Raw genomic sequence first — 72,089 nt, forward strand, 5'->3', positions numbered from 1 at the left:
TTATATTGCTCTCTTACATTGCCTCAGTGCCGAGCATAGTCCTTTGTCATAGGATGTAACTGTGTTTGCCACAACTACCTGTTTGGCCGTCCTGTTATTGTTCCTAGATCTGTTTCCTGTTCCTGGGGCCTGCTGTGTACCTTCATTGCAGAGGCCATGTCCTGGTTCCTGTGCTGAAGCGTTGGATCCCCAGCGTAATCCTTCAGCTCCCTGTTCCCTGAGGCCTGCTGCCTTTTCCCATAGCAGACGCCAGCCTTCTGAGTCCTGAGGTCTGCTGCTCTCTCCTCGCAGAGGCCTTTTTTAGACTCCTGTGCTGAAGCGCTGGTTTGCCAGTGCTGCCCTGCGGTGTGCCTAGTCCGGTCTGCCTTCTCCCTTTGCGGTGACCGGTACCATGGGCCTTTCCCGCTCCTCGTGCAGAGGCCACTCCCACTCTGCTGCTGCTCCTACGTTGAAGCAGAGTGCACCTGACTTCCCGTTGCCGAACCCCTGCTTGGATATCGATGTGGCTACTGTCTCCAACCCTGACCCTGCTATGAACGACTATGAACTACGCAATCCAGAACCGGCTGCGCGGCCTAAGGTCGGTGTATTCACATCCCCACCTCAGCCTGCAGTCCGGTCCCGGTTTGTTGCGAGCACGCCCGTTACATAATGGCATTTACAAGCTCTTTAAACCTAGACATGAAAATGTCATTTGTAGAAAGTGGAAATAATTCTGCAATGTTAAATACCCCACCATAAAGGAGTATAATGTTCTGTTCTAAATATCTAGAGTTATATAACCAAAAATATGATTTGTTTTCAGTTGGAGACAATGGTAAGGCTGATACAATTTATGTAAATCACTCTGTGGGTTCATATGACTTCTATGTACCCTCAAATGATGACAGTAGTAGCATACACTAGTGGGGACAACAGCATTTCATTCATTACTGTGACCACTGGAAAGTGGTCTTTGTGAAATTTATCTAAAACAATTGGGGCTATAGTCACTGACCCCTTCTACTTCAATGTCCCATCTAGTTAAATCCATAACTTCAAGTCCCATTAAAAGGTGAGGTAGAGTGGATATGGACAGATTATCACAAATGTAATGCTTTCCATCAAAATATACTTCGGGGGCTATGCACTAAGCTCCGTTAACTCACTTTTAGACCGCAAAGTGCTCTTCGAACGTGATTTTTTGCTCAACCCGATGCACTAAGCAACGCAAACAGGCACTTTGCGATCTAAAAATGACTTTTTTCAGGAATTTTTTCTAAGTCCAACTTTGCTCGATCGCAACCCTGTTTGCGTTAAATTCTGCCCTTAAGCGGGATGCACTAAGCAACGCAACCTTAGCGTACGCGAAAGTTGCTTTGATTAGAACACGTCAGGTCAGAGTAGATGCAAAGAAATCTGGACTTAGAAAAAATTCTTGCTTTTTATTTTTGCATGCGCAAAACCCATACAAGCAGGCCGGCGGGTGTCCCCAGCTGACCCCGCGGGGGTCCCCGAGGGAGCCTGGGGGTCGCGCGGGTGTCCCCGGCTGACCCCGCGGGAGTGCGGGGGTCCCTGAGGGATTCCGGGGGTCCCTGTGGGAGTCCCGGGGTCCCCGCGGCCTGCGGTAACAATGTTGCACCTCCAAAAATAATATACAATAATTATAACTAAATACACCCCCCTAACACATACTATACAGTAATGGCCAAAATTACTATTATCCAAATATGGATAATAATGCATTTGGCCATTTTAAATACATATAACATTCAATAAATACAGTCAAAACATATTACATTTACCTTTTACAGGCACCCACAATGAAGGCCGTCTTCATCCTCATCTTGATTCTGCCCATGCCCCTACGGTGCTGCAAAACGTGCACAACAATTACAAAAGCCAATGTAATGTCCCCGAACCCCTTAATCAACATAGCGGTTATTGACCGCTACAGTCATTAAGGGGTTAACCCACCCTCACCCACCACTCGGGAGGCCTATATACCCTCCCACACTAACCCCCCACCCCGTGAGGCCTAACCACCCTCACCCACTACCCACAAGGGAGGCCTACCCACATACCCTTGGGGCCAATACACCTTCCCTCCACCCCCAGTACCCACAATAAAAACAACACACTGCCCCACAATAAACATCATTCTATTTATTAAATACATAACCCACCCCCTGTGCCCCCCCATAAATACATGATTTATCCTTTTACATACAGGGTTCATACCCCAGCCCCACGCGAGTCCCTGGCGGGCCTGGCGGGTCACCTGACAAACCAACAGGGTACCAGTAACTTGTTTCACACAGGTTCTGGAGGCCTGTTGGTGGGTCCCGCCAAGCGCCATCGCCCCCAGGTGGCCTCCGCGGGTCACCGTGGGCCACAATTGGGTCCCCACGGTAGGCCCGCGGATGTCTGGGAGCCCCGGGTCAGACCCAAAGGTGTCTGCGGGGCCTCAGGTCGTTCTCACGGGGGTCTGGGAACTCACGAGTGCTCACTACGGGTCCACGGTGCCCCCACAGATGTGAGGCCACTGGTTCTTCCCCGCAGGTGTCACCCGTGGAACCACCAGCCTGATACACATGAGATACCCGAGGATACCGCAGGTGGTATCCAGAAGTCTCACTCAAAACCAAGGAACCATCCCTGAATGTAAAATAAATAAACCTGGCCTATACATTTAATACATACACCCCCCCCCCCAACACCTACAGTACAATAATGTGCCAAATAACTATTATCCAGATATGGATAATAGATTATTTGCCCATTTTTAAACACATAAAACATGCATAAATCAAAACATGCATTTTTAATCTTAAAGTCACCACATTGCATGTTAAAATAAATCCAGCAGCCATTGTAAATATAAAAAAACAAACTGCAGCTACACAAATGTCTATGAAATGTCACACAATTGCATAGAGTGTGTACATGATGCAATTAATCTGTGCATCATGTAACACTATGCAAAATATATGTAACAATAAAATACAATATGAACAATGTCCCCTAACCACCAATGCCATCATGAAAATCAATTAGAATCTAACCAACATCAATACAATTAGCATCAATCAATTAATCCATTTCCTCAAACAATTAAAATACAATACAAATCAATTATACAATTCCCTATTCAATTGCTAAAGCCAAACCATTGCCAAAACAATTCTAATTTAAAGTAACCACCATCATTCTAATCTAAGTACCATAAAGAAGCCATTACCAAAATACAAATTACATTATTCACAACAATTACAAAATAAAGCTGATAAATACATTAGCATACATGAAAAGAACATAAACATTAGCAAACCAATCAATTATTATCCCTGTATGTCTATCCATATAGATAGATATACATAAAATACAGGGGCAATAATACAGCATAAAAAACAATGCATTTCCATACAAAAGTCACATAGAATACACCCATTCAGTGTCCGTGAATGTATGTATATACATATATACATTAACGGGCATTAAACGGGACTGAAAAAATAAAAGACATGAATCAAAAATCAAAAAAACCTGTAAAAGTAAAAAATATACTTTCTTTTGTTTACTCACCATTAGATGTCCACTCACCGAAATCCAAGCGACCCAGAAGCACAGGAACAAATCCACAGGTAAGGCATAAAATAAAAAACGTGTTGTTTATTGGGGGCAATTGTCCCCAATAAACATGCTAATGTACCTTCACCCCTTCATTGCCTTAGCGGCTATCCGCTAAGATAATGAAGCTGCATTAATGTATTTTTATTAATAGCATTGATTTCTGCCTCAGGGACCCCCTTCTTCCCGAGTTACAGGCCCCGGTTTGGGGCATCGGTGCCAGTGCGGACGCCATCTTTATAGAGCCCACGTCGCGTCTTGGACGCTATAAAGATGGCGGCGGCACTGGCACCCGATGCCCCATACTGGGGCCTGTAACTCGGGAAGCAGGGGGTCCCTGAGGCAGAAATCAATGCGGTTCAGCTCAGGGGACCCCCTGCTCCCGCACACTATTATTAAAAATACATTAATGCTGCTTCATTACCATAGCAGATAGCCGCTACGGTAATGAATTATTGTTTATTGTTATGTGTGTTTTAATATTAGTGTAGATGTGCAGGGGATCTCCTGAGCTGAACCGCATTGGTTTCAGGTCCGAGGACCCCCTACTTCAGGAGATACAGGCCCCGTTATGGGGTGCCGGTATCCCCTGCAGAATGTAAATAACCCGGTCACGTGACGTGGGAGCTTTAAACTGCAGGGGATACCGGCACCCCATAACGGGGCCTATATCTCCTGAAGTAGGGTGCGGTTCAGCTCCGGAGACCCCCTGCTCATGTACACTATTATTAAAATGTATTTATTTAGTGTACGATCACCTGTAACAGTCTTGCATGGAGATACAGAATCTCCATGCAAATGTTACAAGCGGATTTTTTTTCTATCAGCTAGCGAACGGAAAGGTTCAGAACGCTAGCAGGGGGAAAAAAAGCAACTCGTACGCTGTTGCTGTCCTGAGCTATTTTGAGCAGGTACGTTAAAAATGGCCTCCAGGCCTTAGTGCATCGCATCCCCGGCTTCACTTTTTAACGAACCTGCTTTTTGGCCAAATCAGAACACAGAGCCATTGAGCTTAGTGCATAGCCCCCAGAGTCTGGGTTTCTTGGCCCAACAAACACTTCTGCAGTCAAGGCTACAGCAACAGGATGAAGTTTGTGAAAATAATAAGGGAGATATCGAAGTTGATTCAATTGAAAAGCATGGTCCAAAAATACTAACTTCTTTGCCCTCCACCTGGAGTAGAACTAGAAACACTCCTATTACACATTGTTGAGGAAGTTCTCTTGATGAAAATGCCAGCACCGCCCCGCACATTCGTGTGATGTAACCATACAATGCAAAAGAACAGTTTGAATTTAATTTGGGATGGACACCCTGTAGTTTGTAGAACATAATGGGCATTAAGTACTTGAATACAAAAAGGAAAAAAGAACAAAAACCTCTCAAAGTATAGTATTTTCGGTGTATAATGTTGGTTGCAGGTAATGGTAAGATATGGACGTACAGCAAGAATATATATAAAACAAGCGTTGAGGTATAAAAACCGTAAAGATGGTTTCTTCCAGATCAGGCAGAGACTCACATCACCATCCAGCCAGAAACACAGTCGCACTCGGAGGCGAATGGCTGGTGAAAACGATTACTAGTGAAAGTGATGCCAAGCCAGAATCTTTGAACAGCAGCAGACTCTCATATTTTCCCAAGGGAGCTTTTTTATATACATTTTATATTAATTTTTTGGGTCACCTTAATACTGTATCACTATTTGAATTTTGTATAACTCTTGACCTAAATTGCACTCATATATTTTATGGTTGATCACTGTGTTTTTTAATTTACACATTGTTATCATTCTGTACACTGTACATTTGTATTTTTATTACACATTATTCACTAATTTGTCTTTAAATTACGTCACCGCAAATTAGATTGCAACTTTTTCTGTTTCAGAGACTTTTTATTTACGCATTAAGTTACAGTAGTACATGTTTGAAATATTAAGCTTAGAAGTCATTTATAAGATTTCCAGATGAACAATTTTGGATTGGGTTTTCAAGTTCGAGGTGTGACTAACAGTTACTGTTCCCCTTTCCCTTCTCCTTCTCCTTCTCTAGGACCTATGGAAAGCAGGGGGATGAGGTTCAGAATATTTATTTAAATAAAAAAATTTTTTTTTTAGAGAAACAAGGGAAAACGGTTTTCTTTACATTTCGGGTGCTAATTTTAAATTTCAGGGTGCTAATTGTAAAAATGAAAAAAAAAATTAGACTTTTTCTGGAATGTTATCACGAGCTTTCCATCGATCTATACATTTGCGTGTAGCGAAAGGTTTTAGGAGACAGAAAGCTGACAGAGGGGAAAATCATATTTTTCAGAAATGTCATGGAAATTTTGACGATGGAAAAATCTCACAGGGCTTTCTATTGATGTATATTGCAGAACCGGGAGGCAAAAAAATGTGGTACAGTAGGAGAGGGCATGACAGAAAAAAGGTTTTCCCAAAATGGTCTATTTAGTGACCTTTCCTTTCATCAGACATTGCACTTTCCTCTTTCCACTTTCAACAACCTTTCTTCATCAGTAATCAGAAGCTGCATTTCCTTTCCTTCCTAATATCTTTTGATGCCTCTCCTCTCCCCTGCCGCCCCCTCCTCACCCCCCCTGCCCCCTTCTCACCCCCCTGCCCTCCCCTCCTCCCTGCAGACTCATTGGTTTAATATTCAATTTGTACATGCAATAATACTTCAGTTGTAATATAACATTTTTGTTAGTACTAAAAACACATGTTGAATTAATAGAGATTTTAGTGAGACAATTGGGGGTAATCTTCAATTCGTTTTTAATGAGGCAATCTAAATGCCTTTAACCTTTCAGCACCGGCCACCTGCGATTAAAAGCTTGAGGTTTACATTACAGGAGGCTGCTGGTAAAAGGCTCAGGTGTTTTATCGTTTTGCATAGCAACCCATATTCATGCTTCCCCAGTACTGAAAGGCTTGAAGATATAATCATCTAATCAACATACTATCAAATAGTCTCATTGACAAGTGGTGACACTGTACGCAGATAGTGGTGACACTGTACGCAGATAGTGGTGACACTGTATGCAACTCATCCCTTATAGAAAATCTAGCAACAAAGTGTTCTGTATTTCCTAGAGGGGAGGTCCCATATAATGTACAAACCATGCCAAGAAAATGTCCCGTAAGGATTTAGGAGAAAGATGCAATTTTATAAGATGATTATACATCAGGCAGCCAACGATGATTGTCTTACATAGAGCCTGTGACAGACTACAGGTCATTGTCACAGGAGTGTTCCTTATTGCGGCATTTGACAAACTCAATTTTCAGGAGCTGTCAAATATAAACTTCCTTGAGCACAGATCTTTGTACCCATTGTAACTATGTATACCAGTGTGTCAATTACTGGGTATGTGAGTTATTCATGTATAGTCATACTATACTAGCACTTTGAGTCTCCCATATATTACCTGTAGTAGCTTCAAGAGTAAGTAAACAATACATTGTCAAGATCCTTATCTGAATCTGACTGTTCATTAAAGGGCCGCATATTAAGCCAAGATTTATAGTGACACTGGCTTGTTCTGTCTTTCACAACATTACACTATGTACCTCGCTTTTCCTTCAAACAGTTAACCAGGGGTTAGCATCATCAGGGACTCCCACCATCCCACACACTCAACCCACTGCTCCTATCCCCCCTCTGTGACCTAAGCTGTGTAGGACACAAGCATTAAGGATGGGATTGGGTGGGGATGGAGGCCCTGGGGGATGCAAGATTTGGGACATACATGTGCTTGTGTGGATCCTACAAGTACATTGAAATTTGAGACTGTATCTTGGGTATCAAATAAAATGTTTTGTGGAGCATATGAGAGGGTGCTGAGGTTGACTTTCATCAAAATGTTTCAGTGGCAAGACGTCTCCTTGCTCTCTGTAGTGCTGGCTGCCACAGTGTAATACTGTGCTATTTCTATTTAGATCTTAAAGAAAACTGAAAAATCATGAGCATTATTACATCAGTGAGCAAGGTTAAGGTGTGTGAGCGGGTTTGCTAATGTTTTCTAGAGACAGGCAGAACCAGGCGTGTGAAATTAGAATCTACCAGAACCTTACATTCCAAAAACAAATAGAAAACCAAAACCCTTAGCATTTTATAAAACCACAACATTAAAAAAATATTGCAACCAAAACACGAGTGAAAATGCCCCCATCCTTAGTGTTCTCCCCACAGGCATCATGCACGACCTCAACTTACCCTGCTGGTTTCTGTCCCGTTTCTCAGAGTGATTGATTCTGTAGCACACTTACCGTATAGTACTTTCCCTTCTTTCACACCTTTACGTGATGAGCCTCACTTTCCCTCTAGTTAACCAGGGGTTAGCATTACCTGCACTCAACACTCAGACCCAACTGATCACTGCTCCCCTCTCCTCTCTGTGACCTAAGATGTGTAGGGCATAAAAGGTAAAGATGATGTTTGGGGTGAAGGTCCTGGAGATGCAAAGAGGTTTGGGACATACATGTTTTTTGACATATTTCTGGTTTGGGACAAGCTCTTGTTTTCAGCTTATTGGATCAGACATTCCCTTGGCTTGGTGATACCCCTTCCCTGATCAAGATTTAACAATATATGTGGCCAAATTGCAGTGACAGTCAGCCCCAAATTCACAGATTGTCTCTCTCATAAGTTCCTCTGCCTCCTCTCTATCCTTTCCCAATGTCGGTGTGTCTCACTGCTATTCTTTCCTTGTTTAGAACTCCTTTTGCTATGAATGCAGATGTGTGATAAGTGTGATAGGCAGGTGGATGACCGCTGCAACATACAGTGCAAAACAAGTGATAATGGCAATGCCAAACCTTTCCTTAACCTCTGGCTTCGGGAGGTCAACCCTATTATGATTTTTTTCCTACTGTGTGAATTGCAGCTGATTAGAAGATTTTCTGATAGTTTAGGACTTGTGTCAGAAAAGCGTGTCATCTCATTGGTCTGTACTACTGACATCATAGTGAAAGTCACAATAGGAGAGGTATGGGAAGCAGCCTAAACTGGAGGTACGGAGTTACTGTAAGTGTGAAATGGAGAGGGAACGAGCATATTATTGGGACAGGACTACGGACAAGAGATTCAGAGGCAGAGATTCCACACATTTATAGTGCTAAATGTATAAAAAACACTAGCTACCTTTTCATAGTTCTGTGTCTATGTACATACAGTATTAAGGCAATTTCTAACGTAACTTTTTGCGCTTCAGCATCTGATTTGTAGAATGTCAATAGGAGGGATTACATGACACACATTTTAGAATGTTTGGTATCACATTCTGTACTAGTGTTTATAATTTTTTCACCTTTTACTAGGATTACAAAATCTGAGGAATAGTAAACTTTATTGCTAACACACGTTATATATCAAATGTGGAAAACTCTTTTTGAAGTGAAACTTCTTTAGCGCATTTGTGTATTGATGGGAGACAGAAGTCAGTGGTGGCAGAAGTGACATCACTCCTGGCAGAAAAGGGCGTGAGTGTTGCCAGCTTCCACCAGGGGGAGTCAGCGCTGGACGGACGGGAAAAAACATACCCCCCCCCATGTCCCGTGCTCTGGCCTATCTCCCCGCTCCGCACACTGATGCTGCCCGCCCCCACCGCCTCCCCCCCCCCCACCGAGTGATGCGCGTCCACCACCTCCCCGCTTCGTCTGGGACCTCTACCGGGGGGGAGGAGGGGCCGTGATGCACCGAACATTGCCCGCCCGCGTGATGCGCCCCCCTAGTGAGCCGCCGAGCACCCCCCATGTCCCTGTAACTCCGCCGGGGGACTGGGTGCAGCAGGACACACACAGCTGTGCTCGCAGCTCTGCCGGGGGGAGACTCAGACAGGGCCCACCCGTGTCCGCAGCTCTGCTGGGGGTGGGGGGAGTCAGGAGAGAGGGGGGACAGGACACAGAGAGAGACATACACACACCACACAGAGAGACACACACACACTGACTGACACACACACACACAAACACACACACACTGACACACACACACACACAAGGAATTCAGTTACTATAAATATATAGAACTAGCTGAGAGACCCGGCGTTGCCCGGGATGTAAATGATTAATAGGTACACTGGCGACACACTTTATTCGAGCACGGCTAGTTCCTCGAATTCGGGTATACCCGGGTGTATTGAGGTTTGTGACTGTTTTCTGCCCGAGTGCATTGGGTTATTTTCTAGGCAGGGATTGAAGCATTTTATTCCCAGTGGCTGCAATACTGCACAGTATATATATATATATATACTGCATTACAATTCATGAATTTATGCCATCTGGTAGACACGCGAAGCATTGCAGCCTATTAAATCCTAATCATTATCATTTAACAGATCAGCCGCCCGTCAGCCAGGCATGAACCCAGGCTGGAAAGGCAAACGCAACGGGGCTTGTCAGAGGTGAGGAGCGGCGCATTCCAGGTATCTGCCAGGTACATACTGGGTATTTGCTCGAATAAAGTGTGTCGGTGCAGTAGTATTATTTATAAATCGTGGAATAATAGGTGACTGTTTGTTGTAAAGGTTGGATAATAATATTGAAAAGAAAGATGGAAGAAAATGTAATACGATGTTGTATAAAAATGGTTTATTGTAACCACACCACAGTACAATGTATATTTTGGTGGCATAAGTGATGTAAAAATCTGAGTCGTGTGTCCTGCTAGGGTGTGAGGCGGCGGGTGGCGCGTGGGTTGTGAGTGCTGTGTGCGAGTGGGGGTCCTGCTAGGGTGTGAGGCGGCGGGTGGTGCGTGGGTTGTGAGTGCTGTCTGTGAGTGGGGGTCCTGCAAGGGTGTGAGGCGGCGGCTGGCGCGTGGGTTGTGAGTGCTGTCTGTGAGTGGGGGTCCTGCTAGGGTGTGAGGCGGTGGGTCAGTGATGTCGGTGCGTAGGGGCGGGAGGCAGCAGGTGTGTGTGGCGGCAGGTATGTGTCGAGTGTGGCGGGTGTCTGTTCAGTGCGTGCAGCGGCTGTGAGGCGGTGGGTGAAAGGCAGAGGCGGCCGGAGTAAGGGCGGGTGAAAGGCAGAGGCGGGGGTGGGGAGGCGGTAAGGCGGGCATGAAGGCGAAGGGCGGCGGGAAGGGGAGGAGGGGGTGGAGGAGGGGGGCAAGGGGTGGAGGAGGGGGGCAAGGGGTGGAGGAGGGGGGAAGGGTTAGAGGAGGGGGGGGGAAGGGTTAGAGGAGGGGGGGGAAGGGTTAGAGGAGGGGGGGGAAGGGTTAGAGGAGGGGGGGAAGGGTTAGAGGAGGGGGGGGAAGGGTTAGAGGAGGGGGGGAAGGGTTAGAGGAGGGGGGGAGGGTTAGAGGAGGGGGGGGGAAGGGTTAGAGGAGGGGGTGGAAGTGTGGGAGGGGGTGGGAGGGGAAAGGGGAAAAAGAGGTGGAGGGGGGGGGGGAAGAGGAGCGGGAGGGGGGGGTGGAAAGGGGAGCGGAGGGGGATTGAAGGGGAGCGGAGGGGGGGGAAGGGAGCGGAGGGGGGGGAAGGGGAGCGGAGGGGGGGGAAGGGGAGCGGAGGGGGGGGAAGGGGAGGGGAGGGGGGGAAGGGGAGGGGAGGGGGGGAAGGGGAGCGGAGGGGGCGGAAGGGGAGCGGGGGGGGGGGGAAGGGGAGCGGGGGGGGGGAAGGGGAGCGGGGGGGGAAGGGGAGCGGGGGGGGGGAAGGGGAGCGGGGGGGAAGGGGAGCGGGGGGGGAAGGGGAGAAGTGGTGGGAAGGGGGAGGAGGGGAGAAGTGGTGGGAAGGGGGAGGAGGGGAGAAGTGGTGGGAAGGGGGAGGAGGGGGGAGGTGGTGGAAAGGGGGAGAAGGGGGGAGGTGGTGGAAAGGGGGAGAAGGGGGGAGGTGGTGGGAAGGGGGAGAAGGGGGGAGGTGGTGGGAAGGGGGGAGGTGGTGGGAAGGAGGAGGAGGGGGAAGGTGGGGGGGAGGCAGTGGAAGGGGGGGGGGAGGCGGTGGGAAGGGGGGGTGGAGGGGAGGTGAAGGGGGGGGTGGAGGGGAGGTGAAGGTGGGGGGTGGAGGGGGGGGGGGTGGAGGGGAGGTGAAGTGGAGTGGAGGTGAAGGGGGGGGAGTGGAAGGGAGGTGAAGGGGGGGGGGTGGAAGGGAGGTGAAGGGGGGGGGTGGAAGGGAGGTGAAGGGGGGGGTGGAAGGGAGGTGAAGGGGGTGGTGGAAGGGAGGTGAAGGGGGGGTGGAAGGGGGAGGTGAAGGGGGGTGGAAGGGAGAAGTGGAGTGAGGGGAGGTGAAAGGGGGTGAGGGGAGGTGATGGGTGGGTGAGGGTAGGTGAAGGCCGCTCACTCACCCGTCCGGCAGGTCCCACGTGGATCTGAGGCGGGAGGCAGCGTGTTGTGGCCGCTCTCCCGCTGTGTCCCGGGCGCTCGCTCGCTCCCCCGCTGACTGTAGCGGCGCCGGGGGGGGGGGGGGTATCGGGGAGACACTGACACTGGAGGGGAGGGGGGGGGTGGAGGGGAGGTGAAGGGGGGGTGGAGGGGAGGTGAAGGCCGCTCACATCACCCATCCGGCAGGTCCCACGTGGATCTGAGGCGGGAGGCAGCGTGTTGTGGCCGCTCCCCCGCTGTGTCCCGGGCGCCGCCATCTTGGGCACTCGGCGCCGCAAGGCAGCCTGCCTGGCCATTGGCTGTTCCCCCGCCGGGGAGGGGTGAGTTGTAGCGCCGGGGAGGGGGGGGCATGTATATGTGTGGGGGGGGAGAGGTGGGAGATATAGAGGGGGGGTCTCGCACGGCCGCTGACACTGGGTGGGGGGGGGGGGGGCGCTGAAGGGGTAATAATAGCGTGTGTGTCCCGCTGACTGTAGCGGCGCCGGGGGAGGGGGGGGGTCGGGGTGAAAGCGCGGGAGACACGGGGAGAGGAGGAGGTGCGCGCGGGTGCTGCTAACACTGTGAGCCCCGCTAATGTATGTAACAGTGTGTGTGTGTGTGTGTCACTGTGTGTGTGTCTGTCACTGTGTGTGTGTGTGTCCCTGTGTGTGTGTGTGTGTGTGTGTGTGTGTGTGTGTGTGTGTGTGTGTGTGTGTGTGTGTGTGTGTGTGTGTGTGTGTGTGTGTCTGTGTGTGTCTGTGTGTGTGTGTGTGTGTCTGTGTGTGTGTGTGTGTGTCTGTCACTGTGTGTGTGTCCCTGTGTGTGTGTGTGTGTGTGTGTGTCCCTGTGTGTGTGTGTGTCCCCGTGTGTGTGTGTGTCCCCCCGTGTGTGTGTGTGTGTGTGTCCCTGTGTGTGTGTGTCCCTGTGTTCCCTGTGTGTGTGTGTCCCTGTGTTCCCTGTGTGTGTGTGTGTGTGTCCCTGTGTGTCCTTTGGCCCGTCACTCCGCCTCAGGCCAATGAGAGGTGTGCGGGGGCGGGCGGGCCAAGGGACCAATGAGATTTCCCCTAGGGACACCGGACATCCAGGCAGGCAGGCAAACATACAGTGCTTTCACTAATATAGTATAAGATATAGAAGTGCAAATAGCTCAAACGCGTTCTAAGTCAAACTTCTTTGCGTTTTGGCACAAATTGAGTTTTGATTGTTAATTAAAAACATCACCATTACAAATAAAATTTCTGTGACAAAACAGTGACAAAAGACAAAGAAGTTTCACTTAAAATGCGCGTGATCGGCACACACAATTGTTTTTTTACATGTGATGCCAGGTCCCATTTTGCTTTCAAAGTGCAGCACATCTACTGTATTTATCTTATTCTTTCCTTCTCTCCCAACCAGCGGCCACAAATTTCTAGTTTTTGTAATTTTGTAAATGGCATTTTCCCCATTCTCTTGACACCCGTTTGCTCTCTTCTTCCTCTCAGAGCCCACATCTCTAATTCTCTTCTCCTCCTCTCTCTTTATTCTCGCTCCAAGTCCATTCTCTCCCAGACTTTACTGCCTCATATTCACTAAATTCAGTGTTACTGTGCATCTCAGTGTAGCCAGGTTCCCCTCTTACTCCGGGCTGCGTGAGGGGGACGGCTGCTGAGAAAGCTCTGGTGGGGATTGCGGTGGTGCAGGGAGTTGTGAGCAGGTGAGCGGGTCCCCGGTGCTCCAATGAGGGCGCCGCTATTTTGTTTGTGCGCGCGCATGTGCAGAGGTTAGCGCATGCGCAGATGGTATCTAGAGTTGCGGCGCCCATCTTGCTACACCCCACGCATGCGCAGGAGTCAGTATAGCAGCGGCCATTACACCCACAGCTCCGCAGGGGAACTATAACACCCATGAGCATCTGGGCTGCAGACCACATGCTGCCAGGCAGCCAATAGGGATAAGGGAATCACGGCCAGGCGTTTGGCACGAATGGAGGGATCACGCTAGTTGGAAGAGGGAGCTGGATCCAACAGGTAGTGTCTCAAAGCCAGCTGCTCTGAGACTAGGCCCCAGCTAGGTCCCGACACACAGTAGCTTGTAGTTGCTGCAGGGAAGGCCCGTTAGATAGGGACGCTTCCCCATTGTACTGTCTAGTGTCAGACTATCTAGTGTCAGGGACACAGTGAGGACACTGCACAGTGTTTGCGGCCTGTGGTCTGGGACCAGACCACCTACATTGTAAGAGACTATATGGTGATATTATCCACGCCTGAATTCAACCCATGTTAGGGTGACCAGATTTTCAAAATGAAAAACCGGGACACAATAAAAATTATTTATAAAACAAATTACATCACGTGATGCACCCTGTTGCCATGACAACGATACACTGACATCAGGCGGTGACATGTTGCCATGACAATGTGGTATCATGTGATGCCTCGGCACCATAATGCGTCCCGTTGGTGGGGGCTGCAGTGTGTGTCTGTGTGTATAGGAGGTGGGCCCTGCAGTGTGTGTTTGTGTGTATATAAATAATGAAGACATTAATTAAAATTAAAATAATTAACAAATTAAAATTAAATAAATAATTAATTGACAAATTAAAATTAAATAAAAAATTTTTAGGCATTAATTAAAATTAAGACTTTTAAAAATGTGACATTCCTGACCTTGTGTGTATATTACACTTTGCAAAATAGGGTCTCTTGCTGTCCTCGTGGCAGTCAGTGACATCACTGCCATGCAGGGCCGCAGACAGCTTTCCCGGGGCCCAGGAAGAATGTTTTCACCGGGGCCCCCTACCCACGTTTCGGCGGCCTTGCAAGAACCCCCCTTCTCACACACCTCTTTCACCCCACCTCACACTCCCCAGTCACCCATTCCTCCACCCTCTCTCTTACACCCCCACCCCCCATGTATTTTTCTCCCCTCCCCACACTCAACCTCCCTCCCCAATATACGTGCACACACAGTGACACACACACACACACACACACACACACACACACACACACACACACACACACACACACACACACACACACACACACACACACACACACACACACACACACACACACACACTGACAAACACACACAGCCCATCCCCTCCTCATACTTCCCCCCCTCTCCTCATACCTGCCCCCTCATACTTCCCTCTCCTTATACCTCCCCCTCTTCTCCTCCTTTCATACCTCCCCCAACTCTCCATATACCTCTCCTCCTCTCCTCATACCTTCCGCTCCTCATACCTCTCCCTCCCCATCCTTTCCTCATACCTACCCTCTCCCCCTCATATCTCCCCCCTCCTTATATCTCCCCTCCTCATACCTTCCCCTCCCCTCCTCATACCTTCAGCTCCCCTCCTCATACCTTCCCCTCCCCTCCTCATACCTTCCCCTCCACTCTTCATACCTTCCCCATCCCTCCTCATACCTTCCCCTCCCCTCCTCATACCTTCCCCACCCCTCCTCATACCTTCCCCATCCCTCCTCATACCTTCCCCTCCCCTCCTCATACCTTCCTCCCCTCCTCATACCTTCCCCATCCCTCCTCATACCTTCCCCGTCCCTCCTCATACCTTCCCCGTCCCTCCTCATACCTTCCCCGTCCCTCCTCATACCTTCCCCGTCCCTCTTCATACCTTCCCCGTCCCTCCTCATACCTTCCCCATCCCTCCTCATACCTTCCCCATCCCTCCTCATACCTTCCCCATCCCTCCTCATACCTTCCCCATCCCTCCTCATACCTTCTCCATCCCTCCTCATACCTGCCCCATCCCTCCTCATACCTTCCCCATCCCTCCTCATACCTTCCCCTCCTCATACCTTCCCCATCCCTCCTTATACCTTTCCCTCCCCTCCTCATACCTTCCCCATCCCTCCTCATACCTTCTCCATCCCTCCTCATACCTTCTCCATCCCTCCTCATACCTTCCCCACCCCTCCCCATACCTGCCCCATCCCTCCCCATACCTTCCCCTCAGCTCCTCATACCTTCCTCTCAGCTCCTCATATCTCCCCCTCCTCATACCTTCCCATCAGCTCCTCATATCTCCCCCTCCTCTCCTCCTATTACACACATACACACACAGACAGACAGCACACACAGAAAGACAGGACACACAGACAGACAGGACAGGTAGACAGGACACACATACAGACAGGACAGGACACAGACAGACAGGACAGGACACAGACAGACAGGACAGGACACAGACAGACAGGACAGGACACAGACAGACAGGACAGGACACAGTCAGACAGACAGGACACAGTCAGACAGGACAGGACACCGTCAGACAGACAGGACACAGACAGACAGAGAGGACACGGGCAGACAGGACACAGATAGACAGGCAGGACACAGACACACAGGACACAGACAGACAGACAGGACACACACAGACAGGACAGACAGACAGACAGACCACACACACACACAGAGACAGACAGACAGGAAGGGCACAGACAGGACACAGACAGACAGACAGACAGGACACAGACAGACAGACAGGACACAGACAGACAGGACACAAACAGACAGACAGACAGACAGACCGGATACAGACAGACAGACAGACCGGACACAGACAGACAGACAGACAGGACACAAACAGACAGGACACAGACAGACAGACAGGACACAGACAGACAGGACACAGACGGACAGACAGGACACAGACGGACAGACAGGACACAGACAGACAGACAGGACACAGACAGACAGACAGGAGACAGACAGACAGACAGGACACAGACAGATAGGACACAGACAGACAGGACACACACAGAGAAGCAGCTCACTCGGAAACAGCTCACTGAGAAGCAGCTCTCCATCCGGCCCCGGTACTAAGCCCCACCCCCGAGATCTTCTGACCTCCAAACAATCCCCTGCTTCTACTCTCTAAATCCTCGCCCCCCGGCATTCTAACATGGAAAAAATACTACCCGGCTGCCGCATCCTCCTCCTCGGCACAGCCGCTCGCTCCCCCCGCGCATCCCTCTTCCCGCGCATCGTCGACGACTCCCCTGCGCACCAAGGAGAAAAACCAGGACATTCCCGGGACAGACGGGCGACCGGGACAGCCCAGCAAAAGCCGGGACAGCCCAGCAAAACCGGGACGAATGGTCACCCCAACCCATGTGGAGGCAGATGCCATTGCGGACGACGTTGCTGGATCGGCGGATCCCTGTTGCCAAGTCGGTCGCACTGGAGTACTCAGCAGGTACCTCCACGAAGTGCACCAATACTCCACGGGATAGCGCTATCTCCTACACTTTTGGGTGAGACCTGACATTGGGGGAAAAGGACATCAGGGTATTGGTGCCAAGCACCCTATGTACTTTGGGGGACACTCACTGGTGATATCAGGTTGGGGCATTGTTATACAGTGGGGTACAGGGTAATGTGGTCTGCGTTCAGTAAAGGTTGTTATATACCTGACCGTGTGTATTATTGTTATTGTTCCTGTTAGGGGCCTATACCACCCCCTTGGGATCCCTTACAGGTGGAGGCGCTGCACCGGGACAAACCAGAATCACCCCAGCTTAGGCCTCCTGGTTGCCAACAGGTGATGATGATGATGATGATGATGATGATAATAATAATAATATTAATAATGGTTTGTTCTTGTATAGCACTGCTAGTTTTACGTAGCACTTTACAGAGACATTTTTTTTGCATACACAGTCCCTGTCCTGTAGAGCTAACAATCTATGTTTTTTGGTGCCTGAGGCACAGGGAGATAATGTGACTTGCCCAAGGTCACAAGGAGCTGACTCCGGGAATTGAACCAGGTTCCCCTGCTACACACTGTGTCTTTTACTCACTGAGCCAGTCCTTCTATAGCAGCATTGGTAGTTCCTTCCCTGGTACAGGGAACAAGGGCTACATCAGCATTGGTATTTTGTTCTTTGATACAGTACATTCAGCGTTGTTTCCCGTGTGCGCATTTCTCCATGCTGCAGGTACAAACCCCAGTGTTGTTGCTCCAACTTTTGGTCACAAGATGGCACCAGAGTTTTACTATTAGATCTTTAGTCATTCCAACATATATTACTCTACTTTCTTCATTGCACATGAGGCATAACTGCCAGCAAGTGTCAGGTCAGCGACTTGATGATGATCCGGGGTGGCCTTTCTTCAAATCTTTATCGCACCGTTTCAACAGGCCGTGAATATAAATGCACTATCATACTGTTAACCTGAAGTAAGTTGGCAGGTATGATGAGAACGTCATCATTTTAACCAGTGTTGACCAAATATTGAATATTGGGTTTTTTTTGTGTGTGTTTTGCAGTCAGTGATTAAATTGCAAATTCATCAGAAATGACTCCCATAAATAACTTGTCCACATTTAGATGTACATAAATGCAGCATGATTGAGGAGTTTTATACAAAGACCAGAAACTACGTAATACTTTATATGATTTTCTTGGCAATAAAGATAGTCTAAATGGGCCTTTTTACAAGCCAGCACGTCTTAATACACATGCATGATTTGATTAAAAAAAAATCAGTATCAATCATGGGAATAACTGACCCAAGCCTCAATTTAATTCAAAAGGCCAGTAATAGGGTATAATGGCTATCACACTTTAGTGAATATAACACCAAGAGGGTATTAACCCTTTAGGTGTGCTTAGTACTTTCACTGTACATTACAATACCCACAAAATGTAAGCCCTTTTGACATTAAATGGACATCACACCACGTGGAACCTGCTGGAGAGTCGCAAACATGATTGAAGTGGAAGAGTAGGACTTTTTCTTCACTAACTTCCTAACACTAGATTGGGCCCCAACCATGTGATCACCACACAAGCAAATGAGACATCTTGTTTCGGTACCACGGGCATTCTGGCCCTGAAAATGACCTGAATACCAGCAGGATGTGTGAGGCAGCCTCCATGTTACTTTTGGACAAGAGACTATTAACAGACTGCCTTTTGATATTACTGTCTATTTGTACATTTAGGATCGGACTATTTGTTGACCTACTAACCCACTTCAGACTTTTTTTTATATATAAACAGACACAAACAAAGAGTAGTGCTAAAGGGTGAAGAAAACCTGATGTTGATAAAAATGTGCTTAAAGTGAATTGAAATCATTCAAATTAAATGATAACACCCAAGAATAAAATGTAAATATATGAAAATGAAATATAAAAAAACAAATACGTGAAGTTCATAGATGAAATGTCCAGATCAGGAATCAGTCTGTATGGGGAGGCAAAGCTTTGCCAGATCACAGAAATCTACAAAAAACAAAGAAAGAGAAGCGCCAACTCCATAGCATAATACTGTAAAATATAGGAATCTTTAATAAAATTGTGAGTAATCACTAGGACCTACTGTATACTCACATTGTGGAAGAAAAATCAATCATTTGAGACAATCTGTGACAGCAGCGGGTCAGCACAGATGTAGTGCAAACAGGTGGCCAGGACCAGTGGATATTGCAGTCAGTGTTAGTGAAGGACAGTCCACAGAAACCCTCAGATGTTAAGATGGTAATAGCACCAAACATAGGACACTCCAACTTGTTGACCTACTAACCCACTTCAGACTTTTTTTTTATATATGTTTACTGGAACATGGGTTTGAGCGCAGTACAATTTCTGTACACTCATTACGTTAACTACCACAATGATAGTTTGGGAGCAGATATACACTGATGGGACCCAAAAGGTCTAAACAACTGTCTGTAGATTTGCTGGCAATGCACTTCTTTAACCCAGGCTGTGCTTTTAAAAGCTGTGTGAAACGGCAGGCATAAGCTTATGAGGGTTCATGTTGAAGTGGATTTGAAGCAAAAAATGCACTATGTGCTCCTTTGCAAGTAATTTCCCAGAATCCCTAGCTGCAGTGAAAGCACTGTATGCTAGGAGATAATGGTGAAAAACTGGGTTGCAGACCTGTCTAAGGCTGTGTCCCCGCTGGCGCTGAGCGCGCTTGGCGCTTGACGTACTTACCTCCTTAAATCTTTACCTTCCTGTCCAGGCTCACGTGGCGCGCGCGCACTCAGGCGCGGGCACGTACACTCTCCCAAGCTTGGTGCTTGGGGAGACAAGGGAGTTTGACTTCGGAGCTCAGAGCAGGGTCACACGACCCTGCTCTGACCAATGGGGGGAGAGGCAGCGCTGAGCGGAGAGATGCGAAGGGAGGGGGGGGGCAGCGGAGAGATATGAAGAAGGGGGAACGGAGAGATGCAAGGGGTGGAAGGAGTGCAAGAGGAGAGAGAGAGAGAGACACACAGACACACACACAGATACAGAGATACACACACACAGTCACACACACACGCACAGAGAGACACACACACCCCCGATCCAGCCATTGACACGCCCCGTTCCCTTCATAGCCACGCCCCCCCTCCTGCTCTAACATTATTGCAGGACAGCAGAACGCTCATGCTTGAAGTTTTGGTGACATCAACACTCTCAAGCATGAGCGCGGTTAGCGCCAGCGGGGACTCAGCCTAAGGCCTCGTCCAGGGTGGGTATAGGCGCGCTGGCGCACCAGCGCTGCGCCCTGCTCGGCCATGCTTTTCCTGGCCAGCTAGGTGTGTGCGTGTGGGGGCGCGGCCTCTACGTCACGGAGCTGGTTCGCCCTCATTGGGCGAACAGGTCACGTGACGCGCTTGCGAGCGGCAAATTGAAATTTGCTCGCTCGGCAAGCAGCTGAGCACTGAGCAGGCGCGTCCGTCTGCTCACGCAGGACACGTGCATTGTCGCAACGTGTCTAGCGTGAGCGTGCGCGCCCGCTCAGCACCACCCTTGATGAGCCCTAATACATGTGAATGTGCTCACAAGTGATATTTTATTTGCTGTATGCTATACAGTGGAGGGTTTTGGCACTTTTCACCCACAATAATTTATTTAATGTGTGGTTGAAACCTAACCCTGCTTTATATTGCAAAGCCAATATAACCAGCTTCACATTGATTAGACCCAAAATAGCGGTTTGTGATAATGGTGAAATGTAGGGTTGCAGATGTGTCTGAGGCATGTGAACGTGCTAACAAAGTGATATTTTTATTTGCTGGAGCAGATGTACAATATGTTCTTGTAAAAATGTGAGAGGCATGTATTTTTTTCTCTGTGCGTTATTATGCATTGTTACATCACATTTAATTCAAAAGTTAACATTAAATTTAGTTCCACTCTCTGGTGTAACACAGAATATGAGGTATATATCCAATGCTGCAGTTTTCTTGTCAAGACTAGAAATGAAGAACCGATCTTCTGCAACCGAGATACAGTTTAACAAAGATAAACTCTTCCTCCGTGACCTTTGCAAGCTAGAAAAAAAAAAGAAAACACAGTAGAAATATTGACAACTACAAGATTAAATATAACATTTACTGTGAATATTTTTTCACTAAATAATGTAGTGTAGCATTTATGCTCTGACTGATATATTTTCTTGAAAACAAAAATATACATTCTGTAGTATAAAAGGGACATACAGTATGAGACCCCACTGACCTAAAGCATAAATAGCACAGACAAGACACTCCATTGTAAATTCAATCTCAGCAATAGAGCTCCATGTGTTTGTGGTAATTATTAGTATATTGTTATACATATTGTAGCTCTCACTGTCTGTATTGCTACAGTACACAAAATGAGACACTGGATACAAGTTAAATATACAGTATTAATAATAACTTTATTGTATATAGAAATTGTCTCCCAATGTGATTCAAAACATTTCACAATTACAGTATGCAGCATGTAGGAATGTTTACTGACACCGTCCCTGCCCAGGTGAGCTTACAATCTATAATTTTGGTGCCTGAGGCACAGGGTGACTTGCCCAAGGTCACAAGGTGCTGACACCAGGAATTGAACTCAGTGCTCAGTGTTTACAGAGTCAGTGCCTTTACTCACTGAGCTGCTCCTTCTCACAGTAGATACAGGGCTTCTGAGAGAAATGGAGATACAGTGGGGGGAGGGGGGGAGAGAATTGGTTAATAACTATGAGTAGACACTCTGTGGTGGTGTTTTTTGGTTCTAAACAATTTCGATTGTTTTTGGATTTGAGTTTGTAAAGGCGTATGGGAAAATGTGTATAATTTTCTTAAGTTTTACTAGTGGCAAAAAACTCTGCCTGGTCTGAGGCGGCATGAATTTCCCCGGGTAACAATTTGCATCACATGTAAGAAACTATTTTTAACATTTACAGTGGCGACCAACTTTATTCTTACTTGGCTAGCTCCGCAAATTCCGGAATATCCCGGTGATGTGCGGTTTTGTATCGTTTTCTCCTGGGGTGTATTGCGTTATTTTCGCGGCTGTGATTTAGGCATTTTATTCACGCTGGCTGCAATACTGCAATGCCGTGTAAAAACGCATGGGGGCGTTTGCGAGCTGTTGTCTTTGAAGCCGAGAAATTCATGAATTGTAATGCAGTATATACTGTATATATACAGTATATACTGTATAACAACAACCCCTATAACCCCTAACATACACATACAGTACTGTATATGCACATCAATGATACTATAGGCCGTCCCCTGGCGAGATGTGTTTGCAGCAGAGAGAGAATCGCTGCTCTCTCTGCGCAAACATCGGCACATTAAAAATTATTTAAAATACATTTTTATTCATAGTGTAGATGTGCAGGGGGTCTCCGGAGCTGAACCGCGTTGGTTTCAGGTCCAGGGACCCCCTGTTTCCCGAGATACAGCCCCCTTTATGAGGTGCCGGTATCCCTCTGCATTTAAAGTCCCGATCACGTGACCGCGGCATGTAAACAAAGCAGAGGGATACCGGCACCCCCTAAAGGGGCCTGTATTTTGGGAATCAGGGGGTCCCCGGACCTAAAACCAAAACATTTCTGCTCCGGAGACCCTCTGCACATGTACAGTATAAATAAAACACATATATAAATAAACACTCGTTCCTTACCTTAGCGGCTATGTGCTATGGTAACGAAGCAGCATTTCTGTATTTTAATAATATTGTACAGTGAGCAGGGGGTTTCCTGAGCCAGAAATTAATGCTCAGGGGACCCCCTGCTCCTGCACAATATTATTAAAAATACAGAAATGCTGCTTCATTACCATAGCTGATAGCCGCTAAGGCAATGAAGGGGTTAACCCACCGTGCCCGCTTTATTGTGGGTAGCGGGGGTGGGTGAAGGGGATATTTGGCCCTTGGTGTGAGTTTAGGACTTGCGGGGGGTTGCGGGTGCACTTAACCCCTTCACGACCGTAGCAGTTAATACCGCTACGGTCATGAAGGGGTTAACCCCTCCCGCTACCCCCCCCGCAAGCCCTAAACAACCACCGTTGGGGATAATACCCCCTTCACCCACCCCCGCTACCCACAATAAAAAAAACTCACACACAGCAGCCGCCCAAAAAATAAATAAATAAATCTAAATAAATAAATGAATATAAATAAATACATTTAAAATACATTTTTATTCATAGTGTAGATGTGCAGGGGGTCTCCGGAGCTGAACCGCGTTGGTTTCAGTTCCGGGGGTCCCCTGCTCCCCGAGATACAGCCCCCTTTATGAGGTGCCGGTATCCCTCTGCATTTAAGGGTCCGATCACGTGACCGCGGCCTGTAAACCAAGCAGAGGGATACCGGCACCCCCTAAAGGGGCCTGTATCTCGGGGAGCAGGGGGTCCCCGGACCTAAAACCAAACGTTTCTGCTCCGGAGACCCTCTGCACATCTACAGTATGAATAAAACACACACATCAATAAAGAATCGTTCTTTACCTTTGCGGCTATGTGCTATGGTAATGAAGCAGCATTTCTGTATTTTTAATAATATTGTACAGTGAGCAGAGGGTTCCCTGAGCCAGAAATTAATGCTCAGGGGACCCCCTGCTCCTGCACAATATTATTAAAAATACAGAAATGCTGCTTCATTACCATAGCTGATAGCCGCTACGGCAATGAAGGGTTAAGGCAGAATAAACAATAAATACATTAAATACATATTATTAATGTGTGTGTTAAACCTCCCTGCCTTGACTGTAATCTGTGTAAGACCCCCTCCCCCTATTGTGTGTGTTAAACTTCCCTGCCTTGACTAATCTATGTAAAACCCCCTCCCCCTATTGTGTGTGTTAAACTTCCCTGCCTTGACTGTAATCTATGTAAAAAACCCTCCCCCTATTGTGTCTGCTAAGCTTCCCTGCTTTGACTAATCTGTGTAAGCCCACCTCCCCCTATTGTGTCGGTTAAATCTCCCTGCCTGTGTTTCTGTGAGTGCAGTGTACTGTATGTAAATGTGGGGTAGGGGAGGGGGATCCCGTGTAAATAACCAGACCCACACCCACTACCCACTACCCACCTGCACATGGCCCCTCCGCTGCTGCAAAACAGAGACAAAAATTAAAACATACAAAGTAATGTCCCCTAACCCCTTAATCACCATAGCGGTTATTAACCGCTACAGTCATTAAGGGGTTAACCCACCCTCACCCACCACTCGGGATGCCTACATACCCTCCCACACTAACCCCCCCCATGAGGCCTAACCATCCTCACCCAGTACCCACAAGGGAGGCCTACCCACATACCATTGGGGAAACCCCCCCCCTCCACCCCCAGTACCCACAATAAAAACAATACAGTTACCCACAATAAACATCATTCTATTTATTAAATACATTACCCACCCCCTGTGCCCCCCCATAAATACATGATTTATTCTTTTACATACAGGGTTCATAACGCAGCCCCACGCGAGTCCCCGTTGGGCTGGCGGGGCACCTGGACAGACCTACAGGGTACCAGCAGCCCTTTTTAAACAGGTTCTGGAGGCCTGCTGGTGGGTCCCGCCAGCATCATGGCCCCCAGGTGGTCTCCTTGGGTCACCGTGGGCCACAATTGGGTCCCCACGGTAAGCCCGCAGATGTCTGGGAGCCCCGGGTCAGACCCACAGGTGTCTGCGGGGCCTCGGGTGGTTCCCACGGGGGTCTGGGGAACTCACGAGTGCTCACTACGGGTCCGCGGTGCCCCCACAGAAGTGGAACCACACATCATCATCCCCGCACCTACGGGTCGGCGGTGCCCCCACAGAAGTGGGACCACACAGCTTCATCCCCGCAGACTACGGGTCGGCGGTGTCCCCACAGATGTGAAGCCACCGCTTCATCCCCGCATGTGTCACCCATGGAACCACCAGCCTGATACCCGAGGAAACCACAGGTGGTCTCCAGAGGTCCCACACGGAACCACGGAACAAACCCTGAATGTAAAAAAAATAAACCTGGCCTATACATTCAATACATACACCCCCCCACCCCCCAAACACCTACAGTACAATAATATGCAAAATAACTATTATCCAGATATGGATAATAGATTAATTGCCCATTATTAAAAACATTAACTAGCATATTAAAATAAATAAAGTACTACTGACCTCATCAATACGAAGTGTCCGTCGCCAGCAACATCCTTGTCTTGCCCACAAAATACATAGCCAATACAAAGCCAATACATTGCAATTACATTCAGATATCAATTAAACCCTTAAACACCTTATCAGATAATAACCGCAAAGGTAATTAAGGGGTTAAGCCACACTGGCCCGATACCCACCCCTCACCCATGAATTTGTACAGTGGCTTCATCATGCAACTATATATACAGTATATATATATATATATATATATATATATATATATATATACACAGAGAGAGATATATATATATATATATATATATATATATATATATATATATATATATATATATATATATATGTATATATATATACATATACAGTATATACACACACACGATGAACCAATATACAAATAAATGTAGAAGGGTTATCAAAACCATACTGTCCTACAAATAACACTTCTCCATACAGACACACTACATTACAATGAATTTCCTTTAATAATCCTAACTGATCTTACAATCTAAATCATCAAATGCCAATGAAACACCTCACATTCCAATCAATACATTGCATTTACATTGTATAAATGATGCATAAAATCTATGCACCATATACATTCTGCAAATGAATGTTAACAATATCATTGCAAGCTAAATACAAATACTGTACTCCAAACAAGTCAACTATTTTAACCAATCAAGTAAACAAAAATCAATTAGCAATCATTATTTACATCCCTAAACAATTGACAGTCCATCCCGAACAATGAAACAATTAACTAATTCACGCCTGGAGCAGAACAATTTAGCATGTGAAAAAATATAAGTACCAACCAGAATACAAACTTTAAAACCAAGGCTAGCCCTGACCTCCCTCAAACACACAATACAATATCAACAATTACATCTATCTAATTTTAAAATACTTTAAACTCACAATAAAGCATAGCAGCATAGACAAATAAATTTAAAACACATCAAATCAAGCTTTTAAAACAACATAATTTCTTACCCTGTATGTATATATCTCTCTAGACATATATACATACAGTACATACAAACAGTGGCAAGAAATGATATACCACAAAAAAAAAATACACATGTTAAAAAAGCTTTTAAAAAAATTAACAAGTTAAATAAAATACATTTCTTTAGTTCACTTACCATTACTTGGCCCCACCGACTCCCGTTGCGCAGCTTACTCACAAACCAATCCACGAACAGGAACCCATAAAATAATAAACCATACCAAAAAATAAACATTAAACTAAAAATCCAAATCAATCCACGGGTCTTCTATTTGTAATCCATCTTCATCTTCATCTGTATTCTTCTTTCTTCTATCTTCTTCCGGGCGGGGTCTTGTTTCCATCTTCGGCCACGCCCTGGTCTTCTTTCTTCTCCGGAGGTCCTTCCTCCGCGGCTTCTGGCTTCAAAATGATACGACATAGGCTTTTAAAGGCCTATGACATCACATTTTCGTCATATGGTTCCCAGTGTGGCTTAAGTGTGGCTTAACCCCTTAATTACCTTTGCGGTTATTATCTGATAAGGTGTTTAAGGGTTTAATTGATATCTGAATGTAATTGCAATGTATTGGCTTTGTATTGGCTATGTATTTTGTGGGCAAGACAAGGATGTTGCTGGCGATGGACACTTCGTATTGATGAGGTCAGTAGTACTTTATTTATTTTAATATGCTAGTTAATGTTTTTAATAATGGGCAATTAATCTATTATCCATATCTGGATAATAGTTATTTTGCACATTATTGTACTGTAGGTGTTGGGGGGGGGGTGTATGTATTGAATGTATAGGCCAGGTTTATTTTTTTTACATTCAGGGTTTGTTCCGTGATTCCGCGTGGGACCTCTGGAGACCACCTGTGGTTTCCTTGGGTATCCCACAGGTATCAGGCTGGTGATTCCACGGGTGACACATGCGGGGATGAAGCGGTGGCCTCACATCTGTGGGGGCACCGCCGACCCGTAGTCTGCGAGGATGAAGCTGTGTGGTCCCACTTCTGTGGGGGCACCGCCAACCCGTAGGTGCGGGGATAATGATGTGTGGTCCCACTTCTGTGGGGGCACCGCGGACCTGTAGTGAGCACTTATGAGTTCCCCAGACCCTCGTGGGAACCACCCGAGGCCCCGCAGACAACTGTGGGTCTGACCCGGGGCTCCCAGACATCCGCGGGCCTACCGTGGGGACCCAATTGTGGCCCACGGTGACCCAAGGAGACCACCTGGGGGCCATGGTGCTGGCGGGACCCACCAGCAGGCCTCTAGAACCTGTTTAAAAAGGGCTGCTTGTACCCTGTAGGTCTGTCCAGGTGCCCCGCCAGCCCACCGGGGACTCGTGTGGGGCTGCGTTATGAACCCTGTATGTAAAAGAATAAATCATGTATTTATGGGGGGGCACAGGGGGTGGATAATGTATTTAATAAATAGAATGATGTTTATTGTGGGTCACTGTATTGTTTTTATTGTGGGTACTGGGGGTGGGGGGGGGGGTGTTTCCCCAACGGTATGTGGGTAGGCCTCCCTTGTGGGTACTGGGTGAGGGTGGTTAGGCCTCACTGGGGGGGTTTAGTGTGGGAGGGTATGTAGGCATCACGAGTGGTGGGTGAGGGTGGGTTAACCCCTTAATGACTGTAGCGGTTAATAACCGCTATGGTGATTAAGGGGTTAGGGGACATTACTTTGTATGTTTAAATATTTGTCTCTGTTTTGCAGCAGCAGAGGGGCCATGTGCAGGTGGGTAGTGGGTAGTGGGTGTGGGTCTGGTTATTTACACGGGATCCCCCTCCCCCTCCCCACATTTACATACAGTACACTGCACTCACAGAAACACAGGCAGGGAGATTTAACCGACACAATAGGGGGAGGTGGGCTTACACAGATTAGTCAAAGCAGGGAAGTTTAGCAGACACAATAGGGGGAGGGTTTTTTACATAGATTACAGTCAAGGCAGGGAAGTTTAACACACACAATAGGGGGAGGGGTTTTTACATAGATTAGTCAAGGCAGGGAAGTTTAACACACACAATAGGGGGAGGGGGTCTTACACAGATTACAGTCAAGGCAGGGATGTTTAACACACACATTAAAAATATGTATTTAATGTATTTATTGTTTATTCTGCCTTAACCCTTCATTGCCGTAGCGGCTATCAGCTATGGTAATGAAGCAGCATTTCTGTATTTTTAATAATATTGTGCAGGAGCAGGGGGTCCCCTGAGCATTCATTTCTGGCTCAGGGAACCCCCTGCTCACTGTACAATATTATTAAAAATACAGAAATGCTGCTTCATTACCATAGCACATAGCCGCAAAGGTAAAGAACGATTCTTTATTGATGTGTGTGTTTTATTCATACTGTAGATGTGCAGAGGGTCTCCGGAGCAGAAACGTTTTGGTTTTAGGTCCGGGGACCCCCTGCTCCCCGAGATACAGGCCCCTTTAGGGGGTGCCGGTATCCCTCTGCTTGGTTTACAGGCCGCGGTCATGTGATCGGGACCTTTAAATGCAGAGGGATACCGGCACCTCATAAAGGGGCTGTATCTCGGGGAGCAGGGGGTCCCCGGACCTGAAACCAACGCGGTTCAGCTCTGGAGACCCCCTGCACATCTACACTATGAATAAAAATGTATTTTAAATGTATTTATTTATATTCATTTATTTATTTATTTATTTAGATTTATTTATTTATTTTTTGGGCGGCTGCTGTGTGTGAGTTTTTTTTATTGTGGGTAGCGGGGGTGGGTGAAGGGGGTATTATCCCCAACGGTGGTTGTTTAGGGCTTGCGGGGGGGTAGCGGGAGGGGTTAACCCCTTCATGACCGTAGCGATATTAACTGCTACGGTCGTGAAGGGATTAAGTGCACCCGCAACCCCCCCGCAAGTCCTAAACTCACACCAAGGGCCAAATATCCCCTTCACCCACCCCCGCTACACACAATAAAGCGGGCACGGTGGGTTAACCCCTTCATTGCCTTATTTATTTATTTATTATTTATTTATTTATATATGTGTTTTATTTATACTGTACATGTGCAGAGGGTCTCCGGAGCAGAAATGTTTTGGTTTTAGGTCCAGAGACCCCCTGCTTCCCGAGATACAGGCCCCTTTAGGGGGTGCCGGTATCCCTCTGCTTTGTTTACATGCCGCGGTCACGTGATCGGGACCTTTAAATGCAGAGGGATACCGTCACCTCATAAAGGGGGCTGTACTCGGGAAGCAGGGGGTCCCCGGACCTGAAACCAACGCGGTTCAGCTCCGGAGACCCCCTGCACATCTACACTATGAATAAAAATGTATTTTAAATAATTTTTAATGTGCCGATGTTTGCGCAGAGAGAGCAGCGGTTCTCTCTCTGCTGCAAACACATCTCGCCCCCGCCGGCCTATAGTATCATTGATGTGCATACAGTATACAGTACTGTATGTGTACAGTACTGTATGTTGTTGTTATACAGTATATATATATATATATATATATATATATATATATATATATATATATATATATATATATATATATATATATACTGCATTACAATTCATGAATTTATGCCATCTGGCGGACACGCGAAGCATTGCAGCCTAGTAAATTCTGAACCATTATCAATTAACAATGCGGCATGCTCCGGGTGAACAGTGTGGCATTCCAGGAACCAGCCAGGGACAAACCGGTGATTTGTAAGAATAAAGTGTGCCGCTGCTGTATACAACGACAAGCAGAACAGGGTGTCCATGCACTAAAACAAAATACTATTTATTTTAATACATCACAGCCAGATTCTTATGTCTGTTTTCAGCTGGATATTAACATAGAATATTTAGAGCTGTGATTCAGCCAGTGTTGCTTGGGAACGGATACCTTCACTATGATGTACACATTTATGTATGACATACTGTAGATGCAATATCCATAAATCTAATTTGTACATAAAACATGTGTAGACAACTTGTGAAAAAGCATGGATGTATTCCATCCCATGCAATATTTAGCACACTGCAGGGAATCACGGCATATCTTTACTGTGAAGAACTCTATGTAATCAGGAAACAGAGGATCTTACCAAGCAGGCTGCTCCAGAATGAGATGAAGGTGGCACTGCCGGTGACAGAGCTGGGAGCCGCAGGGTTGCATCTGCTTATTTTCACAGTAAATACTTGACCAGTTTTTTCATTGGTTGGTCCCGTTACTTCAATGTCCACAATGTGCCAGTCTGGGATGCTAAAAGATGGCATGATTAAATTCTGCAAGGCATGGTGGTGTACAACATAATGATTAAGTACTTCAAACTACTGTGTTGGTGAACACGCCCTATTGCTGGCCCTAGAGATTGGTGAACACACCCTACTGCTTGCCCCAGACATTGGTGAACACGCCCTACTGCTTGCCTTAGAGACTGGTGAACACGCCCTACTGCTTGCCCTAGAGATTGGTGAACACGCCCCACTGCTTGCCCTAGAGATTGGTGAACACGCCCTACTGCTTGCCCTAGAGATTGGTGAACACGCGCTACTGCTTGCCTTAGAGACTGGTGAACACGCCCTACTGCTTGCCCTAAAGATTAGTGAACACGCCCTACTGCTTGCCCTAGAGATTGGTGAACACGCCCTACTGCTTGCCGTAGAGATTAGTGAACACACCCCACTGCTTGCCCTAGAGATTGGTGAACACGCCTACTGCTTGCCCTAGAGACTGGAGAACACGCCCCACTGCTTGCCCTAGAGATTGATGAACACGCCCTACTGCTTGCCTTAGAGACTGGTGAACACGCCCTACTGCTTGCCCTAGAGATTGGTGAACACGCCCCACTGCTTGCCCTAGTGATTGGTGAACACGCCCCACTGCTTGCCCTAGAGATTGGTGAACACGCCCCACTGCTTGCCCTAGAGATTGGTGAACACGCCCCACTGCTTGCCTTAGAGATTGGTGAACACGCCTACTGCTTGCCCAAGAGACTGGAGAACACGCCCCACTGCTTGCCCTAGAGACTGGTGAACACGCCCTACTGCTTGCCCAAGAGACTGGAGAACACGCCCCACTGCTTGCCCTAGAGACTGGAGAACACGCCCTACTGCTTGCCATAGAGATTAGTGAACACGCCCTACTGCTTGCCCTAGAGACTGGAGAACACGCCCCACTGCTTGCCCTAGAGACTGGAGAACACGCCCTACTGCTTGCCTTAGAGATTGGTGAACACACCCTACTGCTTGCCCCAGAGATTAGTGAACACGCCCTAGAGATTGGTGAACACGTCCTATTAAGACATGATGACATTTTCAAGCAAAGGGTATTTGACAATTTGCAAGGTCAAAAAAGATGCACTTCTGGATTTTTTCTGTGAGTATTGCAAATCGCAAACATTTGCGATAACATTTGCCATGTTTCACAAACTCCCTAGAGGAAAAAGACTGCTCGAGTCTGTATGTTTCCTTCGCTTATACCGCAATGAACCTTTGCATGCCTTTTCCTACAGTACATTACACAACCCTTCTTCATACAGTATTTGTAGTTCAGTGGCTTTCTTTGTTCATTCTTCGTAACTTTTAGCATATCAGTTACAACTATGGGTGGAATATTCTGACATTGCCTCACCTAGGATCAGCCACCAATGCTCCAATCACGCTGTCAAAACCAAGGGTATGGGCTGCCATGCATCCTGCAGCCATGGTATTAACATTATTAGGGGCTAAATGACACAGGCTGCGTACAGGACCCTCATAGAGAACTGCCCGTCCATTCAATGCTTGTTGATTCAACTCTACCAATTGGCCTTTAAGTTTGAAACTGTTGGGATGTTTCGTCATAGTGATTTTCAGACCCTGGCAATAGAAACGGGTTGATTAGTTGTTACCTAAGATTTAAAAAAAAGGGTATGCTTTCATGTGTTTAAAAATGATTAAAAAACAGTTATACTTGGCTGGATTTTTTTTTTAACCCTTTACCTGCTGGAGGTTCAGCAGGACCTGACTGCGACCAGACTTCTGGCATTCGCGGCCATGTGATCGCTTCAGTTGTGATCATATGACCGTGATCACCCCTGGTGGAAGTAAACTGAATCGGCGTAAACATTTTGATCAGCCGGCGGCTCAGATTGAGCAGTACAGTAAGCTCGATCATTCCCTAGAACAGGGGGTGCTCAACTTCAGTCCTCAAGCCCACCCCAACATGTCAGGTTTTCATAATATCCCTTCTTCAGCACAGGTGGCTCAGAGGTTCCGTCTTTAACTCAGCTTCTGATTGAGCCACCTGTGCTGAAGCTGGGCTAACTGGAAAACCTGACCTGTTGAGGGGCCTTGAGGGCTGGAGTTGAGCACCCCTGCCCTAGAAAACAATTATTTTTACTATGACATACCTGGTACATCAATAGCGCTTCTATGTCCTGGCGTAGCAGGTCCTGTGAGGTTACATATTAGATGAGGTTGAAAAAAAGACATACAGTATGTCCATCAAGTTCAACCTATGCTAAATTTAGGTACCAGATATGTCTATAGGAAAAAGGTTAAAGGTGTCACTTTCTGTCTAATAAACAATACATGTGATTAATTCAGTTTTGTCCTATATGACAGTGCACCTTGAAATGCAAACAAAGAAATATTGCAACCGGAATCTGGGTGTTGTCATCACCCCAAATCACTTCCATTATTGCTACAGCAGGGGTTCATTCTTTCTACGCTAAGCTTGGATGCAGACAAAATTATGGGCATTTGTTTAGGAAAGGATACCATGCAAAATTGATAACCTCTATGTTGCTGATGGATTCCTCTGGGAAATGAGTCCATGAAAACATACATTATTTATAACAAGAAAGACAGAAATTTTGAATGGATTTTGTTTCGAGGATTTCAATTAAATAAAGACCACAGAAGCTTGTCAATATAAAGTGATGGTATTGAATGTAACTGCCTCACTGCTGAATTAGCTAACTTTGGCCTCGATCCACAAACCTCAGATATTGACTTAATAAGGCGTTAACGTATGTTAACACATTGTTAAGTGCTAATGGGTATCTTCAGCACTCACTAAAGCAGTGTTAAGTGCTGTTTTCAGCCGTAACAAGCCCTTGCTTTACTATAGCAGACGGTAGTGCTTCTGATATGCAAAAAAGTTGTTCCCTCTAAACAAGGCATATCCGTATAGCTCCGGTGTAGTTCATGCAGGGATTTAATGATGCGTTATTTTGGTCATAAGCTAAACTTGCTGTTACATCTAGACCCTGAAATAGGTCTTGTACAAGGCCTGGATAAGTGTAATACCTCAGTTAGGTATGATTTAAGTGTCATACTATTATTTACAGGGTTCTTTCCCTCTCCTGGCTTCTCTTATTTTACTCTAATTAAGCACACATTCACGGTCTGGCCGGGAATAACGCTGCCTTTGGTTAAAACAGGCTTGACGCCATGTTGTTCGAAGCTTACGCAAGGCAGTGCTAACTGAACATGGCGTTAAGCCTACAGATGTGGCCAGTTAATGTCTTTGGTGCTGTGATCGCGCACAGTACTGTGATGAGCGCGGCACCAAAAACAGAAAGGATTAATACTGCGGGGGGACCATACTTCAGAATAGGACCCCTGCAGTGTTAACCCGTGCAATAAACCCCATACCTCCTCTTTGTTCACTCCTGTATGAGCGAACAGAGAGGAATAATGGGGGTTCCAGTCCTGCAGCACTTACCTGATCTCCTCTGCTCTACACGCTGTCTTCACCCGCCTGCAGCTGCTGCCGGCACACTCCCGGTTTCAGCGCTGTCAAACCCCATCATGATTTAGATGACCGAATATGGGTATCTACATCATAGGGGGAATACTATAGGATCATATTCGGTCATCTACATCAGCTAGGGGGCTGGACAGGACATGTAACACTGTACATTACCCTTGATGATGTAGATGACCAAATATAGTCCTACAGTATTCCCCCCTCATGATGTAGATGCCCATATTCGGTCATCTACATCATGAGGGGATTGGACAGCGCTGGAGCAGGGAGAGAGTGCCTGCTGGAGCGGGTGTAGCAGAGGAGATCAGGTAAGGGGGTTATTGTAGAAGCGGTGGATTAAGATGGGGGCGGGGTCTCATTCAGAAGTGCGGACCCCCTGCAGTGTTAATCCTCCCAGGCCGCAAAAAAACACTGTCCCCAGCACTGCAGACTTTTGCTTGCATGCTAAGGAGCCGACTAACGGACATTGTTTTTGCATATATTTAGCTTTGTGAATTGGCGTTAACCTCAGGGAACCCAACGCCCGTTACTGACTTTGATAACATGAGCCTTTGTGTGACTTGCTAGTCCCTCTAGTAATACAAATATTTTAGTTTTGTTTTACTGTTGTTTAGACTAAATAACCAGCGCCGGGTTCGAAGACCCGCCACCCCAACGCACTTATTTGTAGCGGCCGCCTCCTGTGCCATCACCCTGCTTCTCCTTCTCAACCGCAGAGTCAAATGAAGCCGCAGACGTCACCAACGTGATGTCACTGCACCGCGTTGCCATGGTAATGCAACTTCATGACGTCATTTGTGACTCGGGAAGAGAAGGAGAGGAACAGGAAGGGTGTGGCCGCCGCATGTAAGTGCTTTCCCATCAGGCCCGAGAGCACGGCATCTGCATATGGGGGCAGACATTTTTGCCACCCCAATATGTTGCCAAGGTCAGGGCCTATTGGGCCTAATGGGAAATCCGGCACTGGAAATAACCGAAATCTTTTGGTTTACTTTACTTGGCTCTTACTCTCAGGGTCCCTCTATCTGCCATTTTCTGGATGTCTTCTCCTCCCCAAAAGGCACCACTGGGAATATAGAGGGTGTGCCCAGAAAGCTTTGCTCTTTCTCTCAGGTTTGTTTCTGTGGCTTGCTCAGATAGTGCCGTGGGGGATCCAACCTGCACACAAGACAAGATAAAAAAAATGTGACTACCTAAGGAAGCAGTAGGAAGTCTGAGGTCAATTCGAAGATGATTATCGATAACCACTTTTCTGCCAATGGGATAGCAACGCACTCTTGCCTTGAGAAGCATCATCCACTGCAGGTTTATAACCCTTTAACTTCAGACAGGCACTTCTGAGGTCAAAGGGGTTATATTTCCCAACCTTACTGGAAAATTTGAACTGAATGGGACACTCTTGAGTGATTAAGGATCAGGTGTCAACCTTAGCCCCTTTGGTAGGGAAGGGTTTCTGGAAATTTCATTTACTTCCAGGAACCATATTAAAATGTCTAAATTGCTTTTTTTTTAATTATTCCCCCGTCCCATCTGATTTCTAAAGGATGGAAAAATAAGACAGTGAATTAGGCTATTTATTTACATGTGTATTAAGATTTAGTGTGATGCTTTATTAACCACCACATTTATTGGGGCACTATAAAAAAAGCAATCAAGATATTCTCTCTTCTGTGTGTGTGTGTATATATATATATATATATATATATATATATATATATATATATATATATATATATATATATATATATATATATATATACACACATATATATTATATATATTATTTATATATTTATAGATATACAGTAGATATAGATATACAGTAGATATAGATATAGATAGAAAGAGGGAAAGATGAACAAATGCAATATATACATCGTATTAAATACTCAAAGTTTTATCGGATTATTTGTGAGTACCTGTTTGGCAGCTGCTTGGAGATGTGCACTAGCCAAGGACAATTTGACAAGTATTGTAGAATATTGTTTGAAAGCAATTTGGTCCCATATAATATGAATTCCAAGAGAATTACTGTGGCAGGACCTCCAGTGAATAACATACTGATGGGGAGTCCATGATCTCAAGGCATTAGAGATGAACAATATTTCAAATCATTTTTTTCTTTCTGTGTAGCACTTACAGGGTAGCACTGAAAATACAGCTTGAATGAATCCCTGCTTTGAAGAGCTTACACTCAAATATTTGATGCATAGGGTCAGGTAAAGGACCTTGTTGAAATCCCCAAGATTTTAGTAAATAATAATGAAACGAGTCAGTGAATAGGGAAGCAGAGTGGGAAATATGATGGCAAGGAAATCATTTACCAGAAAGTCTGCCGTAGAAAGGAATCTTTCTCCATAGTCCCTTGTTATGCACGGATGGGCCACTTCTACAATCAGATCTGCATGACTGCAAAGAGAATGTGAGCAAGGAACATTGAAAATGGTTTCACAGAATAGATCCAAGCAACAGTGGAAAGCAGACTTTATGTGCCCGGGAGGACAGTTTCCGAGGACTGTGATTTATTTCAGAAAATAAATCTACACACTAAATTAGGTTCTAAGGAAAGTGTTCTTTCTGCATCTAAAGATATTCTTATTTTACAATCACATTATGAGTACAAGTTGTATACATGTAACATTCTAATAATGTACTTCTAGATTTGTCTTTGAATTCTAAGAATACAGTCGCTTATCTCAGGGGTTCTAAACTCCAGAAGCCCCCCAAACAGGTCAGGTTTTCAGGATATCCTGGCTTCACCACAGGTAGCTCAACCAGTCCCTGCTTCAGCACAGGTGGCTCAATCAGTCCCTGCTTCAGCACAGGTGGCTCAATCAGTCCCTGCTTCAGCACAGGTGGCTCAATCAGAAGATCAGTCTTTGACTGAGCCTCTGATTAAGCAACCTGTGGTGAAGCTGGGATAGCCTGAAAACCAGACCTGTTGGGGGAGCTTATATTATAGAGCAGGTGATACTTTCAGTTAACAAATGAATTGTCTTTTTTAAAGAAGGACTAGGTAGGTATCATTTCTACCCTACATTTTGTTTTATTCATAAGAAATGGATAGTATGAACCCTTTCATGATTACAAATGATATTTTGCAGTGAATGTAGCATTTTTGTCAACAAAGTAATGCTTCTGCACACGCTATTACCGTTTGGCAAACTCAGAGAGGTCATGAAGTTGTAGATGGGGTGCCACTTTTCCGTCCATCTTCTCCATGCTCCTGTTCCAGACAAATGCTAGTTCCAGGTGATATTGAGGACCTTCTTGTAGAATCTGGTCTACCAAATACATACCTGTGACAAATGATGACAAAACAAGGCAGTGACAATCAATGATCATGGTTTCTTGTACTTTCTTCAGACGTCTTGTTTCATGACAAGAGCAGTGAGACAATGGGGGTGATGAACAGATGTAGCAGGAGTTATTGCCTCCGAAACTGGGGCAACTGACAGCAGCCATAGCCGCCCCGACGCCAGAGGGTTATCGATGTGATGGGTCTGATCCGAAAGCATTGATATCCCACTACCCCCCCAAACAATGTGGCTGGTTCAATCCAGAAGCATTAACCCCCCCACCGCAGCAATGTGGTGAATGGACACATAAGCCCCCAATGATGCACCAGTAGCACTATCTTCGGATCAGCTGCTTTTTGCTTTTTCAGCCGCGTCTCCAGAGACGGCGAGTCCTGCTACATCTGTATCAAGGTAAAATTGTACAAAAATGGACGCAAATTGAAATGGACACAAATTGCATCATTTTTATCTAACACCTCTTTGCGTCCATGGATTAAGGTCCTTGCTCCAAGTTGTGCTGCATGTGCACCAGCTTGCACTTTAGGGAGTGTCAATAGGAGGAGTTAGGGAGGAGTTTATATGACGCACAATGTTTTTACTTCGACAAAAAAAAATTCACCAAGTCTACAGTTGGCATAAACTTTTCTGGCTAACAATTTGGGTCAAAAGTAAGAAACCCTTTCCTACACTTCCCGCAAGCAGAAAATGGAGCAATGCATCAAGCCAAGCTTCTAGTTGCACTGTCTGTTGATACATCTTCCCACAAAGGGGGTCATGTACTAAAGTTCCCCGGCTGAAAAACAGAGGGGAAATGAGCACAAAATAATGATACCAGATTTATCCAGTACTAAAACCCATTGGGCCAGATACATCAAGCTGAGGTAACCTAAAAATGTGGTATTAACTCAGAAAAAGTGACTTATTTTAATTGTGCAATACATCAACGTTGCACTGCCAATGGACCCGTTAAAAGCACTGGATCTGATTTAAACAAAAAAATAGACATAATACTGCGTTTTTAGGTAAAATTTACTATACATCAAGTTCCGTTATTAAGTGGAACGGAATGAACGTCAGAAATACTGCAAATAATGTATCACTTAGTCCAGGATGGCAGTAGCCCTGTCTTTCCCATGTAAATAATGACTGATATACTGGCCATTATATACATACTGTGGGCCAGGTAAGCGAAACCAACCTGAAATTAGTGATAACATAGTTATTACAATGCATTACAGTAAATATTAACCCCTTAGCAGCCAACGGGTCAACTAGTCATGGGTTTCCATAACTAGCTGACCACAAAGGGGTTAATATAAGCATAACAAGACACTACATACCCGCCTTGCCCACCTTAGTGGCTAGTAAAGAATTGCCAGTAGTGCTTTCCTAACAGCTAAGTTAATGAAGGGGTTAACCCCCCCCCCCCGAGCCAACTACCTGCATCTCCCACCTCCCTACCCCCAACATGGCAATGCTTTACTAGCCCCTAAGGTGGGCAACGGGGTTAGGTAGTGTATTATTTTTATGTATTAACCCCTCTGGTGCCTGTGGAATAGATTGGAAATCACAGGCATCAAACGGGTTAAAGTTATTTCTATCATAGGCTTCTGTAATAATAGTTATTACAGAATCCTACGATAGAATTAGTATTACTGTGATCGCGATGCGGATTCATTAACACATTCATTACTGGCCACGTTAATTCCTTCATCACTATTTTGGCCGAATATCGCACTCACTAAATTATTACTGCAATTGTGATGTATACCTATTTAAAATTGCGGTAATAACGCTGGTACTTATTTTTATAGAGGGCGCGATATTAACTCCACTTTAACAGAGTGTGATGTATCCGGCCCACTGATTTTAATTCCTTTCCTATGATAAATGTGGTGCAATCAGTTTGGTTTTGTCCTGGATTTCCAGCAATGGGGCTTTAATAAATAGATCCCATTGAGCACCCTGATTGTCCCCAACAGTTGTGGTTACACTGAGCCTTCTGACACACTTCTCAAAGCAGCTCTTCGGAGTGTACCATTTATTCTCAACTCACGGGCAGAGTTAAACTTTCATATTGGTTTTAACCCTTTGAGTGCTGGAGGTGTTTGCACCCCTGTGTGCTGAAGAAATGTTTAAGTCACAATAACAATAATATGAATCTATCTCCAAAGTTATAAAACTTTGTATGGCTGTCTCATTAACTCCGTCTTCTACAGCAGGGGTGTGCAAACTGTGGGGGCGCATGTGTATTTTTTTGCATGGCCTCTGCAACTTCACTTACCGTGACTCAGTCGGCTTCGGCGACGGGGCGTCACATGACGCTGCGGGGTCACGTGACGTCACGTGACCCCGCGGCGTTATTTGACACTCCAGACCAGGTAAGGGGGGACGCGAGCAGTGGGGGAGAACAGGCAGGGGCGCAAGGGGAAAAGTTTGCGCACCCCTGCTCTACAGCAGTCATATTAAATCATATTATATTAAACCACCCAACATTAAAAGAGGGGACCTCCCATCCCATGCCAAGCCCAGATGAGGATAACTTTTTCAACACTACCCAGAAACCACCACAATGTTAGTCCCAACCTCCGCAGTTGCTCCCATAAATAGAGATGTATAAGCCAAAGGAGAAACAACCAGACATCGGGAAGTTGTGAGATTTCACAAAGAGACTCCCGGACCCAATCTAAAGGCTTATAAAAGATCACAGATTCTAATAGATAAAGATTACCAAGCATGTTAGTGTAGTGTTCCTTTATTCTACAAACAGGCATTTACTCCCAATATTGAAATCTGGGCAACTAGATTCTGGGATACATACACGATGGAGACTTAGGGCCTCATGCAGTAAGCAGAGATAAGCCACTTATCGCCAAAAAAGCCTACGGCGATTCAGTAAACCCCGATAAGCCGGCGCTGAGAGCAAAAATCGCGAAAAAAACAAAATTGCCAAACGCGCATCGATAAGCCACTTATCGCCAGTTTCTCAAACTCGCTCAATTCTAGTAGCCCCGTTCAGCTTATGGAGGCTGATAGCTGCTCTAGAATTGAGATTTCCTCTCCAAATCGTCCTGCCAGAAATAGGTGGTGAGAAGCTGCTGATAAGAGGCCAGATTGATGCCGGGAGACTCCGGAGCTGATATCCATTAATATCACTACCGGAGACCCCCGCCATGAATCCCATGCAATAAAAATGCATTTACAGGCAAACTTCATAACCTTAGCGGCTAACCACTAAGGCAATGAAGGGGTTAACGACCAGTGCCATGCTTATTGTGAGTAGCGGGGGGGGGGAGGGGTGGGTGAAGGTGGAATGTGGCCCTTGGTGGGTGTTTAGGCCTTGCGGGGGTGTTGCGGGTGGACTTAACCCTTTCATTACCTTAGCCGTTAATACCGCTAAAGTAATGAAGGGGTTAACCCTTCCGGCTACCCACCCGATAGGCCTAAACACCTATCCTTGGGGCTACTACCCCCTTGACCCACCCCCGCTAACCACAATAAACAAAAATAAACACAACAGCCCTACTACCCACCTCCTAGGCCACCAATAACCATTGCAATATGTAATAAACACCAATACACAACCCACCCACCCTCTGTGCCCCCACATAAAACCATCATTTATTTTGTATACACAGAATTAATAACACAGGCCGGCCAGGGTCCCTAGGAGGATCCCATGGGTGTCTGGGGGCCCTCGTGTGGTCCCCGCTGGCCTGCGGTACCATTAGTTATGTAAAAAAAAATAAAGATGGTCTCCATTTCAATAAATACACATCTCCCCCCTCAAACACATACAGTACAGTAATGTGAAAAATAACTATTATCCTGATATGGATAATAAATAATTTGCCCATTATTAAACAAAACATTAGCCAGCCAGCATAAATAAAACCGTTCTATTTACCCCTGCCATTATGAAGGGCATCCTCGTCAGCCTACTTCAGGGCCATGTCCTCTGTTGCCAGAAAGAATACATAAAAAATAAAATCGAATGGCCCCTATCCCTTTAATCATCTTAGCGGTTAATAACCGATATAGTAATTAAGGGGTTAACCCACCCTCCCCCGCTACCCTCCCAGGAGGCATAACCACCCACGCCGGACCCACTATATACACCATGTACCCATTGAGTGGCATAGTAGTACATCATACCCATATAATATGGGTATGATAAGCTACTATAGCAGTCAATGGTCACCCTAGTACAAAAGCATGAATGTCCAAAATACACAATAATCAAACATATACAACAAGAACCTAAACCCCCCAATTTTTTAATTAAAAGCGCTAGCCAACCAATATTAATGGATAACAATCTGATGCAGAAAAAATGCATTTTTTTTTCTAAGTGCCGTCTCGCCTCTTATCGGCAGCTTCTCACCCCCTTCTTGCGGGACAATTTGGAGAGGAAATCTCAATCCTAGAGCGGCGATCAGCCTCGGTAAGTAGATTGGGCTACTCGAATTGAGCGGGTTTGAGAAACTGGCGATAAGTGGCTTATCGCCACGTGTTTTTTTTCTCGGCAAAAAAAAACCCAGCGATTTTTGCTCTTATCGACGGCTTATCGGAGTTTACTTAATCGCTGTAGGCTTTTTTGGTGATAAACTGGTGATAAGCTGGCGATAAGTGGCTTATCGCTGTTTACTGCATGAGGCCTTTAGTCGTATTGTACAAGTCTTATGTAACACCCCTATTTCCCCCGCCCCCCCCCCCGGCTACAGAAGATAGGGTGTACACATATTCAGTCTCCCTTTACACTGCAGACAGGGTTTTTACCTGCTTCAGCGTAGCATAGCTCAGTCAGTTTTTACCTTTTGCCTCAGGGCTTCTCTGGTGGATCCAGGCCAAGGCTTGTAGTGAGGAGTAGAATAAGTAGAATAGGGCGCAAGGAACTTTTAGGTTGCTTTATTGAGCATTTGACAACAGCATAAACAGGATGGATTTTCAGCATCTCTCTCAGGCAGCAGTTCCTCCCTTTGCATGCAGTTCCTTCCAGGACCCAACTCAATCCTGGATAGGAGTGGAATAGGCTCAACCCCAGAACCCTACTTAAACCTGGGATATAGCCCTGCTCCCTGCAGCATGGGAACCTCTGTGCCTACACCAGGCACCTAGCACTCTCTGCCCCTGCAGACACTGAGCTCAACAGACCAGACCCCCCACCCTTTATCTACCCAGGGGGAGTCAACCTTTCCCCCTCTCAGTCTCTGGGCAAACAAGCTATAGCAAGTCTGTCACCCCGCCGGTCACATGACCTACTAGAACTCTCCAGGCCCTGCCAGACAAGCATGTGCCTGGATATTGCAACAATCTAACTTGCCTCTGGTACTGCTCACATGTAGGGCTGTCTGCACGTGGTTTAACCCTAAGGCCGAGCTCATAGTGCCTGCTACGGCCGCACGCCTCTGCCGAGCAGTACTGCAGCCCAGCGATCTGTGCGCTAGCTTCAGGTGTTGGGTCACGGCTGATTGGGGGCATGGTGGGGGGCGTGGCAACCACATCATGGAGCTGGTTTGCCCTTATTGGCTGAACTAGCTCACGTGACTGCAGACCGAAATGTCAATTTGGGTTGTGGCGTCAAAATGTCGCAGCGTCAACACTGAACTTTGTCGCCACAAGTCATTTCTAGCATGAAAACTTCATACACTAGCATCACAGATTGCCGAATGTCCGCGCGCACGTCGTGTACCAGGTACAGTGAGCGGGGCCTAACCCTACCAGCAGCTGCCATGCCTACATGCTAAAAGGGGCCTGATTTTAGCAAGGGGGCTACACTTCCTAAGTCAACTTGAGAACATATGGTGTCCCTAGATGTGTTTTACTGGGAACAGAGCATCAGGAGGACTAGTGCAGAACATATCAGGAACAGGTGAAGTAATTTGGAAAGACATTTTGAATGAAAAAGGACACAAATGGTAAAAATGGATGATTATGTGCTGTCAGACTTGGACACAGGGAAAAAAAGAGAGGACCTAAGGTTCTCCAATGTTTTTCTTAATTTTAATTTCCTTTATACTTTTTTCTACACCCTGTTAATTTTCTTATTAAGTTTATGTTTGGAATGTGTGTTCTTTATTGTTATGTGTTATTGGTATTCAATTTCGGCAAGAATATAGCTATTTGTTTCTGTTAGTGTGATACTTGTAAAATGTGAAAATGGATCCTTCTGTAACCATTGTGGATCAGCTTAATAATAAATGCGCAACCTCCGTTCTGCACCCTCCGCACCCCCCGTTCTGCGCATGCGCAGACATGGCGGGCACCTTCTCGGTACCGCTGTATGAGTGGAACGTCGAAAAGCGGGGCGCTGAAAAGCCCTACTGTGAGGTAATGGCAACAGTGAGCTAATCGTAGTGCTCCATTTCTGAAAGCCCTGTGGGTGGAAAGCTGGTAGGATCTAAGAACTTTGATGAATGGAGTATTCTTATAGGCTTATAACTAAGGAAATTTGACCAACCTACCTATATGTCCATATCCAACAATTCCAATCCGTCTGCTTCTTTCTTCAGACATTTTATGTCCTGGATGTCTTTGATTTGATAATTTCTGTCACTTGATTTGTAAAAAGGCAGGGTTTTGCAAAGCTGGGAAGAAAAATACCTGCAAAACAATATGCCTTGTATTATACATTGCCTGTATATGTATAATGTAAAATACTGCATACAGGATTAGTTCTATAGTAAAAATTAGCACTAATGAAGAATAACAAAAGTGTAGCTACAAAGTCACATACTCTCCGATGATTGGCAGCCTGCCTGGCTTCTTATTTTGAAGTCGCTTCTGTGCTTTTAGAGAATTTAATTGGAAAAACGCTGCATGTCTCACAACTTCAGAAGAGTAGCATTGTCGAAATGCTTTGATCTCCTGTGCTGACTCTCAGGGAATTATGGGATACGCTTGCGTCTGTAAACTTTGAATCAGCGTAGTTAATGATTATCTAAACACATTTACCTCTGTCACTTACATGCACGGATTCAGATGTCGGCAGTATATCTACAGCTGTGTTTGTGTATAACACACATCCTACAAACACGTTTAAATGTGTATAGCTTGTTCAAAACCCATTAAACCAACTGGAAAATGAATATGTTGTCATAAAACAAAAATGTTCTAAACAAACTGACAAAGTTCAACACCAGCAGAGTGGCTCTTACCATAGAAAAGGCTTGTACTTCCACTGCTGGTTGTCACTATGGAATGGGTTAATGATCACTGGGACAGGCACAACATTAACTTGTGGTTGGATATATTTTTCACATTGGGGTTAAATGTTCTCTAAAGAGAAGGCAGCTTTGCTAATTGGAATTGTTTAGATACACTCAGTATCATCATACAATGTCTTCATAAAGTGCACAATGTAAGAAATGAATCATGTATTTCACGTAGAAGTACACTTCTAGTGATTACATACAGAATAAATAATATATGATTGTGGATTACAAGTGAGCATTAATATTAAGAAGTTATGTTGACACTGCCATAGTAAAGTGCCAAAGCACAGCTAGAGATGTTTGTGATGTCCTTTGAACCCCAACATGAGATAAGTATACACTTAAAGAGTGCAGCCCAACCTAGCACTCAATAGAATAAAAGGAAAGGGGATATTATAAGTGCACCATAAGCAGCTTTTCTGAGCATTTTTACTATTTTGTTACATCTTTTTATTGCTTTCCAAAAAACGATCTCCATGGAAACTAGAAACCCCAAAGGCTTGGTCCTCAATGTCCATTTGTACAGTGTCACTACAAACACTCCATGGTGTGACATGCACTGTGTCTATATGGAAGCGTGCGTTCATTCCTCTCGGGCGCTGCCATGGGAATTCAGAGGCCTGAAAGAAATGTTTCATTGTAATCTGCAGGTACCCATACCCCCCCCACCCCAAAAAAAAATAAAATTGAGAACATTCCATAAGGGTAATTACAAAGTTCAAAGACCATCTCTTACCAGTAAGAAGCATGATCATCTTATTTATTATTTTTTTCCACGGGTAGACTGGACTACCCCTTTATGCCCCTCGCTGCCAGAGGCATCTGCTCTGGCAGATAATACTGTAGGTTAACAATGTTTTATATTGTGTAATATGTAGTTCTAAATATAATTGACTTAATCGCACCCAAAAAAAATATTTAGCATGTTGAAAAATTAGCAATTAGCCTTTTAGACATTAAGGCTGAGTCCATAGAGACTTCAGCCATGCGGAGGTGCGCGGAAGCTGAGGGAAAGCTGGTGCTTTCCCTGGCCTTAGTTTGCGCGCCATCCGGGGGGGTGTCAGGGGGCGGGCCAGGGATGCCATGGAGCTGGTTCGCCCTCATTGGGCGAACTGCTCACGTGACCGGCCCTGCGCTCCCGTGAGCGCTTAAACTAAAGCGGAAACTAAAGTAAAACGGAAGCGTGCGCAAGCTCCTGCTAAAGCCGCTCTCATTGCGGCTGCAGGGGCTCACTGCCAAGCGTGAGCGCAGGTCAGCGCCTAAGCGCTGACCATGCCCACAGACTAAGGTTATGATGGGCAAAAAAAGTTACAAAACCCAACCACAAGACATACAGCATTTGCATGTCATTACACAGAATCCTTGTATGCAGTTTAAACATGGCGTATGACGTGTCTAGACATGTCCAAAACGTTTGCAAAAAAGTCACGAACCAGGAGACATTTGCTCTTTTTTAGCTGCGGAAAAAAAAATCGCTTCCGAGTCAACGATTCATGTCAATGTGAATTGTAATTTCACTTAACCTGCTAATGTGCTAAATTCCCGCAGAATCGCCAGGTTCTCTTAAAAGACTTTAAACATGGCACACACACTCTTTTACTCGCTGTCTGGGGATATATCCGGTTAAAAGCTTTCAAAATCTAAGATTAATTTTGTGACATTAGGAACTCTATGAGGCTTGGCGAAAACACTTCGCAAGGAAATGAAGTTTGGGGGGAAAAAAACGGCTAATAATTTTGTGACTGCATTTTGGATGGTTTCACAAATCTGCAGACGTGAAGCTGGTTTTGTTGAAATCTAAAATAAATTCCTATCTCTGCTATACCTTGTATGCAAGAGGATGCCTGTCACTTTATTTAAACCTCCAGAACCTTTTTTGTTTCTGGGTTGAAAGCCATTCTCACCTTCCGAAGACAATGTTGCAATCAAGTGCAATCTGTTAAAAATAGAATGGTTAACCCTTTGGGCACCTTAGAGGCATAGCTACTACTTCATGGGGTCTGGCACTCCATGGGCCCCATGACGTAGCTATGATATAATGTACTGTACCTGCTCATTTTTCCAGTGGGACATGGCGTTTTGAGCTACTGTGATCACGAGTGCCAGAGGGGATGTGGCACCCTATGACACTCAAAGGGTTAAGTCATTGTTATCAAGAGGTTAATATCAGGGGTTCCCAATCTTCTCTTCAGTATAATTTGAATGACTTCAGTATTGATAATTACTTGAAGGACCACCCAATACATAGACTTTGCTCTGATGTATATGTAGCGCACTTTCCCCCACCCCCTGGGAGATATGGCTGCTACTACGTATGTGGTGTGTTACCTGCGGCTCACAGGAGGCCTGAGCCTCCGCTGCTGGGAGCCTGGGATGTGCCTGAGTTGTCAGTCGGTAGCGCCTCCACCTGTATGGGATCCTACTATGTGGGATAACCCCGTTACAGGACCCCATGCAATAAAACACATGTGGCTAGGGCTGTGCTTATAGTGCCAGCGACGCGGCTTCGCGTAAAAACAAATGCATTTCCGCTGTCGCGTGCACTTATAGTAAGCGCGACGGCTTGGTCGCGATCGCTGGAAGTCATCTCAATTTGATTTTTCTAGCGACCGCAGCCTGACGTCACAATCTCCGTCGCTGGCAGTATAAGCATAGCCTACAGTAAGAGTAACAGTTTTACTACATGCAAAACAATTGTATATATATATATGTATATATATATATATATATATACAGTATGTATATATGTATATATGTATATATGTATATATATACAATCCCACCAACCAAGCCACGCACGGCCGTACTCTCCAACGCCAAGTTCACTCACACGGGCAAGATAGTCCCCCAAATTCCTGAGGCCCTTGGGCACCCAACCACCCTGGTGTCCACAAGTAGCAATTCCCTCCCCCCGTGTCTGTTAGACTGCGCTGCCCCACTAGTGTGTGTACAGTTGGTGCACTTGTAGTACCTGCCGGGTGCTCCGACACCCCGGTATCGCTACACGGAAGGATAGGATCCACTTATCCAGCGACGGTTGTTGTCAACGACGACGTCCGCCTCCACGTGGGGTGACCTCCCACGTGGATAGTATCACCTTTGAAGATAGTCTCTCAATATGGTGGTCTGGTCCGAGACCACCGGATCGCCAGTTCGCCGACGCGTCCTGGCTGTGTCCATGTCCCTAACTAATGGGGCGGTCTCTGCAGTAACCACAAACTGAGGGGGATCTCTGGCCTAGTCCAGGGGTCACTGACTCCCTGCACATGCACACCTTACCCCTTCCGTGTTCCAGCTCCGACTGGCATGCTCCTCTGCGCACAAAAAGTATAATTCTCCTGAGCAGGAGAATCCGGCTGCGCTATTGGCTGCTGCAGCCCATGTGGTCTGTCGCCTTTGTGCATCCTGAGGGCTGTAGTCCCCTGCGGATCTATTCTGTCCAAAGGCCGCCTTGCGTGCCTACCCTGTGAATGCACGGCATCTTGCGCATGGGCGATCACGACCAAGATGGCGTCGCCTGCAAGGAGAGCCGCCAGTAACCTCCGGCGATCAAGTCGCCTGCAGCAACCTCCCCACGCTCTCCCCCAGCCCCCTCTGCCAGACGCAGCTGCAGCCAGAGTGAGGGGGCAGAAGGGGAACCAGGGGGAACCCAGGCTATATCTATTTACCTATCTCTATATATATATATATATATCAAATATTTAATATTTCAGACATGTATCTAAAAACAATCTACATTTGGTAGTAATAGAAATTGCTCAGACTGCAGGAGTGAGCTACCTACAGAATAAAAAGAGACCAGGCTTCAGGGAACACCACTAAGGTCTTTAGGGACCACCAATTATGAAGCACAGGCTTATACGATTCTGTACTCTTATAAAGCCAGGCTTGGTTACAGAATGAATGTGATGCTGCTGATGAATGCTATAGGGAAATATCTGTTTGAAGTGGAAAGGATAGGACAGTGTCAGCTTGCTTATAGGAACGTGATTTCCAAGAATTCTTGCCTGCACTTTAACCACTTTATGATGACATGTGACAATATGGTGAAACAGGCTTTTGGGACCTGTGATAAGCAGACAGATGCTATGTCATCAGGGGGATGATGTTGTGGCTTCCTATTGGATGACCCCGGTGGCCATCTTTACATATCCAGGAAGAACACCAGCAACAATAACGGTAAGTATCTTGGGAAGCGGGGGAGTCCCTGGAGCTAAATAGAGCAGTTAAGTTCCCGAGTACCATAGCCTCCCCCGGTTACAATTCTGTAAAAAAAGAAATACAATTGTAGCCATGTGTAAAAATGGTGTACATATCTTTCTCATGCTGGCAGTAATCCTGGTAAGTAGGCAGGGTTGCCAGTAACAATCATGGAGGTTTGCCCTCAAACCCTGGTGAAGTGTCATATGTAACAAATGAAGTGACAACATGCTTTGTGTCCACTGTTAGTGACATAGAGGTGGGTCTTTCTGTAGTCTATATAAGATACAGCACTGCCTAAAGTTAGGCTGTCTAGTTGTGGTTCTGAATTAGTCTATCAGAGTGTCTGCAGCAGTTCAAGGCTGTCTGTCAGAGTCAAGTGCATGCTAAGTACACACTGTGTCCAGGGACCTGGCACAGGTGATGGTCTCCCTACGGGGAGAGGTGGAGAACAACTCAATTAAGAGAGGAGGAACCTTCTGCATGGAGTACCTCAACGGAATGAGCGGCTAAGTGTCGGCCGCGATGAGGGGCAGTCTGCCAGAGGAGATGACATTAAAGATGTCCTGGTTCAAAAGATCCCTTCTGTGTGAGTGTGGAGTTATTCAGCAGAAGGATGCACCAAGATGGAGTTCCCCATCAGGTACTTCCCCCTGCTGCCGTAGGGATCCTGATGGGGTGGAGGCGCTGTACCGAATGTGAATAGGACTCAGAACACTACCTCAGACGTCTGTCATGGTGATATTCCCCATACCAACCCAGCGAGAGACTCAGGAGTCCTGTTACCAGCAGGTGCACCACATCACACAGACATGTAATGGGGGCCGATTAGACCACAGGGGCCAATCTGAGATTGGGTGGGGGCCCTAGAATCGTTACACAATGTATACAGAAGGTGTGTGTGGTGGGGGTGGGGGGGTAGTTGCTATTTTAATTACTATGATGTAAAAACAGTAAGATTATGGTGAGGGGAAAAAAGTAATACTAACCCTCAACTGCACAAGGTGCAACAAAAGTAAGGACCATATGAGCGCATCTGTCTGTAGCCAGGGGTTCTGGGAAATGACATGGAAATGAACACACAGTGTCACCTTTGGATTCTCTATATTATAACATTATTTTGTCCGCTCCTCCATGAGGTATAGCTCATTGGTGACATCATAATGCACATAGCCTGGTGGCAGATGTGAAGGGTCAGCTAGCTATACAGTTTAGATAGAAAGCATACAAAGAAATGACATGAAATGACATGTGAGGAGAAAACAAGAATGCCAGAGGATGATAGAGGTGTAAAGAATTGATGACATCATAAATGACAGATGCAGTGGAGAGAGAAAGGAGTGGGAGGAGTGGGAGAGGATAGAGCAAGTGGGTGGGGGGAGAGAGAATGTGGGGAAATAAAGTCCAAGTCGTCATTATATTGCGGAGGGCGGGGTTGATGCGTGCATGGGCTGAGCCCTAGTTTGTTTAAAATAAAAAAGGTCAAATACCGCCTGGTTATAGATGTTTGATGAAAATCTCACACAATTCAATTAATTTGCATATTAAGCGGAATAATTTTCTGCAGCCTGGCCACAGCATGATGTGACAAATGGGGTGAAGTTGGTTTTGTTGGCCTGTGAAAGGCATACAGTACAAATGCACTTGTGAACTTCAATTTGTTTTGCTGTACAGTATTTACCGAGGAGCACCACAGTATGTCCATGTAATTTTGTGCTTCACACTATAGCCTTAATGCCTTGTTTACAACAACTGCCAGCTTCACAATGCAATGTCAGTAACACATTGTTTTGAAAAAGGTGTAGGCTGGCTTTGGTAGTTGGTTTTGCAAGTGTAGCCATGTCCCTCTCTTACCTCTGGGCTGCGGGGCGGCTGGTGGGACACCTCCGGTGGGAGCTGCGGCGTGCGGACACTTGTGGGAGAGAGAGGGAGGTGCGTGCTAGTGCAGGGAGCGCTCCGGTTCTTAGGGAGGCTCTGCGGTGGGACGCCAGCAGGGCGCTGACATTTTAGGTGTGCTGCGCATGCACGGAGGGAAGACAGAGCGGCGGCCATTACAAGATTAGGACTCTTCAGGGGGACTGCAAGCCCCATAGTGCTTTGGGGCATATACCACTTGGGCAGTGTTAACCAATAGGGTTCCACGGATACTCTGAGGAGAGGACTGATACATTTGGCGCGCTAGAGTGCAAGGTGGCAGTTGGAGCCAGGACCAGGAAGGGGAAGGTAGTGTCATTGTAGTGTCATTGGCACTCAGACTAGGCTAGATTAACACCTTAGGTCCCAGATAGGCCCCAATAAAGTAAGCTTGTGGTTGCTTCAGGGAAGGCATCTTAGATAAGGACACTGCCCCTATAGTGCCAAGTGTCAGTGACACAACAACGGACACCACGTGGTGCGTCAGGCCTGTAGTCTGAGACCAGGCTGCCATATTTGTCAGAGACTATCTATGGTGGGACGCTCCAGCTGGAGGCCACCCTATGCGGAGGCAGAAGGCGTCGTTGGATCCGACTGATCATTTGGTTGTTGTTCAGCTATACCTGGGTGCTGGAGTCCCGGGCAGGTATACCAACAAGTTCACCAACAGTCCACAGGCTAGCGCTACGCCTCATATTTGGGTTGGATTGACATTGTGGGAAGGACACTAGGGCTCTGGTGCTCCTGCACCCCAAGTACGGTGGGAATAACCTGTGGGGTTATATACATCTACATAGTCTATGCACTGTGTGGTAATTTTGTTTTGCTGATTAGGTGTCCAGTAGATAATATAACATACCATAACCTGTGTGTAATTACTGGGTATATTGTCTTGGAAGGGGCTATCCCTGCATGCGGATCCCTTCCAGGTGGAGGCGCTGTATATGTGTAAGTGTATAGGTCACCCCAGGCTCCCATCAGCTGAGTATCAGGCTTCCTGTAAGCCATCCAGGTATAGCACCACAGTAACATTCCTAGACACGGGGGAAAGGAGGCTACACAAGTTTTATCATAGCCCTGGCACCTCACGCCTAGCTTTGTACTCGGGCAGTCCTGAGTACTGTACAGCCCACTGAGTGTCCGTTGCATTTGAAGTGAAAGCCTTTTGCAAGGCACATAGCCAGGATGTGTTGTAAAAGTTAATACACACAGAGAACTGGGGTTTATTCATTAAAGTGACTTGTACACGAGTTTCCATGCCGTAGTATGAGACTGGCACTATTGCACTAATAAAAAACCCTCTAAGTGCTAACACAGGCTGATATTGAACTTCAGTAGAGCACACTTCAGTTTTAAAGAAATGTGCTGGAAAAAAGCATTTATCAACTCCATGTTATTATTTGTGTCCCACTTCTAAGAATTCTTTCATCCCTATGTGTAGTGTCTTGTTGGTCCCCAAAAAAAGGTGCCCCAATTCAGTTCTCATCATGTAACATATTTTATGATAATAAAGCAGCCTGAGACCATTTACTCTACTACTACTTATTTAACTAATTTTCTGATCTTTAATCTTTTATTTCTTTTTAATCTTGCGGATCACTTAATGACCCTCTGGAGCTAGAGGAAATTTGGGGACAAATCCAACTGCTTTAGTGTATTACAGCCATCAAACTCATTAAATGAATGGCTTAAACACAAATCATAATATGCAGACAGGAGCACGTCTGCGCATTCTTCATTACAGCTGAGTTGAGATTATGACAGTGCTGTTCTCTGGAATGAATGGATTTATGCTTGGCTTGTAGTGCAGTCCCATGGGAATTAAACTGTTTGTTTTGTACTTAACTCCTTAAAGTTGGATTTAATCATTATTCATTAATCCGTTCAGTGCGAAAGGGACCAGCAACTCAGTGCTCGGCAATAAGTTGCTGGCCCCTCCTGGAAGGGTTAATGTAACATGATTAGATCTGACCTCGGTCAGCCTTGTTACAATTTATTATGGTACATTTTGGATTAAAGAAAAATGAACACGTCACAGACCTGTTAAAGCTGGCTTTATCTCTACAGAGACATTTTAAGAAGACGAGAATTGCAGTAAAGGCAGAAAATGCAGCAATCCCACCCAAATTACCGGTATATGGTTTTTTTTTTGCTTTACCTGGGATTCCATGGAGCTCAACTCACGGGTATTGGTAAAATTAGTGTTTCATTTTTTTTTTAGTTTGTCAAACTACAATTATTGGGGAGGAGACACCAACAGGAAGTCGCAATATCATCTTCCAATGACGTTGCATCTTACTATTGGCTGCCGAAGTGAGCTTGAACCTGGTGCCATTTCGTGTTTTGCCTAGTGGACAAAACTGCTTATAGCTCAGGAACCAGTGGCCCTGCAGAGGTCAGGTGACTGTGCACAGCCTCCGATGGGCCCCCTAATTCAGGTAAAAAATTGTGGTTGAAAAGCAGCGCAATTATGCCAAATTATCCAGTGGCATTCAGACCCGTCCCTGCGGAGATGGGTGGCACTGGAGAGAGACTGTTGTACACCAGTCGAGCTGCACAACTTAATCTGGCTACCAAAACGATGTGGAAACACAGTGGGGATGCTGCTTCGGACTATGGTAAACTCTTTGGCGGTATGGGGGAATACAAAATTTAAGCATAACTTAACAACTAAACACTCCTTAATGACCCTGTTATTAAACAACCCGAATTTCGCTCCGGGGGTGGCCGGCAATCACCATTTCATAAATTGGATACAGTCGGGATATAAGCGACTGAAAGATCTGGAGGGGAGGAAATTCATTAAAACTTTTACACAAATCAAATCAGAGAAAGGCTTGCCAAACACCGAACTATTTCATTACCTGTAGATCAAAGCATTTTACAATAAATTCCCAATTCGACCCGCAAGGACCAATTTCGAGCAGCTGTGTTCTAGAGATACAGACACAAGGGGACTTTCCATTAGAATGTACAGGGAAGTAGTCTGTCCGGAAGGACCCAAAGAACCCCGACTGAACTACATGACAAAATGGGAGACAGATTTAGGGGAGACTCTAGAGGACGAAGACTGGGCACTCATCCTACAAGCGGCAGCCAAAAGCTCCATCTGCTCAACGTTAAATGAGAACGCATATAAGGTCCTGATGCGCTGGTACCACACCCCATTAAAACTGTCTAAATTTGTCGGCGGATACTCCCCGCTCTGCCCAAAGCAGTGCGGGATGTAGCTGACTTACTACACATGGTGTGGTCCTGCCCTAAAGTGGTCCCGATTTGGGAGGACATTAGAGAATGGACACAAAGGATTCTCAACTTGAAGATCCCCCTGGACCCGTGGCTGTTCCTCTTGGGCAGACGGATCCAGGGATTGCCAAAGTCGGCACACAAATTGGTTTCAAATTTTGCGACCGCCACCAGGTGCGAGATCGCAGCGGTGTGGAAACAGCAAGATTTACCAGTAATCCCCAGAATTCGAAATAGAATTTGGCACGTCTGCCAGATGGAACAGTTGACGAGCTGGGTCAACGACACTGGCCGCAATTTCTTAAAAGTATGGGCGCCATGGATCGCCCAGACAGACATCCCCGGGCTGGATACCAGCACAATTTTGCAATAATAACGGTAGATGCGTTCTCTGGTGACAGAGCAGGACATACGACGACCTAGATACGAGACAGGTAGGACCCACCCCTATACCAAAAAAGGCGTGAAAGATATCACACAGGCGGCGCCTGGAGAGCAACAACTAAATAGGCAGATGCCTGCCGACCCTGGAGCTATCCGATGCATCATCCTCCCCCCCATTGTATTCACCCGATGTTGTCTTGTCTTGGTCATGTCGGTCAGGTTGGTCAAGTCCTCTGTGTAAATGTTGTCTGTCCAGTGTTGAATTTGATCAATTATAACCCTTGGTAGTGAGAGCTGGGGGGGAAATACCTATGTGGGCATAATGATGTTAAATAATGGTCTGTGTTATAATGTTCAAGCTGTATGACCCAATAAAAATCTTGAAGTTGAAAAAAGAAAAAAAAAAATTATGGTTGAGCAGTGCAAACTGCTGGTTTAACCCATTTCAGGATAATGATTAGAATACATTTACAGAAATAAAGCCCAGCATTGTTTAGCCTGGTTACATTATTTCATTTTTCTCATGTAATATTTTTAGAAGTTAGTTAGAAGTTGAAACAGAGCAAAGTCAATCTTAAACTCCAAAACTACTATTTCCTAGGAAAGGACACGGATTTGATATATTACCTGACAACATGTTGATGTCTTGAGTGCTACATCATATAAAAAAAAAGTTAAGAATCCTGGAAAATATCATACAAATACAGTATATGTTAAAGGCATTTCTCTTCCCCTTCTTTTTGTACTGTTTAAGTTACAAAAGGATAAAAAAGGTTTGAAATACTTCACTTTTTAATTCCCTAATTCAATAATGTGATGTCCTCCAGCAGTTATCAATTGAAGAAAATGAACATAAGCACTAGCAGGAATCATTAAATATGTACACCAATGTGAAGAATAACTAACTTCAGAATTATCTCAGTATGGCCACCAGTCTGGAACCAAAGGGTTAATCCGCCCTTCAACCCCCATACCCAACCAAAGGACTGTCCCAGACACCCCTGCCCCCAACCTGTCCAACTAACTGCCTGCTATAGACATCCTCCCCTATCCTAACTGTAACAGCCTGTGTAGGAAAGCATGTTTACTGCCCCCCTCCTGGGGCAGAAGGTTCATGAACATCCTGTAAGTTACTTGTTCTTAGAACACAGAGGACAAGCAGTTTTGTACAACACACAGGCCCTGAAGGGGTACTTTCTCAGCTGAGCCACATGTATGTCAGTCTCTGGCCAATTCCAAACACCCAGTAAGTCTAGTACCTCTGTCACGTCCTTGTAAAGCTTGGGTCCTGCCAGGGCCGGTTGGGAGTAAGGTGGGACTGGTGCACAGTGTGTGCGCGCTAGGCCTCCGGAGCTGTCATCTTCTCCTGCTACCGCACGACGATGCGTCGCCTTGAAGATCGTGCTGTGTTATAGTGAATATAAAGCGCTAACTCTACTAGTGTCCACTATCAATATACAGTGGTTATTCTTAAATCAATTGATGCAGGAATATGACAAATGCGTGTACACACGTGTATAATATTAAAGTGTATGAAAAATGATATAAAGACCCCCTGCTCGACCCAGCTGGTTAGGGACTGGTTCCACTGGTCCCTCAGGTTGTACAAGTCCGTGCGTGATCCAGGGGGAGCATGGGAGAAAAGAATATAAAAAAACACAATATAAGTGCAGACAGTTTGATACTGGGTGAATTAAAGTGATTTTTGTCTTGGCTCATGAGTGTTGCCTACTCACAAGATTTAAATAGGACACGGGCAGTTTAGACACAATGGTCTCAGTGGACTGGATCTGTGGATTCTGAGTATGATGCGATCTTCACTCTCAGCCAGACAGCATGTGTGTGGAGGGAAAGAGAGTATACATAGTGCAGACCAGTATGGTAAAAAGGTATAACTTTATAGAACTTTAAAAATGAACACTTACAATAAAATCATTAATTTCAAGCATGTATCACACTGATTGTGAGTGGAAGGAGGTGGACTGCAGATCTTAGGGCTCACCCGCCACCTTTGCTGCGCAGGCACTGCGAGGGAAACTGCTCCGCTGGAGGGTCCTTCTCAGTCCCTTCCCGGGTACTCGGATGCTGGAGGCTCCAATCTCCCTGGTGTGTGTCTGCTGCGGTATCCCCATTTCAGAAGTACGCCGTCTGATGAGACTCGAGTGACTCGGATACGTCACTTCCCGTGTAGTCCCGCTGCATCACTTCCGGTGGTGGGCTCCCGATCTCCGTCCTACTCCTCTCTCCCAGAAGGCGGGTACCACTCTACGCGTTTCGCCAAAGAGTGCGTGGCTTCGTCAGGAGTGTACCGCCCCCTGCTGTTCTACATCCGTTTGTTGTCGTGAGTCAAAAAGTTTGCAGAAAGATGCAGTCCCCAGTCACACTATTGTCTCACGACAACAAACGGATGTAGAACAGCAGGGGGCGGTACACTCCTGACGAAGCCACGCACTCTTTGGCGAAACGCGTAGAGTGGTACCCGCCTTCTGGGAGAGAGGAGTAGGACGGAGATCGGGAGCCCACCACCGGAAGTGACGCAGCGGGACTACACGGGAAGTGACGTATCCGAGTCACTCGAGTCTCATGAGATGGCGTACTTCTGAAATGGGGATACCGCAGCAGACACACACCAGGGAGATTGGAGCCTCCAGCATCCGAGTACCCGGGAAGGGACTGAGAAGGACCCTCCAGCGGAGCAGTTTCCCTTGCAGTGCCTGCGCAGCAAAGGTGGCGGGTGAGCCCTAAGATCTGCAGTCCACCTCCTTCCACTCACAATCAGTGTGATACATGCCTGAAATTAATGATTTTATTGTAAGTGTTCATTTTTAAAGTTCTATAAAGTTATACCTTTTTACCATACTGGTCTGCATTATGTATACTCTCTTTCCCTCCACACATATGCTGTCTGGCTGAGAGTGAAGATCGCATCATACTCAGAATCCACAGATCCAGTCCACTGAGACCATTGTGTCTAAACTGCCCGTGTCCTATTTAAATCTCGTGAGTAGGCAACACTCATGAGCCAAGACAAAAATCACTTTAATTCACCCAGTATCAAACTGTCTGCACTTATATTGTGTTTTTTTATATTCTTTTCTCCCATGCTCCCCCTGGATCACGCACGGACTCGCCTTGAAGATCGACATCACATGACCCACGGGGCCTCTTGGCCACTCTTGCATCAAGTGATGTTGCATCATCAAGGCGATGCATCATCACATGGTAGTAGGAGAAGATGCCGGCACTTACAAAGGCCCTGCGCTCTCCCGCGGCCCAACTTCGGCACAGTTTAAATGTTGTCCTGTTAATTTAATCACCACATCATTTAAACTGTGATTACGGAAGTTGAACCGGGGAAGAGCATGGGGGCTTCTCCAAGCACGGGGACGAGGTGCAGTCGCACCGATGGCATTGCCATCAAACTGCCCTGGGTCCCTCTGTATAAAAAGAAAAAAAGTGGCTCAGTAATAACAATGTTTCCTATACTCCTGTTCCAATCCAAGCCACTGTAATTAGTGGTGGCACACAATAGTGTCTGCAGTTTTAATGATTGATTTGCTTTAAAGCAATCAATGCACCATTATGCCCTCAAGTTAGACGTTTGACATTTTATATGCTGAAAATATTAAACAAACATTTTTAAAAAACTGTAGAAATATGCCAACAATGGTGGTTATGGTGGCACCTTTATTAATACTCTATTACACCTTGCTAAGTAGACCGCAGTTTTAACGAATCTTGTACATTTGCATGTATGACCCTTGCACCCTCGACACTTGCCCATTCCGTGCTCTCTTGATACTTGATCCCTTAACTCTTGCCACATCCATCTATTAACCCACCCAAATAAATACAGACACCTTGTTTGGGTACAAATTGCCACAGCCTGGTATTAAATATAATCATCAACCTCCTGGACCTGGTCAGCAAGTAGCCCCAACTAGTGAACCCACTTAAGCTTACTATCACAACATGACCCAGTGAGGAATCATGGTTCGTACCACCTGGGGTCCCGCACATCGTTCTAACATAAGAGTGCAACTTGTTGTACCCCTCATATTTCACCAAATTAACCACTTGGGAAAACTTACCTGTCCACAACCCTCCAGCTGTGATAAATGTAATACAACCCCAAATTTTAATCATACCCTTCTTTTTAATTTATTTTTAGCGTTTAACATGTTACAACACAATCATAACAATAATCATAAACATAACATTACACATAAACCTGAACCCCAAAAAGGGGATGGATGGAAACCTTCTGGGGAGGTGGCCCGAGCATGAGAGAGCTAAGGCTGCATCCCCTGTGCCGCGGACCGTGCTCATGCTTGAGAGTGGTGACGTCACCAACTCTACAAGCATGAGCGTTCGGGTGTCCGGCAACTTCTGTCAGCGCAAGCGGGGGGAGGGTGTGGCTAAAACACTGACTGGTGCTGAATGGCTGAGGAGGTCATGTGGCCCCTCAGCGTGCCTGAAAGTTAATTTAATTTGTCTCGGCAAGCGCCCGTGAGCGTACGTGCAAGCTAATGAGCGCGTGTGCGCCGCGTGAGTGTGGCCGGACAAATTAAATTGATTGTGCTGACCGAGCCAAGCGCGGTCAGCGGCAGAATGGACATAGCCTAAGTCATGGGCCACAGCCCCTTAAATAACCTCTCCCTCTTCCCACGCATCAGTCCATGGCCCCTCAGGCCAAGGGTCATGCTTCTCTTCCCCTAATAGGTGAGCGTTTTCTTTACATACTGTATTATACTTATGTTTCAACACTGTCTCACTTTACACAGTCAGGCTCACAACACCCTCAGACACTGATTCTCCTGCTATGATATTAATGAGATGAGCTGGAAAAATACCCAGAGCATTTTGTAAACCAAATAAATTAGCACATCCCTGAGATTTGTTCTCCTTGAGCACACTGGCTACTGATAGCCAGCAGATGGACACCTTGTTCCATCGGATTCATTTTCTCTAGGGGTCCCCTCCCCTCTCAGTCACCTACTACTATATATGATAAGGAATCCATATAAATCACGGGGCGGCATTGGACTGCTTTCATACAGAATACTGATGTTTTGGTCTCTGCTAGTCTCCTTCAGTCATCATTCATTTGCTCTTGGTAATTAGAGGAAGGCCAGTGGTAATGAAAGAGCAGTAAAACTCCACAGACTAAATGGTCTTTCAACCATGCAAGCTGAATTCAGTTGTGCAAGGGAGGACAGATTGAAAACTACAGTAATTAAAAACATACTATTATCACTACACTGCTGAAGGTACTAGCGGTGCATAGCTACAATTGTCCAGCAGTGAATGAGTTAACCTCCACTTGCAACCTTTTGACTGCAACTGTGAACATGTTGCAAGATTTGGGTTACATAAATCATAAACGAGGGGGCTTGCAGCACTCAAAAAAGAAAAACTGGCAGAAACTGCTGACAGTTTGAAAAAAGAAAAAAGATTTATTATGCAGAGTGTTGTATATACAGAAATCAGCACAATGTTTCGGGGTTAGCTTTCATCAGGTAACAAAGAAGAGTGTCATTAAAAACCTTAATTTCCACTTATTACAAAAGGCTTCAAAAGTAATGTATTTGTGCACTGCTAGTCATCAGCTGGTTTAGCTCACACTGTTAGAGCTGTGGTCTAGAAAAGCCGTGGTTGTGGGTCTCTCTGTCGTCCAGAAACAAATTGCTCTCTGTCTCCCTGTTGTCTGGAAATGGATTTCTCTCTGTCTTTGAAAAAATAAAAAATTGCGGGTGGGCATTTTTGAGACTGATCCACGCACCAAAGGAACTGTCCAGTCCGAGGCAGATCCAAATCCGTAAACAAAAATGTGCCCATCTCTAGTTATGAGTGTAGCAGGTGGAGGAGGCAGGAAGAAAAGTGGGAAGGAGATGAGACAACAGATGAAATAATGATCAGATAGTGGAAAAGGGGGGATACTGGAGTCAGAAAGTGAGCAGTTTCTAGTAAATGCAAGGTCCAAGCAGTGCCAGCAGTCCTTCTTTGTACTTTGAACAGTCCATTGGCTGAGGCTAAATGCATTCTTTAAAGAGAGAGAACCAAGATGCCAAAGAGCAACCAAGGGTTCATTATTATGGCAGTTAGTCTGCCAGAAATAGGGAAGGGGTGTCAGATGGGAAGGTTGAAGGGAAGGATGTAGAGTTGGGTAGTTGAAAGAGGATGGTCACCTGCAGAAAAGGGAGAAGAGAAGACCGGAGAGGGGGAGGGATAAAAGTCAAGCCGTGTGTACTTCAAAAGCAGAAAATGAAAGTGAAGGAGGAATAGGGAATTGTTGGTACCGGCACCAAAAGGACTTTTGAATACCATCTTTGCATTTTATTTCTTAATTGTTTGAAGCTCACGAAAATAGCAAATGTAAAGACCTGCACATAAATGTCACATTACAGAATTCACAACAAGAATTCCACCAACAACTTCAAATTTAAGAAGGTGACTATGAGTAAACTAAGTGATAAAACGCACACCATTGTAAAAGGTATAACATGGATAGATGCCCATATTTACTAAGCAGCTTCTGCTACTTGAGAGCTTCTGGCGCGGGAAGACACTTTACAACACACTGACTTATGGCAGAAAACTGCTTAGTAAATATTGGCCTGTCTCCACTAAGTGCCCTCCAGAGGCTCATATAGCCTTACACAGTTGAGGCAGGGGTATTGTTTCCCATATCATACTGCAACCAGCCTCACTCAGTATCAGTTAGCCTCAAGGGGGCATATACCGGCGGTGGATAGTATATAACACAGGAGTATTTATCTCTGCAATAGTTTCCAGTCTTTACCAGTCATCTCCAGAGGCCTTCAAAGCCTTACACAGTTGAGGCAGGGGTATTCTTCCCATATTATACTGATACCAGCCTCACTCATACCCACTCGGCTTTTCAGGTTAACCCCTTGTCAACTGCAGCCACCGTCACTCAGTATCATCTTTTTCTAGACTCACACAATACTGCTGGTCTGAGGCAACAGACCCCGTCCCTAACCCTTAGCATCTTAGTCCTCTTGCTAGATACAGGCATCTGGTTTTTACCGATTTAGGTTCATTTTGTATACAGTATTTTAAGTGTTAATTAAAAGTTTTTAGGTTCAGTACCATCTACAATCAAACAGATTTTTTTTACCAATTATTTCTAACTCTGAGTGCACACCATTAATACTGTAGGTATATTTGTGTTTGGTGTGTTTCATTAGTAGTATCTATCTACCTTTTAGCGTAAACCTCCTCCTTCTGGGGATTTGAGTTACCACCCAATATCTGAGTGTGTTGAGTCCTGACTTGCAGACTTCCCTCTCCTTTGTTGTTCATTTTTTCCCTCATCATCAGTTTATGGTGGGTGGTTTGCACCTACTATCAGGTTTACAATTGTATATTCAAACTTATTGTATAAGTTTAAAAGTAAGAAATAAACAAAATGCCGGTTAGAGGAAGATTTCTAAATTTGAGCTTGTTAAAGGTGTAAAAGGCTATAATATAAAAAACCTTTAAAGGATCTGGGTGCCTAAAATGTGTAGAATGCTGAAAAAAACACAATGTACACTCGTGTAAATCATTACCCCAAATCCTAACTTCCTGCTAAAAGTCTGTATTGAGCAATAAAGCTGTATAGCAGGTCCTGTGTCCGTGATAAATATGCAAAAGTAATCAGGAAATTCATACGATTGCCAGGTTTCTTGTGCAGGGGGACGCTGTATCAGGAACATCAGGTTGCTATGACAACCGGACGCAGAAAGGGCGCATTGCCAGACCATATGTCCTGAGTGTTGTTACATCCACCGTTACCACTGTGGCCACAGGGGTTATTAATGAGTTCTTTCTCTTGGTTTGGAAGAGTTTGTAACACCAGTCACCTCTTTCCTAAAAAGATATACACAGACTTTGTTTTATTATAACTTTTTGCGTGAGAATTTTTTTTTTACCTTGGAGCAATCCCCCATTGCCAAACAAAAACATAACTCCCACAAAGATCACAGAGTAGCCAAGATTGGAGGTAGAAATTGGCACAGCTTTATTGACAAATGGACATACAAACACCCACCCCCCTGCCATCATGCCCGTACCCAGATATCAGGCCCTATCGCACACCAACATGGCATGCCTCTGCCTAGCACTCTGGCCCCTGCAACACTCAGTGACCACCAAGGGTAAGCCACCAGTACCCTCTGCCAAGCAGATATTGCCCCACTTCACACTTAGACCCAATGCCAGGTTAAACGTTTATCAGAGCCTCAGCTGGCAGGGTATCACCACCATTACATTTTCCAAAGCTGTGCTAATAAATAACAGGAAACTCCTCCAGCAGCAGCAAGAAGCAAAGCAGAGCACAGCCGTAAAGTAAACAGGGCTAGACCGATGTGGTGACTAAAAGATTTATTGAGCAGACATGTGCAGCTGATGGATCCTCTGACGCATTTCAGCCCTCAGGCCTTTGTCAAAGAGACTGAGGGCTGAAACGCGTCAGAGGATCCATCAGCTGCACATGTCTGCTCAATAAATCTTTTAATCACCACATCGGTCTAGCCCTGTTTACTTTACGGCTGTGCTCCGCTTTGCTTCTTGCTGCTGCTGGAGGAGTTTCCTGCTGTTTCCCTGCTGGATCGCACGCCGGGCAGTTGCTGCTTCCGGACGAGATCACCGCCGGTCACATGACCGCCCCACGTGACGTCGCAGTCACAGGAGGGTTGGCGGTGCAATGCTGAAGTTACAGAGGATCGAGCCACGGCGTTTTTACCTCTCCTAACCATGAGTGTTTGCAACGAGTTGGTGCACAAAGCTGGGCCAGTTGCTATATTGATATATACATACTCAGAGGTTACGCCTAACTGCCAAACATCCTGATAGAGTGAATTTACACGCAGCAACTGCCACGTTTCCTTCTGATGCACCTGATGGGATAACTAGTTTACCCGTTTTTACTGTGCTAATAAATAAGACTACTGTAAATCACAACCAAAATCTATTAAATTACACATTTTCTTTCATAATTTTTTAATTTTTTACTCTTTTTAATCTTTTTATTTATTTTAGTATTTTTTTTTTAAATTGTTTTTCCTTTTAACAAATAAAAAAATAATGATAAAATAACACACATGAGATAAAAAAAATTCACACAATATTACTGTAACAATCAGAAAATAGAGGGAGGGCAGGGCTACTTCAACCCAGGCGTGGGAATTAAAGAGAGTCCTCCCACAGCCCGCAATTTAAAGGTCTCCACTCCCCATGCTTAGCCTCACCCTCTTCCATCCTGGCGCATGCACTGCAAATTAACCCCTCTATGCCCATACTGCACTACAACCCAAATGGGGGAGGAGGCAGGGGGCCTCAACTCGGTGGTCAAGCCGCAAATCTACTCTAGGGGTCGGGCTTCCTTTCTTTCCTGTTCCAGCATGTAAGCATTGGACTTTTGATAAAGTAACTCAGTACCGTATCTCCCACATTGTAGGCAAGACTTGTAACATACAGTCATGTTAAAAAGAAAGTACACCCTCTTTGAATTCTATGGTTTTACATATCAGGACATAATAACAATCATCTGTTCCTTAGCAGGTCTTAACATTAGGTAAATACAACCTCAGAGGAACAACAACACATGACATATTACACCGTGTTATGATTTATTTAACAAAAATAAAGCCAAAATGGAGAAGCCATGTGTGAAAAACTAAGTATACCTTATGATTCAATAGCTTGTAGAACCACATTTAGCAGCAATAACTTGAAGTAATCGTTTTCTGTATGACTTTATCAGTCTCTCACATCTTTGTGGAGGAATTTTGGCCAACTCTTCTTTACAATGTTGCTTCAGTTCAATTAGGTTTGTGGGCATTTGCTTATGCACAGCTCTCTTAAGGTCCAGCCACAGCATTTCAATCGGGTTGAGGTCTGGACTTTGACTGGGCCATTGCAACACCTTGATTCTTTTTCAGCCATTCTGTTGTAGATTTGCTGGTGTGCTTGGGATCATTGACCCAATTTTGGCCAAGCTTTAGCTGTCGGACAGTGAAAAAACTATAATAAAGCGCAACAAATAATATGATATAATCAAGCTGCAGCCTAAACACCCACAAATTAAGATAACCTAAACAAAACAGTGTTCGTGGCGCAAAGTGATAAAACAGTTAATACGTGCAAATGATCCCAGTGTTGATTAGCACTGAAAAACACATAATACTGTAACTCCAAGTAGAGGATTCTCCAGGTCAGCAGACTCTTTGTAGACCCTCATATGAAGAAAAGAACACAAATGCAGAGAGTATAGTGCATTATCATTTACTTAAGATCACAGACAACACAGAGGGGAATGGTAACACACTCACACTTTCCCCACTGGTAACTAAACAAGAAGTGACTTTGGGTGCACTTCAACCCTTCTCCTTAGATGACAGCTCCCAATGCGACCGCTCCACCTCTCAGTCAGGAACAAACTGCGATTGCCTCCGCCAGCGTCTCTCACCCGCAGTCGGGGCACTCCGCCGCGTCACGGTCATCTCAGTAGCCTCCTTCCAATCAGGGCTTCTCAGGAGATTGGGTACGGTGGCCTCAAAGCATCAAAAATGCTCAACCGGTTTCGTCCCACTGGACTTCATCTGGGGTAATGTTCAATACTAACTTGAATGCACTTATATACCAAACTAGGCATTGGAAATAGAACTAACTCAGCTGGATCCTACATAGTGAGCTAGAAATTAGCAGAGATGGTAATGCTTGTTCTAATTGGCAATACCTGTGCTGAATTGCACCAGGCATCTCCCTACTTGAATGCCTAATTAGTATGCCCTAAAAACAAGTCATACACATCTTTAATACAATATTTAAAATACAATTAAACATTCAGCTGTCGGACAGATGGCCTCACATTTGACTATAGAATACTTTGGTATACAGAGGAGTTCATGGTCAACTCAATGATTGCAAGGTTCCCAGGTCCTGTGGCTGCAAAAACAAGCCCAAATCATCACCCCTCCACCACCGTGCTTGACAGTTGGTATGAGGTGTTTGTGCTGATATGCTGTGTTTGGTTTTCGCCAAACGTGGCGCTGTGCATTATGGCCAAACATCTCCACTTTTGTCTCGTCTGTCCAAAGGACATTGTTCCAGAAGTCTTGTGGTTTGTTCAGATACAAACTTTGCAAACCTAAGCCGTGCTGCCATGTTCTTTTTAGAGAGAATAGGCTTTCTCCTGGCAACCCTTCTAAACAAACCATACTTGTTCAGTCTTTATCTAATTGTACAGTCATGAACTTTAACATTTAACATGCTGAGGCCTGTAGAGTCTGAGATGTAACTTTTGGGTATTTTGCAATTTCTCTGAGCATTGCACGGTCTGACCTTGTGGTGAATTTGCTGGGACGTCCACTCCTGGGAAGATTGGCAATTGTCTTGAATGTTTTCCACTTATGAATAATCTTTCTCACTGTAGAATGATGGACTTTAAATTGTTTGGAAATGGCCTTATAACCCTTCCCATATTGAAGGGCAGCAACAATTGTTTCTCTAAGATTATTGCTGATGTCTTTCCTCCTTGGCATTGTGTTAACAGACACCTAAATACTCCAGACCAGCAAACTGCTAAAACTTCGGCTTTTATAGAGGTGGTCACACTTGCTAATGATCAATTAATCAAGGGCATTTGATTAGCAGCACCTGTCTGCTACTTAGCATCTTAATGCCTATGGAAGCAGTAAGGGTGTACTTATTTTTTCACACATAGCTTCTCCATTTTGGCTTTATTTTTGTTAAATAAATCATGACACGGTGTAATATGTCATGTGTTGTTGTTCATCTGAGGTTGTATTTACCTAATTTTTAGACCTGCTAAGGAACAGATGATTGTTATTATGTCCTGATATATAAAACCATGGAATTCAAAGAGCGTGCACTTTCTTTTTCACATGACTGTATACTATATAAACTGCATTGGTTAGAAGCTAGTTAGGAGGTCATACCTATAATCAAGTTACAGTGAGGAGTAATTCTTTAGAAAACTAAGCCGACAGCAATTTTAGCAGCGTTTGTAAAAAAAAAAAAAAAAAATCAAAACCTTTATTTAAACCAATATTTCACCAAAACCGAATACTACTCGACGGTTTAACATTGTGAAACATTGTGGTGAAATTAAAAAAGAAAAGGTAATTTGTTTAAAACAATATACTGTATGAGTGCTTGTGTCTTTATTGGGTGGTAATAGGGCTGTTGTTGGTTCAGAAGCTGCCACTGTGCTTCTCCTATGGAAAATCCTCTCAAAAGAATTGCTGAGACAGCATGGAGCTTGTTGATGGTATTGGCAGAAAATGCAAAGACTAGTGTAACCCTCCTCCCCCACAGTGTCCATCTGTGTTTGTTGGGTATAACTGGTTTCCGGATCTGTAGCTCTTACTCTTTGGTGCAGCCCCTACATTCCAACAGGACCTATCATGGATAGGTGCAGTCCCTGCAGAAAAACCTCAGCAACCTCTTGTCTGGGGTCCCTGGAACCAACCCAAGGAACTTGAGGCCCTAGAAGTCTCTTTTTGTCTCCCATATTACCTGATGGAGTATGGGGTAGGTGCTTCCACTCCCCTGCAGGAGGGAAAGCCTAAACCAGGTCCCTGGCTCAGCACAGAACTCACACACTAGGAGACAACCTCCTCCCCCTGAGGGGAGAGGACTGAGATAACTAACTTCAGGCTGCAGCCCCTTTTTGTTACCAGGAGAGGGTCCCAGGTCTTATCCCCAGTAGGGGCAGTACCTAAGCCTTTGGTCCAACCCCCTGTCACTTCTAGGAAGCTGTTTACTGGAGCAAGGGCATCATCACCCTAACACTGCCTGTGCTGGTACCAGGATTTATGTGTTAGGCAGGGAAATTAGTAGCCCAGGGGGTACCTGGCTACACTAGTAACTTAGCAAAATAGACTTTCAGCTTGAGATATACACGTCCATCAACAAAATGGCAGCAGTATATGGCTTTGAAGCATCTCTGGCTGTTGAAGACAAATAACTCTACTCAGGGAGTTTTGGACCCTGAATTCAAGGGCATTGTGAGACCGGCAGGAGAGAGAACACAAGTGTCAAAGAACCTACTCCTCGGCGCAGTAGCATCAAAGTATACCATTTGCTTATGATGAGCAGGATAGGATATCAGGCACATTGTTAGGAGTTATGGAATATCACACTTGTTTGCCCTTCACGAATACAACAGGAAGACTTGTTTGACATTTTTAAACAAATACTGTATCTATTTGGTTTACAAAATTCTCAACTTACCTTTAAGGCTCTCGACTCATCTGCTCCTTCCTACATATCAGCTTTGATCATTCAATATACTGTACCCCTACCCGTCTCCTGCACTCTACCCATAACTGCCACCCGTTTCACCTCTACTGCTCTCTCTCTCTCTCGCCTTACACCCTGTACCCTCACTGCCACTTACCTGTGGAACTCCCTCATGCTAAATAAATGCCAAGCACCCTCTCTCCCCACCTTTAAGACAAACCTTAAAACTCACCTTTTTTTAAATGAAACATTTCATTGGACACATGGCTACTGTCCCACACCCACAGTCACTCCTACCAACCACCCTGGCCAAGCATTGCCATCTCCTGCACTTATTCCCTCACCTGCTGTCTCTAAGTCTCCCAATATACCACTTAGATTGTAAGCTCTTCTGGGCAGGGATTTCCTCTCCTATTGTTTGACATTGTTGCACTTATTGTATTATAATTCCCTGTAATGTTTTTTTGTCTCTTTTGTAAAATGCTGAGTACACTGTTAACACTATAATAATAAAGATATACATACATATTTGCCAAATACAAATCATTAGTGCATTTACCAGCATAACATACCTCTTGTAACACATTGACTTATGCAGAGACTACAAACACCTGTGTCTCCATATTACAGTACCAGAGCCAGACTTAACTGCTCCTAATTTCTCTCATGTATAAGATTGCATTAGAGTGTGAGGTCATCATACTGCACTAAATATCATCATACTGTATGTCGACTGGCCAAAATCTTGCTTGAGTAAATCCTGCTGTTCCAACACTGTTTACAGGTGATTTATATTCCCACATAACTATTTCTATCCGACCACAAATAGAACAGATATTCCAGAGCACTAACCAGTATATATTTTCTAAAAAAAAAAAAAAAAAGAAGTAATGCTTTTATAGGAATAATAACCCTTTCACTGCCCTCTAGCAGTGAAAGAGTTAATGCATATTAATACATAAACTCATTTTCAACAGGGTATGCTAAGAAACGGTCAGATTTACATGCCCTGAAAGTATGCGTTTGGCATCCTTGCTCTTACGATTGGCTCAGGATATCCACCCACCTGTTGATGGACAGCTAAGCAATAGGAATCGGAGGTAGGGAGGCGGCTAAATCATTGTTACAATCTCATTACTGAACTATAACAGCAGCGATAATCGTGCAGCAAAGGATTTAAGGATCAAATAGGAAATAGGACCCTGGTAGGAAACCTGAAGAATTGATTTTCTGTGAAGCAAGTTAAGAGCCCACATAACCCAGCTTAACAGCTAATGTGGGAGCTTTATAATGCTTTCAAAGCTGGAAAAGCCCCCACTGGATTTCTCAAACACTTCAAGTTTTAAACATCACGCTGCTTGTAATAAAACTGAACTGGGAGCAGAGTGGAAATGTGCGCTACAGCAATCAGTTCATGCACGCAGGTAACAGCTCCAATATAAATAAAACTGAAATAAAAGAGGAGATGCTGATCGGTAATGTGTCCAGCAGGTGTTGGCACAGGATTTATTTTTTACAGGACACAAGATAGAAAAAATGACCTGGATTGAAACAGACATTGTATCTTAATATTTAATGTAATGAAATAAATATGTAAATAGATGCTATAGATACAAATGTGGCAGATGTTATTGCACCTTCTGGTGCGTTAGTCCCGCCTTTTTTCACATGCAGCTAATGCATTTTCTACTGGCGCGTTGGGTGTCCCGCTGCAGTGCGCCATTGGGAGCAATAACAGCTGCTCCGTCTGTAGTGCTGTCCCAAATTAGCAGGACTGTTGTAGGGATTTAGGGAACATCAGAGCTCAAACTGGTCGGGGATGTAAAGTGTTCAACATTTGGGAATCTTCAGGTGTGAACTTGCACAGAGTGAAGGTGAAGGGACAGATGTTCATAAAGAGAGTGTAGGGTGGTTACAGCAGGAAACAAAGTGAGTGAATTACCCACTTGTTTTCTCTGTGGACCTCATTAATTACCATAATTATGTGTTCCAACTACAGAGATGTCGACCTCCCAAGGACCAGAATCAGTGAGATTTGGGGGTTCTGGACCAAACAATTACATTTTATTTATTTTTATCGGACTCAAAATATATGACAGTGCTTATGCTCAATATCAGTGAGACTGACTCCAAATCAGTTTCAAACATGGTAAAGCTAGATACGGAATGGATCATGCAGCAAAAGATTGGTCATATGGATTGAGACGCTACTAGTCTATATATCCTACTATTCCCATTCAGAACTATTTCTGTTTTTGTCTTGAATAATTTTTCCTTTTATGGACACTGCATATGGGAACTGTTTGTATATTTATTTCTAGCAAACTTTAGCTGCTCTGTTTAATAATAAAGCACAACTAATAAATAATATACTCAGCTGTCAACAGCCTTATTCCCCAAAGAAGGTTTTTTTTTCATTATAATTTAAACCCATTACGATAACAGAGGAAAGGAAAGAGTGTATGAGTGGGATTTCACAAACTCAGGGTGACAGTCTAAATATTGGTATTGTAAGGCACAATAGGCATATTCACTTGCCTCTACAATCTTTTTTCCCTTGACTTTTTGGTTATGTATAGAAAACAAAATCCAAATATGAAACACCACATTTGCAACAAGTGTATTATTTATTTATAAAAATGTTTTACCAGGAAGTAATACATTGAGAGTTAACTCTCGTTTTCAAGTACGTCCTGGCAGTTATGATGACAGATACATGGTTACATTAAATGAACAGAGGATATACACCACCCTGAGTTTCTATGGGGATCCAGGCGTCATGCTGGGGTATTTAAGGAGGTGGGACTATTCTAGAAGGAGGTTCCAGGAGGACATGAGGAGAGAGGCATTGGGGAGAATATATAAGTAATATTTAAAAAGTAATAGTACAGACCAGGCTATTATGTTGCTGATAGGGACAGTACCCATTAAGTTAGGATCCCAGAATGACGGACTGGAGTCCTGAATAAGTAATGAAAAGGAATATGGCCCGCCATAAAGGGCCTCAGAAAACAGGGCTCCCGGGTGCTGGCGGTGCAGCTCTAACCGAGGATTGGTGCTAATATTCCTCAGCAGTCTGTGTGGAAGTGACAGTTCTCAATAAGGCTACAGGTACTGGGTCAAGTAAGAAAGACCTGCCAGGATTCCGGTAGGGGCCCAGAGTAATCGGATTAATACTGAGGATGGTTCCAAAATGACAAGGGGGGCCTGCTCCGACTCTTACTCAGATGCTCAGAGCAACTAAGTCAAAGTACTTTCATTTCATTGTTAAGATTGGGCACTGATGGAAGAACTGTATTCATGTATGTGTATTATAACATCCAGTACAACAACGTTTTTAACATCTGTACACTGAGCGGTCCCTGTCCAAGGAGACACAAATAAATGACTGTTGTACTACAAACATTCCTGGCGCCCATTATTCTACATCCTTGCTATCTCATCGCCCAGCCACCTGAATCTAGCCCCTAAATCAAGGTAACCAATGCAGAGTAGCCATATAATACTACCTGATGTAATCTCCCTCAAAGCCAGGCAGGGAGGGTTACATTTTGGTGCCAATTGTGGGGCTAGTCAAACAAGAGAAAGAAAGAGGAAAAATGTTTGTGTTTTCCCCAATTTGGAACTTTTAGGATGAAGAGTTTGTTATATGTGGATTACGTATTGCAAAGCTTTCCCGATATATGAAAGTTTAAGTTGCATCAATCCTGAATAGAAGAGTGGTACATTCAAAATGATGGCAGTCCACACCAAACAGTACTAGCCTACCGCAGCGCCAAAATGGCATCCTTTAAGATAATTGAGAGTGTACACGGGACATAAGTGACTTGAACAAAACTAAGTGCACTTAGGGCTGAGAGCCCCAGTACCGAAACATCATGGTGTGCCTCACCCCTCGCTACCAGAAAAAAATGTGCACAGGTCAAGAGGGACAGCATTTTCCACTCAGTTAAAAAGGACAGAGTTGTCCCCGAGTCAAGAGGAACAGCCTTTCCCGACAAGTTAATAGGGACAGAGATTCCAGCCAAGTTAAAGAGGAACAGAATTTCCCAACAAAGATGCATGGTGTGTGAGGATTGGGAGTGGGCGTCGTCCCCGAGACAGCAGCATCAGCAGAAGACTCCGCTCCAAGCGTTGATACAAACTGACTGACACTGTTATTCATCAGTGCCTGCAGTGCTGAGCTCACAGCAACGAATCAGGGGGCTGATTCTTGCAGCAGCTTCAGCTGCTATACTCCTCAGCTATTGGCTGCTCTTCCTTTATATGCTCAGCTATTCCTGCTGCAATTTGGAGACAGATGGCCCCATCCCTGTGTTGCCACAAAGACTAGAAGTACCTCCTCCCTATACCAGTTGATCTGGATCAGCGGAAGAAGTGCACGACCCCGTACGTTCCACCCCAGAAAAGAGGAGCAATGCCATACCTATCCATATGGTTGCTGAGATGCCTCTAGAGACCATTTAGTCAGGACTGTTGGAGGGCAACACTATCCTGGAAGTGGCCGAGAATCCGCCTGAGGATCCGCAATTGGTGAAGCCTGAGGGCCGGATT

The 72,089-nt window shown here is 45.4% G+C and overlaps 1 protein-coding gene across 3 annotated transcripts; it reads right to left on the reverse strand.

The window, feature by feature from the left end:
• Positions 1-19,296: 19,296 nt before the first annotated feature.
• On the reverse strand, positions 19,297-44,174 carry ASPDH (aspartate dehydrogenase domain containing). 3 transcript variants are annotated; one of them, XM_075603217.1, is made up of 8 exons: positions 44,042-44,174; positions 43,770-43,892; positions 37,161-37,305; positions 36,331-36,415; positions 35,015-35,164; positions 31,883-32,109; positions 30,354-30,511; positions 19,297-21,188 (listed from the first exon to the last, which is right to left on the reverse strand). In XM_075603217.1, the coding sequence occupies exons 2-8, from the start codon at positions 43,819-43,821 to the stop codon at positions 21,151-21,153; spliced, it is 855 nt and encodes a 284-aa protein (XP_075459332.1). In that variant the 5' UTR covers positions 43,822-43,892; positions 44,042-44,174; the 3' UTR covers positions 19,297-21,150. The 3 variants fall into 3 exon arrangements, with proteins under 3 accessions (XP_075459332.1, XP_075459331.1, XP_075459333.1); XM_075603216.1 differs by having other exon boundaries at positions 43,770-43,908; XM_075603218.1 differs by lacking the exon at positions 35,015-35,164 and having other exon boundaries at positions 43,770-43,908.
• Positions 44,175-72,089: the final 27,915 nt, after the last annotated feature.

Source organism: Ascaphus truei, chromosome 6, assembly GCF_040206685.1.
Source record: "Ascaphus truei isolate aAscTru1 chromosome 6, aAscTru1.hap1, whole genome shotgun sequence".
NCBI lineage: Eukaryota > Metazoa > Chordata > Amphibia > Anura > Ascaphidae > Ascaphus > Ascaphus truei.

What these genes read in the sequence shown, in the direction of transcription:
- ASPDH (XM_075603217.1), bottom strand. Translation starts at nt 43,821, where the DNA reads ATGTCTGAAGAAAGAAGCAGACGGATTGGAATTGTTGGATATGGACAT. An exon ending in CTCTCTGAGTTTGCCAAACG is followed by an intron (nt 36,416 to 37,160) that starts GTAATAGCGTGT and finishes TTCTCTTTGCAG; the next exon opens with TCATGCAGATCTGATTGTAG. An exon ending in GCATTGGTGGCTGATCCTAG is followed by an intron (nt 30,512 to 31,882) that starts GTGAGGCAATGT and finishes GCCATCTTTTAG; the next exon opens with CATCCCAGACTGGCACATTG.